General features: G+C 35.0%; 5 protein-coding genes across 8 annotated transcripts in view; 3 read left to right on the top strand and 2 right to left on the bottom strand.

Annotated features, from left to right (window-relative positions):
- Positions 1–3,989, top strand: part of grik1a (glutamate receptor, ionotropic, kainate 1a) — a 45,295-nt gene extending 41,306 nt beyond the window's left edge. Inside the window, exon 11 of the mRNA XM_073829251.1 lies at positions 3,533–3,989. Coding sequence (XP_073685352.1) covers positions 3,533–3,685 — 153 coding nt within the window. The 3' untranslated portion in view covers positions 3,686–3,989. The remainder of the gene's footprint in view (positions 1–3,532) is intronic.
- Positions 3,990–21,953: 17,964 nt separating this feature from the next.
- bach1b (BTB and CNC homology 1, basic leucine zipper transcription factor 1 b) lies at positions 21,954–32,918 on the bottom strand. Of its 2 annotated transcripts, XM_073829777.1 has the most exons (5): positions 32,813–32,918; positions 28,733–28,983; positions 27,551–28,642; positions 24,911–25,117; positions 21,954–23,064 (listed from the first exon to the last, which is right to left on the bottom strand). In XM_073829777.1, exons 2-5 carry the CDS (start codon positions 28,970–28,972, stop codon positions 22,600–22,602), a joined length of 2,004 nt encoding a protein of 667 aa, XP_073685878.1. In that variant the 5' UTR covers positions 28,973–28,983; positions 32,813–32,918; the 3' UTR covers positions 21,954–22,599. The 2 variants fall into 2 exon arrangements, with proteins under 2 accessions (XP_073685878.1, XP_073685879.1); XM_073829778.1 differs by lacking the exon at positions 32,813–32,918 and having other exon boundaries at positions 28,733–30,417.
- A 2,874-nt stretch (positions 32,919–35,792) lies between these two features.
- On the bottom strand, positions 35,793–46,422 carry map3k7cl (map3k7 C-terminal like). Of its 2 annotated transcripts, XM_073830036.1 has the most exons (5): positions 45,827–46,422; positions 45,307–45,388; positions 41,778–41,836; positions 38,198–38,313; positions 35,793–36,374 (listed from the first exon to the last, which is right to left on the bottom strand). In XM_073830036.1, exons 2-5 carry the CDS (start codon positions 45,380–45,382, stop codon positions 36,194–36,196), a joined length of 432 nt encoding a protein of 143 aa, XP_073686137.1. In that variant the 5' UTR covers positions 45,383–45,388; positions 45,827–46,422; the 3' UTR covers positions 35,793–36,193. The 2 variants fall into 2 exon arrangements, with proteins under 2 accessions (XP_073686137.1, XP_073686138.1); XM_073830037.1 differs by lacking the exon at positions 45,827–46,422 and having other exon boundaries at positions 45,307–45,667.
- A 1,730-nt stretch (positions 46,423–48,152) lies between these two features.
- cct8 (chaperonin containing TCP1, subunit 8 (theta)) lies at positions 48,153–61,785 on the top strand. Of its 2 annotated transcripts, XM_073829460.1 has the most exons (16): positions 48,153–48,292; positions 50,260–50,350; positions 50,434–50,513; positions 50,603–50,752; positions 55,538–55,718; positions 55,826–55,887; positions 56,801–56,938; positions 57,075–57,253; positions 57,367–57,433; positions 57,550–57,637; positions 59,379–59,494; positions 59,584–59,655; positions 59,734–59,898; positions 60,067–60,186; positions 60,291–60,427; positions 61,551–61,785. In XM_073829460.1, the coding sequence occupies exons 1-15, from the start codon at positions 48,233–48,235 to the stop codon at positions 60,396–60,398; spliced, it is 1,677 nt and encodes a 558-aa protein (XP_073685561.1). In that variant the 5' UTR covers positions 48,153–48,232; the 3' UTR covers positions 60,399–60,427; positions 61,551–61,785. The 2 variants fall into 2 exon arrangements, with proteins under 2 accessions (XP_073685561.1, XP_073685562.1); XM_073829461.1 differs by lacking the exon at positions 60,291–60,427.
- A 3,117-nt stretch (positions 61,786–64,902) lies between these two features.
- tmem135 (transmembrane protein 135) overlaps positions 64,903–72,089 on the top strand; it is an 11,612-nt gene continuing 4,425 nt past the window's right edge. The window contains exons 1-8 of the mRNA XM_073830052.1: positions 64,903–65,088; positions 67,312–67,439; positions 67,796–67,888; positions 68,719–68,752; positions 68,963–69,028; positions 70,211–70,257; positions 70,494–70,535; positions 70,686–70,853. Of these exons, the coding sequence (XP_073686153.1) occupies positions 64,948–65,088; positions 67,312–67,439; positions 67,796–67,888; positions 68,719–68,752; positions 68,963–69,028; positions 70,211–70,257; positions 70,494–70,535; positions 70,686–70,853 (719 nt within the window). The 5' untranslated portion in view covers positions 64,903–64,947. The remainder of the gene's footprint in view (positions 65,089–67,311; positions 67,440–67,795; positions 67,889–68,718; positions 68,753–68,962; positions 69,029–70,210; positions 70,258–70,493; positions 70,536–70,685; positions 70,854–72,089) is intronic.

A 72,089-nucleotide genomic window follows, 5' to 3' on the forward strand; every position in this document is an offset into this window, starting at 1 on the left:
GTATGGCGAATGGACTGCTGAGGACTGGGGCAAAGTCATATTCTCCGATGAAGCCTCTTTCCGATTGTTTGGGGCATCTGGAAAATGGCTTGTCCGGAGAAGAAAAGGTGAGCGCTACCATCAGTCCTGTGTCATGCCAACAGTAAAGCATCCTGAGACCATTCATGTGTGGGGTTGCTTCTCATCCAAGGGAGTGGGCTCACTCACAATTTTGCCCAAAAACACAGCCATGAATAAAGAATGGTACCAAAACACCCTCCAACAGCAACTTCTTCCAACAATCCAACAACAGTTTGGTGAAGAACAATGCATTTTCCAGCACGATGGAGCACCGTGCCATAAGGCAAAAGTGATAACTAAGTGGCTCGGGGACCAAAACGTTGAAATTTTGGGTCCATGGCCTGGAAACTCCCCAGATCTTAATCCCATTGAGAACTTGTGGTCAATCCTCAAGAGGCGGGTGGACAAACGAAAACCCACTAATTCTGACAAACTCCAAGAAGTGATTATGAAAGAATGGGTTGCTATCAGTCAGGATTTGGCCCAGAAGTTGATTGAGAGCATGGCCAGTCCAATTGCAGAGGTCCTGAAAAAGAAGGGCCAACACTGCAAATACTGACTCTTTGCATAAATGTCATGTAATTGTCGATAAAAGCCTTTGAAACGTATGAAGTGCTTGTAATTATATTTCAGTACATCACAGAAACAACTGAAACAAAGATCTAAAAGCAGTTGAGCAGCAAACTTTGTGAAAACTAATATTTGTGTCATTCTAAAAAATTTTGGCCACGACTGTACACATACATATTATGTAAACCCAAACTTTTATTTTGGATGTGATTAATCATTTGACAGCCCCATTATAGAATGTTTTCAAACTCAGTTTCAGAGTTAATTAAATTGTCAAACATGAAAAAAAAAAAACTTTTGATGTACTAAATGCAGCATTTCTTCTAGTTTGCCAGCTACTAATAGAACCTGAAAATAAAAGTTGTGAAATTTGAGTTGCCATTTCAAAAACTATTTTTAATATACACATTGATACTTTTATAATTAAATAATTAAATATTGTAATAAATGTATTATTATTTTTATTATTATAAAATATTTAATACATTGGTTATATTTATTATTTATAATAATTATTATAATTATAAATTTAAATTGCATATATTTGTATAAATATACAGTATGTATGTAAATAATGCCACAAAAACAATAAATTATTAAATATAAAATACATATAAAACATCATATAGTGGAGGTCAAAAGTTTACATCCCCCTTTCAGAATCTGTAGAATGTTAATTATTTTACCAAAATCCGAGGGATCATACAAAATGCATGTTATTGTTTATTTACTACTTATTTACATATAGTCCACAAGAGAAAATAATAGTTGAATTTATAAAAAAAAATGACCTTGTTCAAAAGTTTACATTCCCTTGATTCTTAATACTGTGCTCTTACCTGAATTATCCACAGCTGTGCCTCTGAAGGGAAGTACTAAATGAAAAAAAATATATTTAGGCAAAATATTTTTTTTTTTACAAATCTCCATTCTGTTCAAAAGTTTTCACCCCCTGGCTCTTAATGCATCGTTTTTCCTTCTGGAGCATCAGTGAGAGTTTGAACCTTCTGTAATAGTTGCATATGAGTCCTTCAATTATACTTAGTGTGAAAAGATGGATCCGCAAAATCATACAGTTGGAAAGGGTTCAAATACACAAAAATGCTGGAAAACCAAATTTGTGGAACCTGAAGGTTTTTTCTGAACAACAGCAGGCAGTTTAACTGTTCAGGACAAACAAGGGACTCATGAACAACTGTCACTAAACAAACAAAAAAAACTGCTGTGGATCATTCAGGTAACAACACAGTATTAAGAATCAAGGTCATTTTAATAAATTCAACTATTATTTATTTTCTTGTGGACTATATGTAAACATATTTTATGTGAAATGTCTTATTCAGGTCAGTACTAAATAAACAATAACATGCATTTTGTATGATTCCTTTTATTTTGCAGATTTGAAGGGGGGGGGTAAACTTTTAACCTCAACTGTAACCTTAATAATCCTAAAAAATATCAATGCATTAATTATATTCTTTATTTAAATTATATTTAAAATATTATAATACTTAAAAATATAAGTACATAAAAAACAAATAACTATGTAGTGTATGTATATAGGTGCATTGATGTAATTATACTATCATTATTGTTAATAAAGATATCAATGTATTTAATATTCTTTATACTTGAGAGTAAATAATAATAAAATCAATGTATGAATTTAATGCTGTCAGATGGATTAATCGTGATTAATCGCATCCAAAATGAAAGTTTGTTTTTACATAATATATGTGTGTGTACATGTATGTATGGAACATATGTAATACTGTATATATTTATATTAATATTTATTTATCTAAAATCAATACAAACTTTAATATGTAATGTAATATATAAACACAGACTTTTAATTTCGGATGCAATTATTTGCGATTAATCAATTTGAAAACACTATATGAATTACATTCTTAATAATTATATTAAAACTATTATTTAAAATATTTTTCAGGAGAGCGAGTTTAATCAATTTTAGATAATGTTAATGAAAAGGCACATACAGAAACTAATATAAAGTTGTGGCAAGTGTTGTTTTCCCGTCTGAAGAATCAGTGAACTCCATTTGTTCACTTCTTCTTTCTTCCATAAACACCTGACATTGAGCATACAGTCATGAAACCCTGATATCATTCCCTGGAATGTAATTAACTTTAGCTGTATTTGGCAGTGAAAAGACATCAAGAGAAGAGTCTTCATAATGACTTGATTAAATATTGATGCACTCACAAAGAAAGAACAATTAAAAAGTCTAAGATTGCGGTGGCTGAAATTAGCCCACAGGATAACTGTAGTCAGCCGAGAGCGAATCCACCGCTCATAAAGGCTTTATCTTCCTCCTACGTCCCCAGCGGCACAAAGCTGTGTCTAGAGCTGTGGCCTTCATGCCTCGAACATCTCAAGACAGACAAAAACGGGACGGGTAGAATCACTCTGAACAAAGAAATCTGGCAACACAGGAACCAAATCTAAAGAGGGTTTTCACGACGCGGCATCAATCGGCCATATTGCCGGCACTGAACGTAAACTATGCCACTGAACCGAACAAAACTCACATATTTAGATGATTATTGCTGCTGAAAATGGTAAATTATTGTCATGTTTTGGCTTGTACTAATCGGTCGGACCGGAAAAAAAAAAAGTGAAGCTTTTCTACAGTAGCCTTATAACTAAAAGCGGCAAATAAGCCTAAAAATAGAAACAAAAACAGATAGAATGCAGCTAAAATCCAAGCAGAAACTATTTTTATATCACTAAAAGCATCAAATTCATTTGAATAACCAAACTGGATGTTGTTACTTTGTATGTGTGTGTATGTACTGTAAGTGTGTCTCTGTGTGCATGTGTGTGTGTGTGTGTGTGTGTAGAGACTCACACAAGGCCTCGTGTTCTTTTTTGACAGTGTGTCTCTTTCAGTGCTGTGATGGAAGACCTGGGCATGTCCCTCAGGTGCCACAAGGCGTTGAGGAAGAGAGGCAGACACAGAGGAAGAGCCGGCCTGTCTGGAGTCTTATGTAACCCCAAACGCATCCAGAGGAAAGAGACAATGGCCTAGATCCACCTCCAGCAAGGAGCAGCTCTGCTTTTGACGTACCTGCCGGTGAAATCAATCTTTGAGGGCGTTTGTTTTTTCAATCAATTGTTTATGTGCTTTTTATTCATAAATTTGCAGGTTTTTATATCAGTATTATGTGGATTGTGTTGGTCTTGTGTGAAGTACACAGGTAATATCTGAACTGCAAATGAAAGGAATAATTTATTTTGAGATATTTATTAAAGTACAAGCACATTGCATTTTACGGTAGCATTTTCTTGTGCTGTCCTTAATGAAATAAATAAAAGCGTACATTTTTTACACACACTTGGGCATTTATCTTGTTCCAGACATTCTTTTATCAGTGACGCAGGTTCTATTAATTGCAACATTATATAACAACGGAAAATAATAGAGAAGATGCTTTTAATCTGTGGTTGTTCCAAAGGGAATGTAAGGCATGGCTGTTTTTCCATTACTTTTGTCCAATTTTGACCCTAACAATTCAAGACGTTCTGCCTGCGATGCACAAAGCACATGCCTCCAGGGACTGACCGAAATATTCTCCCTCAAACTGAGACACAATCAAATAAAGTTCAAAGGTCAGCCTCTGCTTCAAGAGCTACCTGCTCCATGACCCAGGCAAATTACTCTCTGAAGATTAAACGCCTTTTCGCCCAAAATAATTCAGATGTGCAGATGTGTCTTAATTCTTAATGCATATCAAAAAAGATAAGATGTTCTGAGATGAGGGTGATCTTCTTGATTAGATTTTTGCACTCCAGATTAATTTAATTATATATATATATATATATATATACCCACACACACACACACACACACACACACACACACATAGACAACTGGACATGCTGGTGCCCCTGTCATACATATATAGGTCAGCCGTGTCTGGGCCAGAACGACAATGCATTTTCTAGCTCAGTTTTGGCCTCTGGGAAATTTAGCCATGAAAGATATTTTGTGGTGTTTGTGAGTCTGTGTACATGTGAGGGGAGGCTCGTGGGCTATTGGCAAACATATAGAAATGATAGCGCTTCAGAGAGACTGAGGGCCATTCACACTTAAGAAGATAAGGACTGCTCGGGGCTGTTTGGGCCTGGCTGTCAGTTTTCAAAGCCCTCAGACTTCACTGAACACATGTGAGAGCCATTGAAAACGACTTTCATGGAGTCCTTGCTTTAAAAGTAGGAGCTATTATCATGTAGAAGTGGAGTTCAAATGCTGATTTATTTTTTTATTTTTTTATTTCAGAATTTCTTAGTATTTGCTATATCTATCTGTCTGTCTGTCTGTCTGTCTATCTATCTGTCTATCTGTCTGTCTGTCTGTCTGTCTGTCTGTCTGTCTGTCTGTCTGTCGTTATCTGTCTGTCGTTATCTGTCTGTCTGTCTGTATCTGTCTATATATCTATCTCTGTCTGTCTGTCTGTCTGTCTGTCTGTCTGTCTGTCTGTCTGTCTATATATCTATCTGTCTGTTGTTATCTGTCTGTCTGTCTGTCTGTCTGTCTGTCTGTCTGTCTGTCTGTCTGTCTGTCTGTATCTATCTATCTATCTATCTATCTATCTATCTATCTATCTATCTATCTATCTATCTGTCTGTCTGTCTGTCTGTCTGTCTGTCTGTCTGTCTGTCTGTCTGTCTGTCTGTCTGTCTGTCTGTCTGTATCTGTCTATATATCTGTCTGTCTGTCTGTCTGTCTGTCTGTCTGTCTGTCTGTCTGTCTGTCGTTATCTGTCTGTCTGTCTGTCTGTCTGTCTGTCTGTCTGTCTGTCTGTCTGTCTGTATCTGTCTATATATCTATCTGTCTGTTGTTTTCTGTCTGTCTGTCTGTCTGTCGTTATCTGTCTGTCTGTCTGTCTGTCTGTCTGTCTGTCTGTCTGTCTGTCGTTATCTGTCTGTCTGTCTGTCTGTCTGTCTGTCTGTCTGTCTGTCTGTCTGTCTGTCTGTCTGTCTGTCTGTCTGTCTGTATCTGTCTATATATCTATCTGTCTGTTGTTTTCTGTCTGTCTGTCTGTCTGTCTGTCGTTATCTGTCTGTCTGTCTGTCTGTCTGTCTGTCTGTCTGTCTGTCTGTCTGTCTGTCTGTCGTTATCTGTCTGTCTGTCTGTCTGTCTGTCTGTCTGTCTGTCTGTCTGTCTGTCTGTCTGTCTGTCTGTCTGTCTGTCGTTATCTGTCTGTCTGTCTGTCTGTCTGTCTGTCTGTCTGTCTGTCTGTCTGTCTGTCTGTCGTTATCTGTCTGTCTGTCTGTCTGTCTGTCTGTCTGTCTGTCTGTCTGTCTGTCTGTCTGTCGTTATCTGTCTGTCTGTCTGTCTGTCGTTATCTGTCTGTCTGTCTGTCTGTCTGTCTGTCTGTCTGTCTGTCTGTCTGTCTGTCTGTCTGTCGTTATCTGTCTGTCGTTATCTGTCTGTCTGTCTGTCTGTCGTTTTCTGTCTGTCTGTCTGTCTGTCTGTCTGTCTGTCTGTCTGTCTGTCTGTCTGTCGTTATCTGTCTGTCTGTCTGTCTGTCTGTCTGTCTGTCTGTCGTTATCTGTCTTTCTGTCTGTCTGTCTGTCTGTATCTATCTATCTATCTATCTATCTGTCTATCTGTCTGTCTGTCTGTCTATCTATCTATCTATCTATCTATCTATCTATCTATCTATCTATCTATCTGTCTGTCTGTCTGTCTGTCTGTCTGTCTGTCTGTCTGTCTGTCTGTCTGTCTGTCTGTCTGTCTGTCTGTCTGTATCTGTCTATATATCTATCTGTCTGTTGTTATCTGTCTGTCTGTCTGTCTGTCTGCCTGCCTGCCTGCCTGCCTATTTTTTACTGTTTTTGTTTTTGTTCAAATAAATCCAGCCCTACCATCCCAAATTGTCTAAGTTGACATGAAATGAAAATTCACCATAGAAAATGAATCTGTTTTAAATAACTGCATGTTATTTATATATATATATATATATATATATATATATATATATATATATATATATATATAAAGTAATTTTTACTCAAAATGTGACAACTGGGCCTTTTGTAAACAACAGATTTATTTCTGGTGACGTATGCCAGACTTCTCCAATCATTAGGTTATATTAAAACTTAGAAAAAAATTAAATAACTAAATAATATCAAATTATATACTCACACATATATAACTAATTCCAAGATTTTCATTGTCTCAGAGTTCTGTAACCAAATGTATGCTAATATTAGGTAAATGTTTTCCTCCTTCCAAAAATCATATGCTTATAAAGAGAATCACCTGAACCTCATAAAAAACTTGTTTGCTCGATTTAGATCAAGCATATAATATCAGTTCAGCGTAACAACACCTCAGTCATAGCTGAGGGTCAGATCGAAGTCCTCTGATAACAAATGCGATCAGCTTTAGTAAACAAACCTTGCAGATCTGATCCGTGTGCTAGTAAGTGCCTCTGTGATGATTAATAGCAGCATCACATGAGAACAGAGACGATCTGTCTGTCAGAGTATGGTGTCACTTTCACACTAATGACAGATCAGTCTTCTGCTTTATGTTTTTATGCTAATGGATGCCATTTGGGATGATTTTTAAGCTATTGTTCTTTTTATTATGTGATGTGAAGCCTGCATTTGGAAACGTATAACCTGACAAACACCTTGATTCATTTTGAAAGCTTTAGTTTAAAACTGAGGAAGAAATTGCTCTTCTGTTTTACATTCACCTGTTACTTCGCAGACAGGTCTGCTCTGACTCTGTCTGCTGAACAGCTCGGTAGGACCTATGGGACGGTGTGTGTCAAAGCAAACACATTGAACATGTTTTTTTAAAGCGAGGTTGAGAGGAAGCAGTGGAGAAAGAGAGAGAGAGAGATATAAAGAGAAAAAGACATCAGGTTGTTCCCCAGTGTCATCCACAAACTATGCAGACTGAACTCTAATTCACAGATAAAGTTGTGAATTTACTAAATCAGGGCTGACATTAATCAATTTTCAATTGCATAATCCATTAAAAAATTATAAATTCTGTCATGATTTCGGCATTTCAGACCTGTATGACTTTCATATCACCACCTACTGGACTAAAGGATGAAGTGCTGAATTGCGTACAGGAACGCAATGGCAGCTTTTTACGATTTTACTGCTCAGCTAATTAAATATTGAGTGGTTTTTAACCAAAATCAATTGGAGCTGAAGACAGTCATGATGGGCTGCCATTTAATTGAATTCACCCAACCGGATATTCATTAAATTTCTCCTTCTCCAGAAGATTGTCTATGGGTTTGGAAAGACATACGGAAATGAGGAAAGGGTTCAGTTATTGGTAGGTTCAATTTTTATTTTATTACATTGTATGTGGATCTGCATTTAAATGTTTGGGTTTTTTCAGCATTTAACTACCAAAGATAAAGGTAGACACCTGCTGTCCGACATTACGCCAGATACATGCAGCATGCTGGGTTATTTTATCTCATCATGAGATGTCCATTCAGGCCTTTCTAATACACTGTCCCTTTTACCCAGAACTCAGCGCGCACACATACACTCTCTAAACCATTTGGCCGTGATAAAGCCATCCTGTCTATGGGTGGGACAGAGATTTTGAATGAGGGCTGCAGGTGCAGAGTTTCTGAAATGCTCTCAGGAGAACCCTCAAACGCACATTAAGCCATAGGAGATGACATGCACCAGTCCAAGTGCTCTATTAGAGCTAATGACTGTCCATTTATGCCAAATAGCAGTCACCTTTGTCTGAGAGGCAAGCCTGTGCACTGATTAGACAGCGGTGTTATTGCAGAGGTCTTTGTATTATGGGACATCAACCACAAGATTCACACTGTGTAGCTGAGGAGCAGTTAGTGTAGAAACAAATAGACTTCTTGCTTTTGTTGTATTGCTTGTAATAAGATGAAGCCAAATGTGACTAATTTGCTATTAAAAGGATAGCTTACCCAAAAATTGAATGTTTCGTTCATTTCGGATGAAATTTAGCCTGCTTACCTTCATGCTGTTCCAAACCTGTAACGAATTGGACAGTTCTGTTTTCAGTTGTGCAGTTCCTTAATGTTTCTCTTTTAAATACGCCATAAATACAATTGAGTAATTGACTTTAAAGGGATGGGTTACCCAAAAATGAAAATCATGTTATTGATCGCTCACTTTTATGTCGTTCCAAATCTGTAAGACCTTCGTTCATCTTCACAATATAAATTAAAGGTGCAATGTGTAATATTTAAGATTATCTCTAGACAGAAATGCAATATAATATACATAACTATGTTTTCAGGGGTGTATAAAGACCTTACGTAATGAGCCATTATGTTTTTATTAACTTAGAATTATCAGTTTATATCTACATACACCGCGGGTCCCCTCACATGGAAGCCGACATTATGTTTCTACAGTAGCCCTAAACGGACAAACTGCTCTACAGATCGCGTTTCATCACTGTTGTTCTAGCGAAAAAACACTGACACAATGATGAACAAGTAACAGTAATATTCACAATAACATCGTTTTATTGAATTATTGTTACGGAAGCAGACCAAACAAGAGAGGTAAGTGATAATAATAACAATGTTTATTTTCAGCAGAGCGTTGTGGATTAGATGACGTGCAGAACCGGGTAAGTATTACAGTCCAGATATGATTCTTGATGAATGGAGATGAATACTGATGATAGATCTTTTCCTTTCCAGGAACGACGGGAGGAGGACTTCGACCCACACACACACACACCGTTGGTGACAGACAGACTGGCTTACGGCTGAACCACCGCTGACTGGAACAGAGAACAGACTTCGTACTGGAACAAATGAGAAAGCAGGTAAGTTTCAACAGGTAAGTAGCGAGGTAAGTATATTCTTGAAGTTTGTGAACTCGACAGAGAAACACAATGAGTCCGCTTCGTGCAAACGAGCCCGGACACTGAGTGAGGTGTGTGGTGTGCTTATATGTGGTGCTGGTGATTGGCTTCAGGTGCGTCTGATTAGAAGTCAGGTGATTGTGATCACTGTGTGAGTGATGTGGTGGAACCTGGCCAATCCGTGACATTACCCCCCTCCCCAGGGCCCGCTCCTGAGGGCCGAGGCCTCCGACGTCGTGGTGGTCTACCTCGTCCTCGAGGGGCTGGACATTCAGGATGGTTACGGTGGAATTCCTCCATGAGGGCTGGATCTAGAATGTCGACTCTGGGTACCCACGACCTCTCCTCTGGTCCGTAGCCTTCCCAGTCGACAAGATACTCCAGATTACCACCACGACGTCGGGACAGAAGGATTTCTCGGACCGAGTAGATGGATCCCTCTTCCAGGACCAAGGGGGGAGGGGGTTCCTCTTCCTGACCAGGTTCTGTGGAGGGAATCACAGGTGGGTGAAAGGGTTTGAGCAAAGAAACGTGAAATGTGGGGTGGATACGGTACTGTGGTGGTAATTGGAGTCTGTAGGTGACGGGGTTGACCTGTTCCACGATGGTGAAGCGGCCAACAAACCTGGGACTCAATTTCTTCGAGGGCAGGCGCAGACGGATGTCTCTTGTGGAGAGCCAGACTTTCTGCCCAGGAGTGTATGTGGGACCAGGAATCCTCTTCTGATCAGCAGTGGTTTTAGTTCTGCGCACTGCCCTTTGAAGATGATGGTGAGCCTCGTCCCAGACTCTCTCGCTCTCCCGGAACCAGTAATCCACTGCGGGCACCTGTGATGGTTCGCCATTCCAGGGGAAGAGAGGTGGTTGGAAGCCGAGCACACACTGGAATGGCGTGAGTCCTGTGGTGGGTTGCCGCAGTGAATTTTGGGCGTATTCTGCCCAACCCAGGAACTGGTTCCAGGAGTCCTGGTGACCATGACAGAATGTCCGGAGGAACCGCCCCACCTCCTGGATTTTCCTCTCCGTCTGCCCGTTGGTCTCAGGGTGGTATCCAGAGGAGAGGCTAACGGTCACACCTAGGAGTTTGAGAAAAGACTTCCACACCCGTGAAATAAACTGTGGACCCCTGTCTGAGACGATGTCCTCCGGAATGCCATAGTACCTGAAGACTTTGTTGAAGAGCAGTTCGGCAGACTCTAGGGCTGTGGGAAGACCTTTCAGAGGTATTAGTCGGCAGAATTTTGAAAATCGATCAACTATGACAAAGATACAGGTGTTACCGTCAGATGAGGGGAGATCGGTCATGAAGTCAACTCCCAGGTGTGACCAGGGGCGGTTCGGCACAGGCAAGGGATGGAGTTTCCCAGCAGGCAGATGACGTGGACTCTTGGACATCGCACACTCCTTACATCCCTGGACATACCTTCTCACATCCCTTGCCATGTGCGGCCACCAGAAGCGGTCCGTCAGCAGCGAGAGAGTGTTGTTGGCCCCTGGATGTCCAGTGCCCAGAGAGGTATGTGTTGAATGGATTAGATCTACCCGCTGGGTCCTAGGGATGAATCTGCGACCTGGTGGACAGCCCGGCGGAGATCTGGGTTCCGGAGTGGCGACAGCTGGCGGGTTCGTCCATTCAATGGGTTGAACGATGATGTTTTCGGGGATTATGGTCGTGGGTGTGTCAGGCAAGTCGTGGGAATCATGGATGCGAGACAGAGCATCAGCTCGGGTATTCTTGGATCCTGGCCGGTAGGTTATGGTGAAGTTGAATCGGGAAAAGAACAGGGACCATCTTGCCTGACGGGGACAGAGCCGTTTGGCGTCTCGGAGGTACTGAAGGTTCTTGTGATCTGTTATCACCTGGAACGTGTGGTTGGATCCCTCTAACCAATGTCGCCACTCCTCCAGAGCGAGCTTGATGGCAAGGAGCTCGCGGAAGGCTGCGGCCGAGTCAGGGTTCCAGAGTAGAGTTCGTGGTTTTCCTTTGAGCAGACTGGTAAGTGGAGCAGTGATGATGCTGTAGTTCTTGATAAACCGGCGGTAGAAATTGGCGAAACCTAAGAAACGTTGAAGCTCTTTGATAGTAGTGGGTTCTGGCCAGGATACAACTGCAGAAACCTTCCTCTCGTCCATACGGACCCCCTTCTGGTCGATGACGTATCCAAGGAAGTGTACTGCTGATAGGTGAAATGAACATTTTTCCGCCTTGAGATACAGGTGATGATCCCGTAATCTTTGAAGGACCTCCGCAACGTGGAGGCGATGTTCGGCCTCACTCCGGGAGTAAATCAAAATATCGTCTATATAGACGATGACAAAGTGGTGCAGAAACTCCCGGAGTACCTCGTGAATGAAGTTCTGAAATACGGAGGGGGCGTTGACCAAACCATAGGGCATGACCAAGTACTCGTAGTGGCCAGTAGGGGTCACGAAGGCAGTCTTCCACTCGTCCCCCTCACGTATCCTCACGAGGTTGTACGCGCTGCGGAGGTCCAACTTCGTAAACACCCTGGCAGTGCGTAGTTGTTCGAGGGCCGCAGGGACGAGAGGAAGGGGATACCGGAACTTGATGGTGCCTTGATTGAGTATGCGGTAATCGATGCATGGCCGCAGCCCTCCATCCTTCTTTGCCACGAAGAAAAAACTGGATGCTGCGGGTGATGTTGATGGTCGGATGTAACCCTGATCGAGAGCCTCCTGTATGTACTCCTCCATTGCCTTGGTCTCCGGAAGCGACAGCGGGTAGATCTTACCTCTGGGCATTGGAGCATCCGGAACTAGGTCAATGGCGCAGTCCCATGGCCGATGTGGAGGTAGCTGGGAAGCTCTCTTGGGGCAGAAGACGTCTTGAAATGACGAATAAATGGCAGGAATCTGGACTGACTGTTTCTCAACAGGACTTTCGACGGAGGTGACGTTGACAGGTAGTATCTTGTGTCTAGGACGTGGAAGATCTGGGAAGCATTGGTTGGTACATTCTTTTCCCCATTTTGTCACCTCTCCTGTGCCCCAAGAGAGGATGGGATCATGCTTCACCAGCCACGGGCGCCCCAAGATGATGTCCATAGTGGCTCCCTCCAGAACCAGAAACTGAATCTCCTCACGGTGTAAAACTCCGATCTGTAGGATGATGGGTTCACATTTCCGGTGAATACGGGTCCGTGAGCTGATCCGGTTTGTTATAGGTTGAATCTGGTAGATGGTGGTTGAGGCTTGGGTGCGTAGCTGGAGCTGGCGACAGAGGGTGTTCGAGATGAAGTTTCCCGCTGACCCGGAGTCGATGAGGGCTGCGACTGTAACACAAGAGGCGTGGGTGGTTAACTGAACATTGGTAGTCAGAGGATGCATGTTATCCAATTCAGAACGTATTACACTCACCAAAGATCGTATAGGGCGTAGAGGACAGTTGAGTTGGACGTGCCCCGCAGCCCCACAGTACATGCAAAGACCCCGGGTCAGCCTTCTCTGTCGCTCAGCTGCAGAGATCTTTCCTGACTCCAGGATCATTGGTTCTGGTTCTGGAGGGCTGGCGGATGTTACTGGTCGGAGGAGTGCAGTAGTGGCGGACTGATCTTGGTAGGATTTTAGACGATCTGAACAACGAAGTGACTGCTGAATGAATTTTTCCAATCCCATGGAATCGTCCAAAGCAGCTAACTGCATCCGGAGATTGGGTTCTAGACCGAGCCGGTACGTGGTCAGTAACGATCGCTCATTCCATCCGCTGGCAGCGGCCAAAGTGCGAAAACGCAGGGAGTAATCTTGTGTCGTCATACTTCCCTGCTTTAGATGATACAATTGTTCTCCTGCGGATACTTCTGCATCAGAACGTCCGAAAACCTCTTTAAAATGAGCGACGAAGGCCTGGATCGAATGGATTGCCGGCCCGGCCTGTTGATATAACGTGTCCACCCATTTGAGAGCTGCTCCGGTAAGCAGAGACGTGATGAAGGCTATTTTCGAAGAATCTGTGGGATAGAGAGCAGGTTGCATTGTGAATATTAATGAACATTGTAACAGGAATCCGCTGCACTCCTCCGCCCCGCCAGAGTAGGGCGCTGGTCGGGCCATGGGACTGGAAGGGACATTGACGGGAGCCGAAGAAGTGCTGGGTGCCGGTGGTGCGGTGGGACGAACTGAAGTTGGAGTGGTGGCATGACTAGCCAACAAAACCTTCCTGAGTGAGTCCACCAGCTCTTGAAATGGATCCAGATTCCTCATGCTGATACTGTGTTGGTCCGGGCTAACTGTTACGGAAGCAGACCAAACAAGAGAGGTAAGTGATAATAATAACAATGTTTATTTTCAGCAGAGCGTTGTGGATTAGATGACGTGCAGAACCGGGTAAGTATTACAGTCCAGATATGATTCTTGGTGAATGGAGATGAATACTGATGATAGATCTTTTCCTTTCCAGGAACGACGGGAGGAGGACTTCGACCCACACACACACACACACACACCGTTGGTGACAGACAGACTGGCTTACGGCTGAACCACCGCTGACTGGAACAGAGAACAGACTTCGTACTGGAACAAATGAGAAAGCAGGTAAGTTTCAACAGGTAAGTAGCGAGGTAAGTATATTCTTGAAGTTTGTGAACTCGACAGAGAAACACAATGAGTCCGCTTCGTGCAAACGAGCCCGGACACTGAGTGAGGTGTGTGGTGTGCTTATATGTGGTGCTGGTGATTGGCTTCAGGTGCGTCTGATTAGAAGTCAGGTGATTGTGATCGCTGTGTGAGTGATGTGGTGGAACCTGGCCAATCCGTGACAATTATCAAGTAAATCTAATTCCCTAATTTACGTTTTAAAAGAAACTTCATTATTCTTTGCTGTCTATAACGACGACATCTTAATCCCATCCCGGCTGCCATAGCTTCTGTAAAGGGAGGGGTGAGCGGTGGACGGAGTCATTGGTTGCAATTCACAACCTCACCGCTAGATGCCGCAAAAAATCTACACTGCACCTTTAAGATATTTTTGATTAAATTAAGGTTGAACCACAGATGTCACATTGACTATTTTATCAATGTCCTTACTACCTTTCTGGCCTTTGAACGTCAGAAAGCTCTCAGATTTCATCCAAAATATTTTAATTTATGTTCCGAAGATGAACGAAGGTCTTACGGGTTTGGAACAACATGATCGAGGGTGAATAATTAATGACAGAATTAAAATTTTTGGGTTAACTATCTTTTTCACGCTGTTATACACAATAGTCATAAAGTATTTCTGACAAAATGTGTATCTTAATGTTGGAATATGAACAGCCATTAGTAACTGCTGCCTTAGATGTGTTTGATTCATTAGAGCCATTCCTTTGATAATTGGACTTTTTGTGGTTCGTTCAGGAATCGGACAGTGGTTTTATCTCACAATTCTGACACTTTTTTTTCTCGCAATTGCGAGTTTACATCTCGCATTTCTGACTCTTTTTTTTCCCTCAGGACTGCGGGTTTACGTCTCGCAATTGTGACTTTATAACACAATTCCGAGTTAAATCAGAATTGTGAGATATAAACGAGCAATTCTGAGATCATATTAGTCTTTTTTACCCCTCAAAAGTGGACTTTATAACTCCGCAATTGCGAGTTTATATCTCACAATTCTGACTTTATTTCTCAGAATTGCTAGTTTGTTTCTGAGAATTGCAAATTGTCTCATAATTCTGAGAAAAAAGTCAGAACTGAGAGATATGAACTCGCAGTTGCAAAAAAAGCAGAATTGCGTTTTTATCTCATAATTCTGTCTTTATAACTCAAAGTTGCAAGTTTATATCTCACAATTCTGACTTTATTTCTCAGAATTGCTAGTTTATTTCTGAGAATTGCGAGTTATTTCACAATTCTGAGAAAACAAGTCAGATCTGACAGATATGAACTCGCAATTGCAAAAAAAAGCAGAATTGCGTTTTTATCTCATAATTCTGACTTCATAACTCACAGTTTCGAGTTTATATCTCACAATTTTGAGTTTATTTCTGAGAATTGTGAGTTCATTTCTGAAAATTGCGTGTTTTTTTTACAATTCTGAGAAAAAAAGTCAGAATTGAGAGATATGAACTCGCAATTGCAAAAAAAGCAGAATTGCGTTTTTATCTCATAATTCTGACTTCATAACTCAGTTTCGACTTTATATCTCACAATTTTGACTTTATTTCTGAGAATTGTGAGTTCATTTCTGAAAATTGCGTGTTTTTTTTACAATTCTGAGAAAAAAAGTCAGAATTGAGAGATATGAACTCGCAATTGCAAAAAAAAGCAGAATTGCGTTTTATCTCATAATTCTGACTTCATAACTCACAGTTTCGAGTTTATATCTCACAATTTTGACTTTATTTCTGAGAATTGTGAGTTCATTTCTGAAAATTGCGTGGTTTTTTTTTACAATTCTGAGAAAAAAAGTCAGAATTGAGAGATATGAACTCGCAATTGCAAAAAAAAGCAGAATTGCGTTTTTATCTCATAATTCTGACTTCATAACTCACAGTTTCGAGTTTACATCTCACAATTTTGACTTTATTTCTGAGAATTGTGAGTTCATTTCTGAAAATTGCGTGTTTTTTTACAATTCTGATAAAAAAAAGTCAGAATTGAGAGATATGAACTCGCAATTGCAAAAAAAAGCAGAATTGCACATTTTTATCTCATAATTCTGACTTTATAACTCAAAGTTGCGAGTTTATATCTCACAATTCTGACTTTATTTCTCAGAATTGCTAGTTTATTTCTGAGAATTGCGAGTTATTTCACAATTCTGAGAAAAAAAGTCAGAACTGAGAGATATGAACTCGCAGTTGCAAAAAAAAGCAGAATTGCGTTTTTATCTCGTAATTCTGACTTCATAACTCACAGTTTCGAGTTTATATCTCACAATTTTGACTTTATTTCTGAGAATTGTGAGTTCATTTCTGAAAATTGCGTGTTATTTTACAATTCTGAGAAAAAAAGTCAGAATTGAGAGATATGAACTCGCAGTTGCAAAAAAAGTCAGAATTGCACATTTTTATCTTGTAATTCTTTATAACTCGCAGTTGCGAGTTTATATCTTACAATTCTGACTTTATTTCTGAGAATTGCGAGTTATTTCACAATTCTGAGAAAAAAAGTCAGAACTGAGAGATATGAACTCGCAGTTGCAAAAAGAAGTGAGAATTGCGAATTTTATCTCGTAATTCTGACTTTATAACTCACAGTTGAGTTTATATCTCACAATTCTGACTTTATTTCTGAGGATTGTGAGTTCATTTCTAAAAATTGCAGTTATTTCACAATTCTGAGAAAGAAGTCCGAATTGAGAGATATGAACTCGCAGTTGCACATTTTTATCTCGTAATTCTGACTTTATAAGTTTATATCTAAAATTTCACAATTCTAATAAAAAAAAAGTTTGAGAAAAAGAAAAAAAGAATTTTGAGAAAAAAAAGGCAGAACTGTGAGTTTGTATCACAATTCTGAGAAAAAAATCTGAATTGTGCGATAAACAGTTTTATTTTTTATTCTGTGACGAAAACAGGCTTTCCTATTGAAAAGCCCATGGTCAACTTTCATTTAATAGAAAAGAGCAGCTTGGACTTTTTACTCAGGGAAGGTGAGTATCTTAAATTATGACTTTTTTTGGTTGAATGTATCTTGAACTACTTAGCTTCTTTATGATGATCTTTTACAGAAACAGACCTCAAGACACCAAGCCTGTGAGGTCAAGAGAGGAAAGTGAGAAGGTGTGTAGTGGGTGCTGTTATCTAACTAACCTTTATATCCAACACTGGAGAATTATTTGCTTACTGTTGAACAAGGTCTTTGAGAAGATCAACTTCAGGATAACGCTGGGACTGTGGGGGTGAGCTTGTGTGGAGCTGAGGTAATGTTCTGAAAAACAGCAAAATGAACCGAATTTAAAAACACGTCAAAGTATCAGTGACTCATACCAAGTGAATATCATCGTATCTCTGCACTTGTGGAGTGCATCAGTGATCAAGAGCTTTTATTCAAATCCACACAGATGGCATAATATTACTGTGCTGCTGAAGTGATGATGTTTACTGCCAGCTTAAGGTTTTTTTTTTTTTTCCTTTTTAGTATTTTGATTAATTCTGGGATTCGGTTTAGACCGCCGTAATACTGTTTTCCCTGTCCCTAATCTGCTAACCTCATAACTCTTAATCAAAACCCCCAAGCCGTCCCTCTCTTTTTTTTTTGTTTTCAACATTGTAATCTTGAATGAATGAGGTCACAGATTACGTGCATGTGACATGCGGCGCTCATCTTACCTGAAACTCCTCTCAAAACAGGACTTTGTGTTCCCCGTGGCTATTAAAATAAAACAATGGCACCTGGACCTAAGGAAAGCCACATACAGTGATGATCCACCAAATCAATTTGTCTCACAGAAGGATGCATCTGTGTTCTTTTTTGAAGACCTCTTCTTTTCTCTGATGTCTTATAAGCTTCATGACAACAAAACCCTGGTGCAGAACATCAGTTGTCTTTTTGAAACAGACCTACAGCATGAAATTTTACTCTTGAAAATTCACTCGCCCTCATGCCTTTCCATTTATTTATTTAGGAGGATGAACTGTGGCTTTAAGAAAGAGAATGTTTGAATCTACTGTGTTTTATGGCCTCAGAGGGATTTATGTGTGTGTGTGTGTGTATTGAATATGTACACCTCTAGAACAACACATCCAGTAGCAGAGTTTACCTATTTCACTCTTAACTTCAAAATCGTCTAACGTTGTTTTACCTGTGTTTGTACAGGTCGTTTTACTTTCTTTGCACGTTCGCTTTGTAAACACTGGGGGGTGGTACTTCCACCTACGTAATTACGTAATGCCTGAGGTCCAACCAGAGCAAGACTAGCATTTGTGATTAAAAAGTATATACATTATTTTTTTTTTTAGAAAATGGCCAATCGTTTCGCTAGAAAAGACCCATATTCTTTGGCTGGGATTGTGTAGAGCCCTTTGAAGCTGCATTAAAAATGCAAATTGGCCCTTTAACCTTTTGGCCACCACCCAGCTAACAATTTTTGGTTCCCAGAACGTTCCCAAGAACGTTCCCTATTGGTTAGCCAGGAAAGTTTTCTTAACGTAAATAGAACGTTCCCTTTATAGTAGGGGAACGTTCTGGAAACGTTTCTTACCACTGAATTAACGATGATGTGCTTCCCTCTTTTGGTCAGTAAACGAAAACGTCTCGGTTAACATCATGTTCTCTTCAATTAGACGTGTCAAATCTCCCTAAAATAACAATAATTACTCTCGTAAATATATTAATTATAAGTAAATTACCCATTAAAGAGATCAGTCAACGAATGTTAGTCAGTTAGTAAAATGAAATGACCGTTATTTTAAATTACGCGAGCGCGCAGCTTTATGTTGAAGACAGGAGAAAGCGCGTGCTGGAGAAGCGCGTGCAGATCAGAGGCCTGCAGTAAAGAAATAAACCCAGTGTTTATTATATGATTTTCAGACGCTTAACCATGGCTTATTTTAGCTATAAAATTATATTATTAATAATGCGATTTGACCCCTTTGATGTCTACACTTTATTAAAAGCTTTTTTCGGACATGAGATTCTGCAAAAAATAGTTTGTGTATGATAATATATATATATATATATATATATATATATATATATACATTTCTAAAAATAACCTGCAGGGAACGTTCTGGGAACGTTCTCTCTAAAAATAAAACTTCAAATTAACCTACAGGGAACGTTCTGGGAACGTTCTTTATAGGTAAAAAGAGAACGTTCTCATTTGGTTCTCAAAAAAATAACCAAATGGGAACCATATGGGAACGTTCTGTGTTTGCTGGGCACTTAAGTGCACTATATGGAGAAATTTCCTGGAATGTTTTCCTCAGAAACCTTCATTTCTTTTCGACTGAAGAAAGAAAGACACGAAAATCTTGGATAACATGGGGGTGAGTGAATTATCAGGAAGTTTTTATTATTTATGTACGGTACTTTGCATACTGGGATGCTGACATACTCCAAAAGAATGTGTTTTCTGATCGTCCTTTGTCATATGAAGATCAGTTATAACCGATGGCTGTCTCTGTACTAAAACTGATGATGGTGCCAGATTAACCCAGGGGAATAGAACACACAGACATGAACATACTGTTCTGTAGCTGACAGCCGGACAGAACGTATCCATCAAAGTGATTGAAATGATGAAAAATGCCTCACAGCCTGTCATTATCCCAGCGCTCATTCTTAGTTCTGCGACAACACAGATTGTAATATGAAATAATTTCACGAATTTGTCCTCAAGCTGTCTTTGTTTAGACTGGAGCGTGTTTACACATCACAGACTCAACTATAGGTGCTGTAATTATGATAGTTTATCAAGCACGAGGAGACAAAGCAAAGAAGACATTTTGTCTGGGTGTGTGCTGCCATCTGTTGGTACAACTGTGTCACTGCAAATAACGAAAACCGTCGTTCCACTCACGGATTCCCAACTTTTTTTGGTCAATGTAACCTCTTCGCCTTACTGAAATTAACCATGGTTTTATTATAGTAAAAGTGTAGTAACCATGCTTTTTTTGGGCAAATTGATTACCATTTGTATAACCCTTTTACAGTCTATGGTATAACAACCGTTTAAACTATTTGTGGTTACCATGGTTTACCTTGGTTTTATTTGTAGATGGTTAATTTCGTAAGGGTAGACCTGTAGTAAGTACTCCCTATATATATAACATTATGTATAATAATTTTTATTAGTAGTAGTACTTATTAACATTTTTAATTAACTTTTGTTTTAATGTTTAGTATTCTTTTTCATTTTAGTTAATTTTGTGCTTGTGTTATTGTTAGTTTGTATTTATTTTATAGCTAAACTCAAGCTTATGTAAGTTAGTTGCATATAAACTCAAGCTGTTTTAATATATAATTTTTTTCTAATTGTTTATTATTTATAATAATAATTATATATATATATATATATATATATATATATATAGTACTCATTAACATTTTGGTTTAGCTTTTATATTGCATATTACATAATATGTTTAGTATTCATTTTAATTTTAGTTAATTTTGTGCTTGTGTTATTGTTTGTTTTTATTTTTATTTTTTATAGCAAAACTCAAGCTTTTTTTAAGTTGCATATATACTCGAGATTTTTTAAATATATAATTGTATATATTTATTATTTATAATTATATATTGTATTATAATTTTATATAATTATAGAACATGTATCATATAAAATTATAGAAATAATTATAATTATTAATTAATATATAATTTTTATTATTTAAAAAGTGCTATTTTAGTTTTATTTATATTCTATTTTTATTTTTTATTTAATTGTTTATAATAATGTATTATTTATAATTGAATATATATATATAATTATAATTATTATAATTGTATAATTATAGAACATTTATTATATAATTATAGAAATAATTATTTATAATTATTATTTAAATAATGAATATATAATTTAGCTATTTTAGTTTTATTTATATTCTATTGTAGTACTCATTAACATTTTGAATTAGCTTTTATTTTAACATTTAGTATTAATTTTAATTCATTTTGTGCTTGTGTTATTGTTAGTTTGTTTATATTTATTTTTATTTTTCATAGCTAAACTCAAGCTTTTCAAGTTAGTTGTATATATATACTCAAGCTTTTTTTAATATATAATTGTTTATAATTATGTATTATTTATAATTGTGTATATATATATATATATATATATATATATATATATATATATATATATATAATTAGATAATTATATAAATAATTATTTATAATAATTTATTTGTAATAAATAAATAATTCATAAAAAGTGTTTAGTTTTATTTATATTCTATTGTAGTACTCATTAACATTTTGAATGTGCTTTTACTTTATTTGTTTAGTATTCATTTTTAAATTTTAGTTATTGTTAGTTTGTTTATATTCATTTTTATTTTGTACACCTAAATTCAAGCTTATTTTATGTTGGCTGCATATATAGTCAAGCTTTTTTAATATATAATTTTTATAGAATTTGTATAATTTATGTAATATATAATTGTTTAATTATTTATTATATATATGCATACATATTTATACATTAACATTTAGATTTAGCTGTTATTTTAATGTTTAATAATTATTTGAATTGCTTTTTGTGCTTGTGTTATTGTTAGTTTGTTTTTATTTCTTATAGCTAAACTTTATATATATAATTTCATATTAATTTTAATAAAACGTTTATTGGTTTTAGTTAACAATGACGACAAGCAACACTGGATTTATTTTATTTAAAAAATCTAAATAAAATATAAAATATATTATTAAAAAAGGAAAACTTTTAAAAAATTCACAAATTTTCATAACATAAGTCATTTATTAACAAGCTTTCCGAAGAGAGGATAATTTGGTCCCAAGCAAAATGTTAGAGCGGAATAATCAAAATGTATTACATTTAAAAAGAAAAATGATCAGACTTTTTATTTAAGGCAGCATATACAATGAAACCGTTTTTGCTTACAAAAAGTTTTCCCAGCTGCCACAACTGAGATAAAACCATATATATTTATTAATTACATAAAATCAACATTAGTGAAACTACAGTATGTGCAGTTCTCAACACCTGAGAGTTTGATTCCCAGATTCACTGGTCTCTACGAAAGTCTTCGAGACATTTTAGAGTGTCACAGTTTCAGCAAAAACAGATTTCAGCACAGTGTAGTCCAATAGCTTTATGTCCCCTGAGAAGAAAAAAGGTTTTATTATTGAGCTGTGAGATGAGGTTTGTTGTGTTGCGAGTCGAAAAATGATCCTGTGAGGTTGACTGATTCCATAAGGATGTGCGGATGTTAGGGGACATGAGTGTTAAGACTACAAATAGTCATTTTAGGTAAAGGAATACATCACTGAACACTGACCAATACAAACTGAATGCTAATGCTTATAGAGTTTAAGTAAAAAAATAAAATATAATATACACCTACGATCAGACGAGGACAGTAGTGAATGTCAAGTTTGTTTAATGCACCTTTAGTGAGTAATCAAAGTCCTTCAGTGATTTTCCATGGTCCTTCCTTCAACCAACACATTTCATTTTACAATTTGTCTGTTTCATGCTTGCTGATAAGAAGATCAGTGGCGAGTTTCACCATCGAACTACACTCGCTGTTCTCAAAAGCCGAGGTGTCAGGAGGACAGGTGCGTGACTGAGCTTCTACAACCCCGAGAGGTAACAGGTTCTGTGAGCATGATTGTGCAACAGTATTTTCCACTGAGGAACTAATTGGTGGTTTGTCTCCAGAGCAACAGGTGTGTGTGGAGAGGTCTGAAGCCTGCGGCCGGTGTGCGTTGGGACTCTGAGAAAGGTCTGGGGAGGGGCACAGGAAGGCAGACACTGGGCATTCTGGAGAGGAATATTTGGCCAGCACCTGTAGCTGCTCAGGTCTGAGGGCGGCTTCAGAACAGACCCTCTCATACAGGCCTGAGTAACTCTGCCAGGCCTTCATTTTCATCTGATTCAGCTTTATCCTTTCAGTCGTCAGCTTCTCTCTCTCGCTTCTCTGCAGAGCAAAGAGAAACAACATATATACACTTTAAAAACACATTTCTGAACTGAAAATCATGGCATAGTTTGTTAAAGGGATAGATCACCCAAAAAAGAAAATTACCCTGTGATTTACTTATTCTAGGTGTATATTAAAAAATGTCCCGTCTCCTTTAAGGATACAAAAGGGTGCATCCATCTATCATAAAAGGGTCCACACAGGTTTGAATATCGAAATCCTCCGACATTTTTCTTTACAAATCCTTGTTTTGTACTTCTAATTTGTGACTAGTGTTTTGTTTTGCTCTCTCCACTGTGCTTTCACATTTGTCACTTCTCACTTTTATGCTACGCTTACATCCTATGTCATCCGCTGGAACGCCACTCTTGCATAAACGCACGTACGTTAGAGTAAAGTTAGAGGAAGAGTATATTGTATTTGTGTGAAAGAAAAAAGTCATATATTATTGATGTAAAAAATTTGCATACACCTTGCAGAATTCTGTAAAATGTTAATTATTTGACCAAATAAGAGGGATCATACAAAATGCATGTTATTTTTTATTTAGTACTGACCTGAATAAGATATTTCACATAAAAGACATTTACATATAGTCCACAAAAGAAAATAATAGTTGAATTTATAAAAAATGACCCCGTTCAAAAGTTTTCATACACTTGATTCTTAATGCTGTGTTGTTACCTGAATGATCCACAGCTGTGTTTTTTTTTGTTTTGTTTAGTGCTAGTTGTTTATGAGTCCCTTGTTTGACCTGAACAGTTAAACTGCCTGCTGTTCTTCAAAAAAATCCTTTGGTTTTCCAGCTTTTTTGTGTATTTGAACCCTTTCCAACAATGACTGTATGATTTTGAGATCCATCTTTTCACACTGAGGACAACTGAGGGACTCTAAGGGACATCTATTACAGAAGGTTCAAATGCTCACTGATGCTTCAGAAGGAAACACAATGCATTAAGACAATTTGAAGATCAGGGTAAATTTAGCTTATTTTGTCTTCTGGGAAGTATCTTCTGTAGCTTCTGAAGGGCAGTACTAAATGAAAAAAATATATTATTTAGGAAAAATAAGAAAAATGTACACATCTTCATTCTGTTCAAAAGTTTTCACTCCCGGCTCTAAATGCATTGTGTTTCCTTCTGGAGCATCAGTGAGCGTTTGAACCTTCTGTAATAGTTGCATATGAGTCCCTCAGTTGTCCTAAGTGTAAAAAGATGGGTCTCAAAATCATACAGTCATTGTTGAAAAGGGTTCAAATACACAAAAATGCTGAAAAATCAAAGAATTTGTGGGACTTTCTAAAAAACAGCAGGCAGTTTAACTGTTCAGGACAAACATAAACAACTATCACAAAAAAAAAAAACAGCTGTGGATCATTGAGGTAACAACACAGTATTAAGAATCAGTGTATGTAAACTTTTGAATGGGGTAATTTTAATAACTATTATTCTTTTCTGTGGACTATATGTAAACATCTTTTATGTAAAATATCTTATTCAGATCAGTACTAAATAAAAAGTAACATGCATTTTGTATAATCCCTCTTATTTTGGTAAAATTTTTAACATTTTGCAGATTTTATGAGGTGTGTAAACTTTTTACTTCAACTGTACACCTAGGATGGCTTGAGGGTGAGTTAAATCATGGGGTAATTTTTGTTTTTGGGTGAAGAGGATTCACAAGATTTGTGGTGTGAAATGTGGTTCAGTCAGGTTTTTGTAAAATTCACTGAAATAGCAGCTGTAGATGAAAACTTTAATCCTGAATGAGGTATTTGAAGTGCCGGATGAGTATGCAGCTATAAACGTTGAGCCTTCAGCGATCACCCAGACTATATACTCACCAGTTTCTCGATTTCACACTCCAGGTTGTGAATGCAGTCAAGTTTCCGCTTGCGGCAGCGACGAGCTGCAATCCGGTTTTTGCTCCGTCTGCGGATGTCATGCACAACGTCGAGCTGCTCCCGTGTCAAGCACTGCTGCTTCAGCATCTGCTGGAAGTCGTTCCTGCTTAGAGACACGATCTGATCCACAGAGAGCGGCAACGCCATCTGGAGGGAAACAATCAACATGTCTATCATGGTCTAAACAAGTATGTTAGATTCTTCCTGCTTTAGTCATGGCAGTAAATCTGTTTATATTTAAAACACTATAATGTGAACTTTGCTCAACTTCATTCAGTGAGTATAAGATTTATGGGTTCATGTTTCTATTAAGGGGCTTATTCAGCACTCATGTGGACTTTGATCTCACTACGAGTCTGACAAGTCATTCTTAGGTGTGTAAAGTAGGTTTGATTCCGGCCTGCTCAAAAGGCACTGAACAGTGTAAAGTCCAACAAACGTTAACAAATCTATGCCAGGTTTTTGCTTACTATTTAACTCCCAATTGTATGAAATTCTAGTGACTAAATGAGATGAGTGAGTCTCAAGATACACCAATTGTTGGATTGACCAATAGTTCTTTATTAATATCGACTTGATAGCAGGTCTGATGATAAATACTATTAACCTAATGTATCACTGGATGATAAGTCATTTTTCTGAAATAACAGCAACTCTTATGTAAGAACAACTTATTAGATAAGAAATGTGTTGCTTGACAATTAGAAAACAAAAATTAAAATAAATTCACAAACATTTCAACCGATTGCAAGACAACTTTGGGTAATAATAACATTTATATTAATAGAATTATAGCTATTAAAATAATTAAATAAAATATGTATAAAATATGAATAAACTGTAAATTAATAACAGGTTAAAATACATTTGTGACCATTTGGATCACAAAACAACTTATAATTATCATTATTATTATTACTGTAATATGAATATCATTATTTTTATTAATATAATAAATTATATTTGAATACTAATATTTATTTTGGTTATTATTATTAAAATGCTGTTATAATAACAACAGCAAAATAATAATAATACATATTTGAATAAATTATTAGTCTGTAAATAAAAAAAGCTCAAATAAATTTGTGACTGTTTAGATTGCAAAACAACTTACATAATAATAATAATAATAATAATAACAACAAAAATATTATTATTATTATTACTACTACTACTACCACTACTGTAATATGAATATAATAATATTTATTCATATAATAAATTATATTTGAATACTAATATTTATTATCATTATCATTATTAAAATGCTGTTATAATACAAACTGCAAAATAATTATAATACATATTATATTTTTGTATAAATTAATCATAATCTGTACATTTAAAAAAAAGTGTAAATACATTTGTGACCATTTAGATTGTAAAACAACTTTACATAATAATAATAATAATTATTATTACTGTAATGTGAATTATATTTATGAATATAATAAATTATATTATAACACACTAATAATATGTACATTTATTATCATTAGTATTAGTATTATTTATTATTAAAATGCTGTTATAATAACAACAGCAAAATAATAATAATCCATATTATATTTGTATAAATTACTCATAATCTTTACATAAATTTTTTGTTATTAATTTGTGACTTAGATTGCAACTTTACATAAAACAACATAACATACATAAATTATTATTATTGTAATATGAACATAATTATATTTATTAATATAATTAATTATATTATAACAACACTAATATTTATTATTATTAGTAGTAGTAGTAGTAGTATTTATTATTGAAATGCTGTTATAATAAATATGTACATTAAAAAAGTTATAAATTTGCAACAATTTAGAATGCAAAACAACTACACATAATAATAATAATAATAATAATAATTGTTGTTATTATTATTATTACTGCTACTACTGTAATATGAATATAATTATATTTATTAAAATAATGAATATTATAACACTAATATTTATTATTATTGAAATGCAAAATAATAATACATATATTTGTATAAATTGTTTATAATCTGTTCAAAATCAAACAAATTTGCAACCATTTAGATTGCAAAACATCTTTACATAATAATAATAATTTTTATTATTATTACGACTACTACTGTAATATGAATATAATTATATTTATTCATATAATTAATTATAATATATTATAACAACACTAATATTTACTAATATTGTTATTATTATTGAAATGATGTTATAATAAAAACAGGAAAATAATAATAATACTTTTACATTATATTTGTATAAATTACTATTATTATTATTATCATTATTGTATTCATAATATTATTGAATTTGTATAAAATATTCATCTTTATCATATTAGTCATACTAAAGCAATTTCCATCTATCTCTACATATATTCAAACTATAAAGTCTAATTGATTGATTAATTGACCATTTTTATTGTCCATCAGGACAATCAGAAGTTTGTTCACATAAAAATGTAATGCACATCTTTCCTCAACAAACCGCACAATTTCATGCATCACTCAAGCACAAAAGCTTAGGGACAAGGGTTTGTTCACACCAGTGAAGCACCGCTAATAAATACAGGCAGCCTCACCTCACGCACTCGTTCACTGCTGTAAGACTCACTGTCCCCCTCCGTGTCGAAACTATCAGAGTCCTCCCCTGATTGGTTGGAGGGCATGTATGGACTGCCCTGTGACATGGATCCCCCGTCTCCATCATGCAGATGAGCGCCCACTGCGCCAAAGTTCTGCAGAAACGGACACTCCACTGCTCTGGGATCCGGTTGGCAGCTTTTCAAACAGTTGAGATTCAAGGGTTTCACCAAGCCCAAGCCAGAGGGAGGTGGCTGATAAGAATCCGGCCAGAACGTGAGCTGTTTAGCCACCTCTATTTCCTCCGTGCTCCTCTGTTCATTGTATCTGCCATCTTTGAACTCCATGTATGGGCTCACAACATCCTCCGGTCCTGAGCGAGGAGACATTCCCCATTTTGCAGAGTCACAAATGGACTGCACTGACTCATTACAAATTGGAAATGATGGCTGGCCTGTGCAAGGACCAGGATTTAGAGGACAACATTCAGGCGGAAAACAATCTTCATCGCCAATGAGAGGTGTCTTATCGCATGGTAAGTCCTCATTGCTTGAGCAAGGTAGGCAGCTTAAAGGACAGTCGTCTTCTGTCTTGTCAAGGGACATGGGTTTCGGGCCACAAGCATCCAAACAGGATCGCTCCTTCCCGCAAGCTATTTGAAACTTCCGGTACTTTGGGCACAGCAGGGAGTAATCTGTGTCTTTCTGGCTTTGACAGCTTTCTCCAACGTCTTCTTCAACGTCCTCAATGGCCACCGACGGAGGACAAGATGGCTCTGTGACTTTAAGCTGAAACTGTGAGGGCTGAAGTAATGATTTGTCTTCATCAATAACATCATCCTTGTTATCCGAGCTTGATTCGGCCCCTCGTGATTTGCAGCATTTGGTTTTGCAGCACTTCCTCTGGACCTTTGGTGCACTTCTGCTGCTGTCAAAGAACTTGGGGAGAAGGAAGTCAAAGCAGGCTTTGTCCAAGTTCTTGAAGCCAAGAACAGCGGCGCAGTTACGGATTTCCAGCACATTCTCTTTGGTGAAGAGGAGTTTTGAGGTGTACGCAAACTCCAGCAAGGGTTCAAATCCTTCTGAGGTAACCTTCAAAATTAAAAAAACATATTTGAAATCAAGTGCATAAAAATGCATTCTGTCTCACATAAACATTTAGACCTTTAATTATGTGGTTACCTCATCAGGAAGGTTGATGATTATTCCTTCAAGAGTGTGACTGGACAAACGAGCGCTGAAATAATCACTGCAGGATGCCAGAACTCCCCGGTGGGCTCGGTAACTCTGGTTCTCTGCCACGACCGTCACATCGCACAGAAGATCTTTCTTCCTCTGCTCGTTCAGACATTGCAGGACGTGGGAACTGTGCACAGACGACTGGAAGGTGAACTTAAACGACTTGGAGTTTTCCACCGACATGCTGAGTTAATCTGAATGGTAAAAAATAGATTTACATGTCACCAAAATGAACAAAAATGCCCCATTAATTCAAGAGAAAGGGGCAAACAAACAAAGAGATTATTTAGTTATGAACTCATTCATTAGACAAATTAAGCAGACATCACTGTTACTAGACAGTTTAACCATTACATTTCCCTGACTTTTCATTTTACTGGATAGAGATGTTTCATGATCATATTATGGATGTTGTATGCAGCAATTTTTAAGAGCAATTTCTAACCAATTAAATATTTTAGAACTCAGAGTACCTTGTAAAACGTATTTATAATACACAATTTTAAAATCCCCTATGATTTCCACCAACTTTTTTCAGCAGCATTTTTTCCATAATTTTTGTTAAACAGTTATAACCCAAACGAAAGAGGTAAATTACAACATTTGCTTATTATTTATTATGTATAAAGAATATGCAAGAATTGTACGCAAATACACACTACCAGTAAGATTTGTTTTTTTTAAAGAAGTCTCTTCTGCTCACCAAGCCTGCATTTATTTGATCCGAAGTACAGTAAAAAGCAGTAATATTGTGAAATATTTTTGCTATTTAAAATACCTGCTTTCTATTAGAATATATTTTAAAATGTGATTTATTCCTATGATTTCAAAAGCTTAAATCAGCATCATTTACTCCAGTCTTCAGTGTCACATGATACTTCAGAAATCATTCTATTATGCTGATTTTCTGTTCAAGAAACAATTTATTATTATTTTTATTATTATTATTATCAATATTTAAAACAGTTGAGTACATCTGGACTATTTGATGAATAGAAAGATTCAAGCATCAGCATTTATCTGAAATAAAAGGCTTTTGTAACATTATACCATTCAAAAGCTTGAAGTCAGTACATTTTTGGGAAAGAAATTATAGAAATTAACACTTTTATTGAGCAAGGATGTTTTAAATTGATCAAGAGTAATGATAAAGACATTTATAATGTTACAAAGGATTTCTATTTCAGATCAATGCTGTTCCTCTAAACTTTCTATTCATCAAAGAAAGCTGAAAAAAATCTAATCAGCTGTTTTCAACATAATAATGTTTTTTGAGCAGCACATCTGAATATTAGAATGATTTCTGAAGGATCGTGTGACAGGTAATGATGCTAAAAATTAAGCTTTGAAATCACAGAAATAAATTACATTGTAAAATATATTCAAATAGAAAACAGCTGTTTTTAAATAGTAAAAATATTTCACAATTTTACTCATTTGCTTTGGATCAAATAAATGTAGGCTTGGTGAGCAGAAAAGACTTCTTAAAAAATCTTTTGACTGGTATGTAGTTGTTTGAGAGCACTAGGAGACTAAAGCAGATTCCCATATGGAGAAGATAATTTTAATTTCAGAACCTGCCTGTTGAACTTTTATTAATTTCACTAGTTAGCAGGGAATTGGTAATGGAAAACCCGGAATGGAACTAAAACTGAGTGACATTTTGTGTGTGGAGAATAAATTTATGCCACTCTACTCTCTGTTCCAGTTTTGTGCTTTGCTTGGCAAGTTATGGATTGTTTTGGAATTATTTACTCATTAACTGGACAATTTGTGTCTCGAAAGTAAGGTAGGCTACTCAGTTCTTGTTCACTGAATATGTATGACAACTATCACATTTGCAACTGTCTTGTTGACGGCAAGTTACAAATTACAGTCGACTTGACGTTCAACCGCGCTCTTGCTTGTGTGATACTTCTTAAAACTGTCGTTCTACAGGAAGTAAGGCTTAAAACAAAAGCGCCTCGGGAAAAATGCTTATTGAAACAATTTTTAGCGGACTCGGACTTGTCACGGACTCGGATGCATTTTGACTAGGACTTGACTCGGACTCAAGCTTTTCGGACTCGGGAATTATAGCCGAGTCCAGGGACAGTTGATGGAAATTTTACTGACTCGATGCATTATTACGAAAGTGACATTCAGTATTCACACGTGTTTAAAAGTCTTGCCAGAACTTGAAAGCCAGCTGGTTTCTTTGCATACACATACCCAAAGCGGGCTCACCGAAAGCGCCTCTCAGTCAGCATGTGAATGCTGAATTAAGCATTCTATTGCATGTTATTGCTACACGCTTACACGAAAAGTAATGTCAAAATGCACCATCTTGGAGATTATTCATGCAAATGCAGTCGGTTTTGTCTTGAGTTAATTTGAACATTTGGGAGAAATACAGATGTGTCAAAATATATGATCTGTGCGTCCGTTCTTAAAGCGACAGCAGCGTAAACCTGCTGCAGCAGACTGCATCATATTACATTTATTTCATCTCACAATTCAGAATTTTTTTTAATATGTCGTTCATGTTGTATTTCAGACTTTATAACTCAATTTACCTCAACAGTAGTGAGTTTGTCAGTTATGAGGGGAAAAAATGCCAGAAGTGTGGGATATAAACTCATTAATTTTAAGATGAAAAGGGAAAAGGGAGAATGACTTTTCTTATCAGAATTGTGAGATATAATCTCGGAATCGTGAAATTTTTAAATATAAACTCAAATGTACGTTTTTACTCTTTTATTCCATGGCTTCCATAGACTGCTACTTAAAAACTGTCATTAACCCTCACAGCCTCATTTTCATCCAAGAAAAAAAAATTAAATGCCATCTACCCTATCTAAGGTCTAACCATTCGTCATATAAAACCCAAAACACAGCCAGAGATAAGAGGTGCTTTCTCTGCTCCTCAGGTCTCATTCACTAAGCTTCCCACCCAATTGAATTTATACATTTACTATATAACAACAAATAAAGTCAAGTCCTTTCCTGCCCTGTAATTTTTCACATTCTAAAAGCTATTTCACTCTGAAATATGCCACAATACATAAGCTATAACTTCTGTTACATGACTTTAAGTTTGCTGAGCAGGACACTAATTATGAGATGGTGTGAAATCAAAAACCAAAAGGGCAATATGCAATAGAGGTTTGCTTTTGTTACATTTAAATTGGCATTGCCTTATTCTACTTGTAAAGGTTAAAAATTAGGTTAAGATACTGACAAACAGTAGTGCAGACTTGAGTCCGACTCGCCCCATTTTGGACTCGGACTCGAATGGTTAAAGACTCGGACTCGACTTAGGTGGACTCGAACACAACACTATCAGTACATACGTGTCCTTACCCACGGGAGCTCCTTATCTCAACCGTGTACGGAGAATTTGACCTAGTCAAGTCATGAGTAGTGTGTATGCGCGCGTGCGTGTGTGGCGCAAGAGTGTGCGCGCTCACTGCTGACTCATTGGGTTTTGCTGATAAAGGATGAGCAAGCATTTTCCCCGTCTGTCCCTTTCCATTAAACTCCTCCACTTTACGAGGAACTTAGGGACCGGTTGCCTCATACAGTTCAGCTGGAGGCTTTAATGTTGTTGTTAAATGGAAACATTTGAGCTCATTTCTATAGCTACTACTGTGTCGAGTTAAAACAACAGACGCGCCTTGGGTGTAATAAAAACCGAAGATTACGCTGGTGTTACAAAACCTAGTGAGACGCCTACTTAGACAGCATTGCGGGCGCGCTTTGAGTATTCGAATAGAACCTTCGGAACGCGGATACACGCTCGAAATGCTGTCTAGGTAGGAAGCTCATTATGTTTTGACACACAGCCTAACTTACATCCGAGTGAAAAAAAAAACACATCTGTATAATACAGTCGTGATTATTGAAAAACTCACGATATCTAAACGAAACCATTTAATACGTTTTTACATTTAAATTAGTTATTTTCAAATTTAGGCATAAGTTTACCGATCAGTGTCTTGACAGACAAAACTGAGAAAACCACAAGAGATCGTATACACTCACCTGTCATATCATCGGAGAGTGAGAGGAAAAGTTGAATTTGATACTACATACTAACTCGGCTTGCTTAAAGCCCTCACTTGTAACTATGAAAACAAGGAGGCGCTTGTGTTTCACTCTGGTGTCATGTGACTTTGCCAAAAAAATTGTTTTTGTCCCGCCTTCTCAAACACAGCTCTCCTTTCATTGGCCCTCTGTCCTGTCAATTACTAGCGTCACTACTTCCTCACTTTTCGCCTCCAGACCTCTTTGGTTTTCAGCCACAGGCTGACAGATACATAATTTAACCTCCTCAGTCTCGAATAGGTAAACTTACAAACAATAACATAATGAAGTATTCACTATATTGAATATTTAGGCTTAATGACATGAAATCACACCACTTAGCTTAAATCAATTATGCTTAAAATCATTCATTTAACACCATAATAGTCTTTTTTATGTAAAATCTTTACATAAATTGTGTATGGAAGCCCATTTCTGCCACGTAAGAAAAATCATGCCTTAAAAAGTCGAAATTATTACTTGCTAAGTCACAATTATGAATTTAAAGTCATAATTACGAGATAAAAAATTACATACTTAAGTCGTAATTATGAGATAAAAAGTCTAAATGATTAATTTTAAAGTCAAAGTTACGAGACAAAAAGTCGAAATTGTGACGTTTAAAGTTAAAATGAAGTTAAAGTCGTAAAAATGTCAAATTATGAGTTTTAAAGTCGAAATTATGACATACTTAAGCCATAATTACGAGATATAAAGTTGAAATTATGTCTTTTAAATGTCATAATTATAAGATAAAAAGAGTGAAATTATGACTTATGCCATACTTACGAGATAAAAAGTTAAAATTAGGAAATAAGTAGTAATTACGAGATAGAAAGTTTAAATTATGATGTATTTAAGTCATAAATATGAGATAAAAAAGTCAAAATTGTCTTTAGATGTCATAATTATGAGATAAAAAAGCGAAATTATGACTTGTAAAGTTGTTATTACGAGATAAAAAGTTAAAATTATGAAATAAGTCATAATTACGAGATAAAAAGTTTAATTATGACGTATTTAGGTCATAAATATGAGATAAAAAGTCGACATTGTCTTTAAATGTCATAATTATGAGATGAAAAAGCGAAATTATGACTTTTAAAGTCATAATTATGAGATAAAAAACGAAATTATAAGGTTTAAAGTTGAAATTATGACATACTTAAGTTGTAATTATGAGATAAAAAGTCGAAATGATTACTTTTAAAGTCAAAATTACGAGACAAAAAGTCGAAATTATGACGTTTAAAGTTAAAATGATGACATATTTAAGTCATATTTACGAGATAAAAAGTCAAAATTATTACTTTTAGAGTCAAAATTTTGACATACTTAAGTGGTAGTTACAATATAGAGTCAAAAATATGTCTTTAAATGTCATAATTATGAAATAAAAGTCGAAATTATGACATACTTAAGCCATAATTACGAGATATAAAGTTGAAATGATGTCTTTAAATGTCATAATTATGAGATAAAAAAGTGAAATTATGACTTTAAAAGTCATACTTACGAGATAAAAAGTTAAAATTATGACATAAATCGTAATTACGAGATAAAAAGTTGAAATTATGGTGTATTTAAGTCATAACTACAAGATAAAAATTCTAAATTGTCTTTAGATGTCATAATTATGAGATAAAAAAGCCAAATTATGACTTATAAAGTTGTTATTACGAGATAAAAAGTTAAAATTATGAAATAAGTCGTAATTACGAGATAAAAAGTTGAAATTATGATGTATTTAAGTCATAAATACGAGATAAAAAGTCGAAATTGTCTTTAGATGTCATAATTATGAGATAAAAAAGCGAAATGATGAGGTTTAAAGTTGAAATTATGACATACTTAAGTCGTAGTTACAATATAAAAAGTCAAAAATATGTCTTTAAATGTCATAATTATGAAATACAAAGTCGAAATTATGACATATTTAAGTCAAATACGAGATAAAAAGTCGAAATTGTCTTTAGATGTCATAATTATGAGATAAAAAAGCGAAATTATGACTTTTAAAGTTGGTATTATGACATACTTAAATCGTAATTATGAGATAAATATCGAAATGATTACTTTTAAATTTGAAATTATGAGAAAATAAGTCGAAATTATGATGTTTAAAGTTAAAATGATGACATATTTAAGTCATATTTATGAGATAAAAAGTTAAAATGATTACTTTTAATGTCGAAATTATGACATACTTAAGTCGTAATTACCAGATAAAAAGTCGAAAACGTTTTTAAATGTCATTATGAAATAAAAATGATGTCTTTAAATGTCATAATTATGAGATAAAAAAAGTGAAATTATTACTTTAAAAGTCGTACTTTCGAGATAAAAAGTTAAAACTATGACATAAGTCATAATTATGAGATAAAAAAGCTAAATTATGAGGTTTAAAGTTGAAATTATGACATACGCAAGTCATTATTATGAGATAAAAAGTACAAATTGTCTTTTAATGTCATAATTATGAGATAAAAAAATAAATGATAATATTAAAAGTCGAAATTGACATACTTAAGTCATAATTACGTATTATGGTTAGTTTTGTACATAAACATGTGATGTGGGTAAACACTGTAGTGTAAAATGTTAAAATAACACTTGAATGTTGGAATTTAACATTCACAATCATAATTCTGATATACGGAAACCTAGACTAACTAAACAAAGTTGTAGACTAAATAAACCCTCAATCTGGAGGAAGTAAACATTTGATGCTGCTAAACTGGTTTGTGGACATACACCGCTGGTATTTCAGCTGTGTGGGATGGGGTGTCAGCCATTGATATTTTTGCAGGGTTTCACAATCCTAAAATGAGCAGATCACATTTCGAAACCCAAGTTCCCTATTGCTGAGTGACTAAACAATGGCGTGTAGTCATACGTTTAGCGTCACCTAGCTTGAACTCAAATAGCTGAACAGAAATGTAATTCCTTAATTCCTTTTTTTATGCAACTGGCAGACAGTAAGCAGTAAAAACTTTTACTGAGCATAACAGTTACATTTCACAGCAGAGCAGAACATTTCAACTGTACAGCATAGGCGAGTGACGCACATTTGTCAACAAACGCCCTTAAAACACACAAAGAAGAAAAAATAGTAGGTATATAATAATCAGAATGCGATGTCAGGCATCAAGGGTCTGAAACAGACCTATATTAGCTTAACATATATTAAATATACATTAATTAAGTGTCTCAGTCTAAGCTGATTCGAGATCAGTTTTCCGCTTCAGTGCATTACACAAGCACTGAAGGAATGCCGAGATGTTTATAAGAAGTAGTAAAGACTCAGAGGTGAAAGCTCTTTCGCATTTGTGTCAAAGGTCACGAGGAGCCCTGCCTCTTTTGACTGATCACTCGGAGCGTCTCTAGCTGCTCTGCACGTTGACTATGAACTGTTATCAGATTCTGGTTCTCTTCCGTGAGTATCCTGTATTCTTCCTCGAGCCGTGCAAACTCCATCGACACCTTTTCATCCTCTAGCAGCTCCGCCATGAGCTCCCTCCTGAGTGTGACACACACAAGCGGGGAAATAACATGTTATAATCATTTATTACATCACTTCTTTTAAAGACTGTTTTTAATCTAATGATGATCTGAAAGGTGTGTGCCAAAAAAGCATATTATGTGGGCTGGTTGTCAAGACAGGTGACTGCAGTCGGCGGTTTCTGTGCCCGAAACTATTCTGTAGGAAGTGAAAGTGTCTACACCATAGCTTTGGGTACCTGGGTTGATACAATGATCTCAATCGGGAAAAAAACAAACAAACAAATATTGTAGACGGTACACGTCTAGATGCACACACTAATCTGTGGTTTGTAATGTTTCACTAGCTCACAAAAGCACTAAGCAAGTGGGTGATTTCGTCTATGTATGGCCTTTGGACTGTTGTTAACCGTTTGAGCAGGGCTGTAGGGTGGTGACGTTTAGGTTTAAAGTGAGGAAAATGAAGGGTTAAACTTGTCTAACTGCACAAAGGTGGTGCTCTGTCTGAACTCTGTGCATCTGAAAAAGTTCAAGTGTTTTCCTCTTTAGGAAAAAAAGAAAATGAGAAAGAGAACAGACACTGGAAATTTACAGTGGCATTTAGATGACTTGAAAGTTCTTGTGTTTCCTTCTATAAGCAAGCCAGAGCCAGATATATATATCATACTACAGCTGAAGTCAAAGGTTTGCATACACCTTGCAAAATCTACAAAATGTTAATTGTTTTACCAAAATAAGAGGGATCATACAAAATGCATGTTATTTTTTATTTAGTACTGACCTAAATAAGATATGGTCCACAAGAGAAAATAATGGTTGAATTTATAAAAATGACACTGTCCGAAAGTTTAAATATACCTGATTCTTAATACTGTGTTATTACCTGAATGATCCACTGCTGTTTTTTTTTTTTTTTTTTTAGTGATAGTTTTTTTTTAGTGATAGTGTATTTGAACCCTTTCCAAAAATGACTGTATAATTTTGAGATCCATTTTTTCACACTGAGGACAACTGAGGGACTCATATGCAACTATTACAGAAGGTTCAAGTGCTCACTGATGCGTTAACGATGGAAAAACGATGCATTAAAAGCCGGGGGAAGGAAACATGCATCATGTTTCCTTCTGAAGCATCAGTGAGCGTTTGAACCTTCTGTATTAGTTGCATATGAGTCCCTCAGTTGTCCTCAGTGTGAAAATATGGATCTCAAGATCATACAGTCATTGTTGGAAAGGGTTCAAATATACAAAATGATCCTTCTTATTTTTTAATTTACGAATTTATAGGCTACGAAATTACGGGGGAAAAAAATAGAGAGAGAGAGAGAGAGAGAGAGAGATTCTTAAAGAAGTTGTGCAACTATGTATTTAACATTACTTATCTTTACATACATTTCACGACTATTGTATACTAGTGTACTGTGTGATTTGAAAATACAAATGACTTTTTAAAAACTCGACAAGATTAAAAAAAAAGTGTTGTTTGGAATCCTAACAGTGAAGTATTGTTAGGCTTTAAAGTGCACTTTCATTTTCATCAAAGTGCAGTTTTGCAATGTAAATGTTAAAAAAACAAAAAGTCCTGCATACCACAATACAGAATGTCAGGTCTTGTCATGATTACACAGGCCTATTTTAACCAGTCGAGCAGCATGACTTTAAGAAAACTTCACAAAAGCAGACAATGGCGGCTTTGATCAATTGTATGTCTGTTAGTACTTACAACAACATACTGTGTCAGAGTATATTTATTGACTGTAGAAACACACTAGCATATTAATAGTTTAATTAACAACATTCAAATTGAAATCAATCTCATGTTTGTGTTATTTTTGAAGCTTACTTTTTGTCTTCCAGCATGTCGATTTCATGTTTGACCTGGTTGAACTCATTGGCCATCTTGCAGTGGTTTTTGTACACTTCAATGGACTCCTTTAGAGAGCGACACGGCAGCACCGGCTAGTGAGGAAGGTGATGACATTATTACATCACATTGTTTATTTGTAAAACTGTTTGATTTTTTTCTAATACTTCAGCACAAACCACAATTGCTCTTTTTATTGAGTGAGTTGACACATATAGTCTGTTATAGTCAGTCTATATACTTTAGAGTGACTGGAGATGAATTCAGGAACTTCATGATGTTATATTTGGATCGTCTGCTACATCCTGGAATATACGCAGAAACGTCATACAAGAGGGTTTCAATCAATAGATCAAACATAATATGTGGAAACAGTTGGTGAGCTGCTTGACTTTTTTATTCCTTTTGTGTCAGGAACTTCTTCTTTCACAATGACTCACGCTATAGACCTACAGAATATCAGCCGCACAACAAAACGCTTCAACTTCTCCCAGTTTTTCCCCTAATGTGTGGGTGTGTATGCGTGTGCATTTTAAGTCCAACCTATGATTTTTAATCAAGGACAATTTCAGCATTTCAAATAGGGACACTTTCATGGGGAATCTTCCTTTAAATGCTTAAAGCATTGTTCTTCTAAACACCATATGACATTGATAATCAACAATCATAGTCGGCACATTTTATGCTTCTAACACATGTAGGCTCTTAGAGTTTTTCATTCTTCGTTTTCAACCCCCAGCTCTTAATGCAACGTTTTCCTTCTGAAGCATCAATGAGTGTCCCTCAGTTGTCCTCAGTGTGAAAAGGGTTTAAAAAAAACAGTCTGAGAGTATTTGATGTTAGTGACAAAGCCTTTTTTGTACCAGTGCTAGTTATGAGGGAATTGTGTGAGAAAAAGTACTCAGGTGGTTGTAAACGATCAAAACTGACCCTACATGTCAGCATGAAACAGCATTCACTCTCCATTTCACTTGCGTAATGTAACGTATTTTTGAGTGAAACAGCATATTCATAGGGGGAAAAAATAGTAGGCCAGGACATTTCGTCCATCAGGAATTGACTGGATTGTGAAAAGTTATTACATTATGGTGAATGACTATGAAGACAAGTATATGTTATTCATACTTTCCACAATAAGACCAAAAAAGGTATATTAGATACAAAGTGTGTCATTTATGAGCTTCTAGTGACCAAAAAAAAAAGAAAAAAAAATTTAATTTAATATTTATTATAAAGATTTCTATTTATTAATAATTAACCAACAACAACAACAACAATAAATAATAATAATAAAATTGATGGGCTTCTAGTGAAGATTAAATATTTTTTATTTAATAATGATCAGTTTTTATTTATTAAATGTATTTATATTTATATTTATATTATGTATTTATATAACAGCAACAACAATAATAATAAAACATGTATGGGCTTCTAATGGCAAAATTTTAATTATTATTAAATTATTATAATTATTATTTTGTATTTAATACATGTATTTATAATTATAATAAATGATGGGCTCTTAGTGGCAAAATGAAATATTTGTTATATAAATTTATTTTTATAAAGTTATAAAAATATTTATTTTTTATATTTAATATTTTATTTAATAATAATTAAACAACAACAACAACAATAATAATATAATAATAAAATTGATGGGATTCTAGTGACAAAAATACATATTTTTTTATATTTTTAATGTAATAAAAATATTTTTGGAATAAAGACTTTTTATTTAATAATAATTAAACAACAACAATAATAATAAAATTGATGAGCATTTAGTGACAAAGATTAAATATTTTTTATTTAATTATTGAATTGAATTGATTTTATTTAATAATTGTTTTTATTTAATATATTTATATTTATATTATGTATTTATATTATAATAATAATACAAATAAAAATACATGTAATGGCAAATGTCACAATTAAATGCAATGATTAATATAACTATTATTATTTTGTATTTAATAAATGTATTTTTAATAATAATAATAAATTATAAATGTTTTTATTTATGATTTTTAATGCATTTTGTAATACAGATTTATATTTAATAGTAATTAAATATAAATATAATATAATAATAATAATAATAATAATAATAATACAACTGATATGATTCTAGTGACAAAAATAAATAGTTTTATTTTTTATGTAATAAAGATTTTAATTTGATAATAATTAAACAACAACAATAATAATAATAAAACTGATGGGCTTCTAGTGACAAAGATTACATTTTTTTCTATTTAAGAATTATCAGTTTCTATTGAATAAATATATGTATATTATGTATTTATATAAAAATAATAATAATAATAATAATAATAATAATAATAATAATAATAATAATAAATGTATGGGCTTCAAAAATTAAATGTAATGATTATTATAATTTTAGCTTTGTAATTAAGAAATATATTTAATAATAATAGGGCTTCTAATAAAAATATGGGCTTCTAGTGGCAAAAAAATAAATAAATTGATGGGCTTCTAGTGACAAAGATTATCTGTTTTTATTTAATAAATAGGAATTTATTTTAATAAGTATTTATATAATAATAATAATAATAATAATAATACATGTATTGGCTTCTAATGGCAAAAATTACATGTAATGATTATAATAATTATTGTTTTGTATATATAATACATTTATATTTATATTATGTATTTATATAATAATAATAATAATAATAATAATAATAATAATAAATGTATGGCTTCTAATGGCAAAAATGAAATGTAATGATTATAATTATTATTATAATTATTATGCATTAATACATTTATCTAATAATAATAATAGTAAATGATGGGCTTCTAGTGGCAAAAATGTTTTAAAAAGTATGTAATAATGTAATGTAATTATCATTTAATAATAAATAATTAAACAATATATAATAATAATAATAATAATTAAAATTTAATACATGTATTTTTAATTTCTAATTTATCTTTTTTGTATTATAATTTTAATTACTTTTCCTGTTGACTGTAATGATAACTTAAAAATAATAAAACTGATGCCATCTTGTGGTCTTACAGAAGCATTGCTGAAAAACATGTCCTGATTGGGAAAGTCTGATTCTCTATACTTCCCATTAAATAAACCAAATAAACAGTTGCGTAACAAATTGAAAGTAGTCAAAGGAGGAACAAATGTCCTCAGTCAAGGAAGAGACAACAAACAAACCTTTTAAAGCAGCAGTAAAACATTTCTGTGATCTGCAGATGTTCATAATGCTGTCTGGGTGAATGTAGCTCCTTTCCATATGAATCTTAAACGCAGAATCATACAAACCCACCACTATTATATTAGCACAGTGGATTTAGCCTTTCAACTGTTTTTTTCCGCACGCCTGTCACACTATATGACCCCAAACTGTCATTATTACACACAATATATCGTTAGTTGTGAGATATAAAGTCATATAATAATATCTATGACTATCAGATTCCGGATTCTCCAGCAGACACTGTGATTGTATTCTAAGCATGCAGTATGCGCTCATGTTTTAAACAGATTATTAATCAACTTTACCTGCAGACGTTGCTCAAGGTCAGGGAATGATGGAAGGGGATCCTCTGCATCTTTCAACTCTGATGGGGAAAGAAAGCCAGAGGAACATGTGTGGTATGAGAACACTAATGTCTGAGATGTTTACTCCAAGGCCTTAGTGGTGACATCTACATCCATCTAATCAGCTCAATCATACCACATCGCACACGACACCACATCATGTCCAGTTAGCTGTTTACACTGATCTAGGTCCGGTTTCCATGTGGTCATATACCTTGAAACCGTTTCCAAATCAGTGCCAAAAGCCAAATTTGAGCTGCACATGTTCGGCGGTAGACTCTAAATCCTGAACGGACAGATTGAAAGTAACTATCTCCCAAGTTCTTCGCAATGACCTGTTTTTTAACGAGCGCTCTGACAGACAGCTTGTCTGCGCTGATTCCCGCCATGCTAGCTATGTCCAAGTGGGGCTCACTCACTCACGACGACAATCCTCTGATGCAACCAGCTAAAAACAGGCCTGTTTACAGTCATGCATTAGCCAGACGGCCAATTAAAAGATAAATATACATTCAAATTTGCAAGGGTATTATCTGAAACATGATATGCACGTGATTCCTGGTGGGGAGGAACATTCTGTTAGTCTTTCATTGTTTTATATAATACAATATACATACATTTTTTATATGTCTTATTTACAAGTGGAAAAAAAAGAAAAGAAATATATATATATATATATATATATATATATATATATATATATATATATATATATATAATTAGTGTTTAAAATAGTTTACTTTTGGAGCAATGAAAACTTTTTAAGGTACTGTTTCTCCAGTTGTTACTTGTTATTTATTTGTTACATTTTATTTTAAACTAAACACACACACAAAATGCCAATAAATAAACACATTTTAATAAATAATTCAATTGTGTTTGTTTTTTTGTATATTTTTTTTCATTAACCAGTGTAACAAGTGACTGTTAATTTATATATATATATGTGTGTGTGTGTGTGTGTGTGTGTGTGTGTGTGTGTGTGTGTTTATATTATAATTAATTATGTATAAATATAATGTGTATTACTTAATATGTAACATAATATAATTGATAATAATATAATATAACGATCTGTTATTTTTTATTTATTTATTTTTATTTTTTATTTTATAGTTTCATTTTGGAGTTATGAAAATGTATTTTAGGTCAGTAATGTTATGTTATTTATTTCCTTTTATAGTTTCATTTTGGAGTTATGTAAATGTATTTTAATTTAGCTTTTGTTTCTCCCCCAGTTATTTATTATTATTATTACTTTATTGTTTATATTATTATTATGGGTTTATTATTGTTGTTATTATTATTTATAGTTTCATTTTGGAAGTTTAGCTTTTATTCTCCCCAAATAGGTTTTTATTTCATTTTATTTATTAGTTTCATTTTATTATTATTATTATTAATATTATTATTATTTATAGTTTCATTTTGAAGTTATGCAAATTTATTTTAGTTTAGATTTTATTCTCCCCAATTTTTATTTTATTTTGTTTTGTAGTTTTATTTTGGAGTTAGGAAAATGTATTTTAGTTTAGCTTTTGTTCTCCACAGTTATTTAATTTAATTAAGTTCATTTTATTTACTTATTTATTAATTTCATTATGGAATTATGAAAATGTATTTTAGTTTAGCTTTTGTTCTCCACAGTTATTTAATTTAATTTAATTTAATTTTTGTATAGTTTTATTATGGAGTTATGAAAATGTATATTAGTTTAGCTTTTATTCTCCCTAGTTGTTATTATTATTATTATTATTATTATTATTATTATTATTATTATTATTATTATTATTATTATTTTATTGTTCAGTTTGAAGTTATGAAAATTTATTTTAGTTTAGCTTTTGTTCTCCCCTACTTATTTTATTTTAGTTTATTTTATAGTTTTAGTTTGCAGTTATGAAAATGTATTTTAGTTTAGCTTTTGTTCTGCCCTTTCATTTATTTAGAGTTATTTACTTGTTTAGTTAGTTAGTTGGTTAAATGTATTTTAGTTTAGCTTTTGTTCTCCCTTAGTTATTTTATTTTATTTTATTTTATAGTTTCAGTTTGCAGTTATGAAAATTTATTTTAGTTTAGCTTTTGTTCTCCCCTTTTATTTTATTTTTAGAGTTATTTACTTTTACTTTACTTTATTTAGTTAGTTAGTTAGTTAGTTATAGTTTCATTATGGAGTTATGAAAATGTATTTTAGTTTAGCTTTAGTTGTTATTATTTATTAATTTTTATATATATATTTTTAATTGATTTATTGATTTATTTCTCCCCTTTTATTTTTATTTTTAGAGTTATTTACTTATTTAGTTAGTTATAGTTTCATTGTGGAGTTATGAAAATGTATTTTAATTTAATTTAATTATTTATTGCTTAATTTTGAAGTAATGAAAATATAATTTAGTTTAGCTTTTATTCTCCCCAGTTTTTATTTTATTTTATTTTGGAGTTTTATTTTGGAGTTAAGAAAATGTATTTTAGTTTAACTTTTGTTCTCCACAGTAATTTAAAATGATATATATTTTTTTATAGTTTCATTATGGAGTTATGAAAATGTATTTTAGTTTAGCTTTTGTTCTCCCCTAGTTATTTTATTTTATAGTTTAGTTTGGAGTTATGAAAAATTATTTTAGTTTAGATTTTGTTCTCCCCTTTTATTTTTATTTTTAGAGTTATTTACTTAGTTATAGTTTCATTGTGAAGTTATGGAAATGTATTTTAATTTAATTTAATTATTTATTGTTTCATTTTGAAGTTATGAAAATGTATTTTAGTTTAGCTTTTGTTCTCCGCATGTTATTTTTAATTTATTTATTTCAGTTAAACAAAATTGATTTAATACATTTTATAATTTTCATTAACGAGTGACTGTTAATTATACACTCACACAAAAAAAAAAGAAAAGAAAAAGAAAGAAAAAATGGGTCTACAAGGTTCAAAACAAACTTGTAGAGATTTACGGGAAAGAAGGCTAAGTGTAGCATGTTTGTAAGCCTCTATTTGTGCTCCACTTTTGGGAAAGAAAGAAAAGGACGCGGGGCAAAGGAGCAGCGAAGCGTGAAGTATTAAATGCTTTTAAATTTAGGCCAGTGTTCTAAAAGCAAATGAGTGAATCATGCAGCAGTGCGGTATTAAAACAGAAACCTGATGCTGCAATGCCCAGGCAGCAGCTGCCATCAAAGCATTTGCCCGAATAGCTGTAAAACACTTTGACAGCGCTGTTGACTTTGTGGCTAGGTAGATATTTTGTTTTTAAGATGCCAGAGATCAACTAAAATAGAGGGGGCACCTGTTTCTTTGTAAAGGATGGCAAAACTTAAATCGATTCCACATGAGAGGCTTTGGGTGGCTTTTGCTTGTTGCCATTTTAGTAGAAGTCACGCATCGCATGGACCGTGCAGAGCGGGGGGAACCAACTCTATTTTAGTCAGTGTTTTTGTCACAAGCATGTAAACATCAAAAGCAATAATCTGCATATTCTTAACAGATGCGTTACCTGAGGTTTCGTCGAGGCTGAAAGCGATTTGTACTTCAGGTTTATCTGCAGAGACTCGTCTAGTTGAGGTGATCATTTATTCCTAGAAAAACAGCAGGTCTGGATTAAACCTTATGCTTCAGATGTATGAGATCAGCAGCCTTTCAGGGGTCATGAAACAGTTTCATCATGTGCCCAAAGTTGCATCAGGGATCAAATAATTGGAGATAAATCCTCTGCAAGCCAGCAAATGAGATCATATGTCTGTATTGGCTGCACTGTTTCATAGTGTTGAAATGACTTATGAAGTCATATTTGTGTATATAGTAACAGTATATGTATATTTACTGTATTTCATGTTTAATTTTTATGTCTGAACATTATGAAAGATGCAAACCTTTCTTGTTAGTGTCATGAAAAAGGCTTCAACTTGTTAAAAAGGCTAACTTTTTGGTTACTGTGACTTTGTTAAAGCTAAAAGACTATTTGTATAAAGTTCAGTTTGTTACAAATGATTATAGGAGACAATAATATCCCTTACCTGTCAGTAGAAACGTATTTGCAGAAAACTCTCTTTAAAAATCTTAAAGGAGCCTCAAGAGTCGCTCAGCAAAAGACACAGAGCTGTAGAAACTCCATTGAGAATCCTGTGGATCTTCTTTACTGTTTGTACTGTATAAAGTCGCAATAAACTAGCAGTAATCCTCGTAGTGTACACTGAGAAGCCAAAAGCAGGTTCGCAAACACAGCCAAAGTAATCATAGGTTTTTAGCAGGACGCTGTTAGAGTGGCACTGTGATTCTGTGTTTGCCAAGCCCGACTCCAATTAAATGGCTCAGATGGCATGACTTTACTCTAGAACAATGTGCATCTCTCCAATCAGCTTTAAGTCACCCACACATTCACAAGAACAATGCAAAGGTTGGGTTTTTGTAGTAGTTTTGTACTTTCTTTAGAAGATGGGTCAGAGTTGTGATTTGAAACGTGTGTGTGTGTGTGTGTGTGTGTGTGTGTGTGTGTGTGCACCTGGTATTCATCACGTTGTGGGGACCAAATGTCCCCACAAGGATAGGAATACCAGTAGATTTTGACCTTGTGGGGACATTTCTTAGGTCGCCATGAGGAAACAGGCTTATAAATCATGCACAATGAGTTTTTTTGAGTAAGTAAAAGTGTGCACAATCTCCTGTGAGGGCTAGGTTTAGGTGTAGGGTAGGTGTAGGGCGATAGAAAGTACGGTTTGTACAGTATAAAAACCATTACGCCTATGGAATGTCCCCATAAAACATGTAAACCCAACATTAATTTGGATCAAACTAATTATGACAATTTGATTAATTATTATTTAAAGGGATATGACAATAACATATGAGGTACATCAACATTATTTTACATTTATATTATTTAAATCATTTTATTTTAATATAAATGTAGGAATGTTTTTTTTATGAAAAGTATATTTAAACACTCTGAGATCAAAAACTGATATATGATAATAATATCAACTGATAATAATAATAATAATAAATCATTACAGTATAATACAATTCATAGATTATTTTGGATCAAACTAATGGTAACAACAGATTTAAACAGAGATCAAATTGATTGAAAAAAATGGAAATTATACATATATACAGAAACATAAAATGAAATAAAATAAAAACAGATCAATATAACAGAATAATAAATAACAGTTCTTTGATGAAAAGATATTTAAAATAAAGTTAATAATAAATAATAAATAATATATAAATTATGTATAAATTATACATCAATCAGTATAATATATTTATAGATTAATTTGGCTCAAACTAATTCTAATTAAACAAATTCATTTAATTATTAATTATAATATAATTAAGATATTTAAAGACAAAACCGTAAAAATGAAATAAAAATAAACTAAAATAGATCAACAGAATAATAAATAATAGTTCTTTGATGAATTGCTTTGTAAAAGCATTGGCTAAATGAATAAATGTAAAAAAATATAATAGAATAAATTCATAAATTAAATTGGCTAAGGAAAAACTAATTATAACAATTAATTTGATTATTAATTTTTTAAGTGATATGAATAATTCACAATATATATGAGGTATATTAAAATTATTTTGCAATTTAAATTTTTAATTTAAAACTAGAAAAACAAAAACATAGAGATATTTAAAATAAAATAGAATAGAATAATAAATAATATTTCTTTGAATAACTGCTTCTCTTTTGTAAGTCACTTTGGATAAAAGCATTGGCTAATTGAATAAATGTAAATGTAATAAAATAGAATAGAATAAATTCATAAATTAATTTTAATTTTTAAGTGACATGAATAATTAACAATTGTATGAGCTATATTAAAATGATTTAGCAATTTAAATTTTAAACTTAAAATTAGAAATTTTAACATAAACATAAAAAACCTGAAATGTAAATTAAAAGCATGCCTAAAAACTAAATAAATATATATTCATAATAATAATGATTTATCTTTCCTAAGAGTGGGTGTTTTGTACATTTTATGCATCCAGCTATTTTTAGCTGTACAAAAACAGCTCGTTTTGCTGCTTTATATTGCATATAGGTGTGTCTTACCATATTTTTTTTATGTATTATCTTATTTATGAGCACACTGGTTTGTAGTGCAAACAGTTTTACCGTTTACTGCACGTTATTATTTTTCTCGTTATTTTCCTATAGCGGCTGATGAACCGTAAGTCTCGTCCTTATGCTTACTTCTTCAGCGTTGAAGAATAAGGTGGATAGAAATGTTATGTTTTTGGGTGTGGATCGATCGACTCAATCGGCGCTCCATTTTCTCGCCTGCCTGGTTCAGAGATCCGTGTTTCTGCTCTCTGTAGCAGCGCCTGTTCTTTCTTAGCTGCATGCTTCTCGTGCGCTGCAGCCTCATCCAGCATCAATCTTATATCTGCGTTATCTGGTCAAAATGGCTCTTCACGTCCCCAAAGCCCCGGGCTTTGCTCAGATGTTAAAGGATGGTGCGAAGGTAGGACAGTTGAAGTGGTGTTTTGTTCATGTTGTGATGTTTTTGTAGCGCACACACACAGTGACTCCACATAACGTTAGATGTTTCTAGAACATGGGCCTCATTGCGTCCAACTACCGTTAAAAGCAGCACACGCTTTTGACTAAGAATAAGATTTTGTACGAGGCCGTCATTACTATTAGGTCTTAATGAAATATCGAGAGCGTGATAGTAGTTTAGTTACAGTAAAAAGTAACGGATGAATGAAGTTACTTAGCATGCTAGCGGAAGACATGTGCCACTGACAGACACCTAACGTTACATCACTCACTGTCTTATGCGTGACTTACGAGTAATATCAGGAAGGAAATTGTTTTTGGGAAGCTGTAGAATCACACAACTATTTAAAATGTACTGTTTTATTTAACGTTATAAAAAAACCCCGAAAAATTAAACCGAGAATACACTTTGCCGTAAAAGGGCAGTTCCCCATTCGTAACCATTGGATATATGGTTTGTTGATATGTTGACCAGTTCGTTTTATAATGGGATTTAACCCTTGTGCGTTCAAAAAAAAAAAAAAAAAAAGTTACGCATAGGTGCAAAATGGACAAAAATGTCCATGTCCAAAAACTGCCATAAAAATATCATTTATTAATATTTTTTTTTCTACTTTCACTGACTGTTTTTTTTTTTTAATCAGCATCTCTTCTATTCATAATTACCAAACATTCATTCATTTTCAGAATTGTAATGCTTTAAAAGCTGGTTTCTTTACATAATACTCACTGTCAGTGGGCAACACCAGCAACAGAACTTCCTCTGCTGAGTAACGTCTCTTCATCTTGATAGCAAATTCAAATTCAAGCTCACCTTTTATCTCTATACAAAAACAATAACAAATAAAAAAGTGCAGTCAAGGAATAAGATGTGTGTTTGGGTAAAAAAGAAAAATCCTCAAAGCTCATTAACCTTCTTTGACCTTATTCCTAGTTTTCACATGGCCCTATGACCCTGCCAAGGGTGGGACTCATATACATGGAGTGGGGTTTTTGATTGCCAGTACAATATCATTTCTTTCAAACTAATTACATCCATAAAATTTTCAGTAAACGCATGCAAACCACACTCTGACATCCTTACCAACATACCCACACAATTATAGCTGCATTATTTTTCCAATCGACTCTATAATAGACTATATCATGCACTAGCAGAAAACACGATAAAGCGAGTATTTCTTTTATATGCCAAATTTGAAAAAATGGCACAATCTAGTAAAAAATGGTAAAAATTAAAAATTTGAAGCCTTGCCGATAGAATGAATGCCTATTAGCAAATATTGCATCATTTTATAGTCAAATGGCCCTGGGTTAAAAAATTGCAGTTTTAATGGGTTTCAATGTGGACATTTTTGTCCTTAAGGTCCTGAGTGTGAGTATTTTATGTAAGGAGGGTAAAAATAACTTTTTGAAGGAAATGAGGGTGAAATATTAAAATTTCAATAAAAATACACACCTGAGCCAAGATTTATGCAGTTGTCATTAACACAGGCACACTTAAAACAAAAAACAAAACTGAAATGGACAAAAATGTCCATAAGGTCGCACAAGGGTTAACCAAATATTACAATTTGCTTTAAAAGATTCAGTTTTTTTAACTTAAATTTCATTCGCTTTTGTAACAGTTTAGCTACTAAATGAATAGCATTTAAGATTTTTTTTATAGATATTCACACCCATAGCTCTGACAGAGGCAGTTTTGATAAACATCATTGTGTAAGCAAATATCATAACTAACTACTACTTCTGGTTCTTTATGTTTGATCTATACCAATGTAGGATTACTTTTTGTTTTCTTTGTGTCATAGTAATTGTGTGTGAACTCAATTTTGAATCTTGAAACCACTAACTAGCCTCAGATTTTTTATGTTTTCAAAACATGAAATGACTTTCGTCTTATGGTCCCTATTTGTTTTTCACAATCAGCACTATTCGGGTCTTGAGGAGGCTGTTTTCAGGAACATCCACGCATGCAAGGAACTCGCACAGACCACAAGAACTGCATATGGACCCAATGGTGAGGCTTATTTGTTCACTACAGTGTCTTATAACTTTTTTTATTGATCACCGGATTTCACACAATTATTTTATTCTCTACAGGTATGAACAAAATGGTCATCAACCACTTGGAGAAACTCTTTGTCACAAATGATGCTGCCACCATTCTCAGAGAGCTGGAGGTAAATAATAGTAATTGTGATGATAACATGAATTAATGTATATAATTTGGAAGAATATTACATTGTATCTTTTTTGTTTTCCCCTTTAGGTTCAGCACCCGGCAGCCAAAATGATCGTGATGGCGTCCCACATGCAAGAGCAGGAAGTAGGCGATGGCACAAACTTTGTGCTGGTGTTTGCTGGTGCTCTGCTGGAGCTTGCAGAGGAGCTGCTGAGGATGGGCCTGTCTGTTTCAGAGGTCAGTAAACAACCGCTCTAATGCAATATGTTGGTGTGAGAAAGATGTTATCAATAAAAGGTTATATCTATTGTTGTCTATTTATATCTAGTTATATAAAAATAGTTCCCATACTAAAAACTAGGGTTGCACGGTATACCGGTACTACGGTAGTATCGCGATACTAAAGCTTAAAAATACCTGCGGTGCCATTGCATTTTTGAAACGGTAGTATCGTCCACACGGTAGGACCGTAAGATATGTTGTATGCATGGCAGGAACTAGTGTTGTCAAAAGTCCCGGTACTTCGGTACCAAGTCGGTACTAAAAAAATTTAAACGTTACGGTACCAGGTTTTCTTAAGTACCGGTGGTACCGACTATCCGGTGAACCCGGTTCTTGATACGCTATTCAAAAGGTGCGCACACACGCACTGCGCAGTTGCGCTCTCTTTATTAAAGCACCGGCGCTGCTGCTGATGCCGCGGCTCTGAATCCACTTGTTGACAAAGAAGAGCCAGGCTTTCTACAATTTTTTTTGGATTTGCGGCTTATCAAGGCGAACATCATAGATCATCAAAAAACTATTTGCAAAGGATGTCGTCTAGCTTCTCTCGAAAGGAGGAAACACATCAAACTTAAAACACCTCAAAGATCGACTCCGGGATCAAATGAAAGAGTTCAAGTAAGGTAAGTTTCATTTTAATTTCATATTTAGAGCATTATTGCATATTTTATTTGAATGTCAGACTGAAATAAACATCACCATTTGTGTAGTGAATCGTTAGCATAAGTGCGGCTAACGCTAATATGCTGGGCCTTATGAATTTGAACCAACGCTCCTATAACTTTTGTTAGAGTAAAAAAAAAATAAGGACATGATGTATTTACTATTTTTTACACAAATGACATCTGTATCCAAAATATATGTGTTAGAGAATGTACAAATGTGTCGTTAACAATGTTTATATCCTTAATATGAGTCTGTCAGAAAACGTTCTAGGCTTATTCTTGACTGGATAAATATGAATGCAGTTTGGATTGAATAAAAGTACAATCAAATAAAACACGTTTTATCCCCCGTTTAGTTTGGTAATACTTTAAAATAAGATCAAATTCATGCATCATCTAACATAAACTTAAAGTAAGTGAAACATATATTTTTACAACATTAATTCATGTTTGTGAATGTTATTTAATACAAAAAGACATGATCATGTTTGTTCATGTTTAACTGATTAATATGATTTTATGCATTCGTAAATGTTGAAATTAGCCTAACCTTATGAAGAATAATTGCCAACTACTGTTTATTGTTAGGCGTTTGTTTTGTTATTGTTTATCTAACAAATGAAAATTGTAGTGTTTTTAATACTGCAGTTTTCATCTGTGATAGACACTTGTCTTAATATATGTAATCTTATCTAAATTTATTATAACAGCTGAGGTTGGTTTTTTACTGAAAATTCATATTTTGCTGGTGTCAATGATCTAATGTCGCATCTGGTCAGACTTAGCTCACTGCTTTACTTAAGTATATTATATTTCTTTTTACAGTTGCAGATTGAGGAAGATCATGAAAGACCCCAGCGAACTCCAAAACAGACAACAGTACAGATGTTTTTCAGCAGCAGCAGCAGAAATATGACAAAAAGTTTTGGGTGAAGCTTGTTTACATTTTTTATGCCTGTAATTTATTTAGATGTTATTTCATTACTAAAATGGTTACAATCCTTGAAATACTTTTTTAACCTGTGAAAAAACTTTTAACACAATTTTACATTAGTATAAAGAATGGCACTGTTTTTTGTACGTTAATAAAAAAATAGTGTGTTGCTCAATTAATATGTTATTGTGTTTTGCTTTGGTACCGAAATTGGTACCGAGAACCGTGGATTTTCAATGGTATTGGTACCGAATACTGAAATTTTGGTACCGTGACAACACTAGCAGGAACACTGTTTAAAACGTTCATTTGAACATGCACGCCAGCACACCAAAATGTCTTTCTGCTGTGCTTTGTGTATTACAGGCTGTGTCTACGCTTTATATGGTATTTAGTGTTTCCCGACGCTTCAGTTCAGTTTGAAATGAGAAGGTGCACGCGCACGTCGTTGTTCACGCTTTAGTTTATCAGAAGAGAGGGTCTGATTCAGACCGTCTGATGTTATTTAAAAAATAGCAGTTCAAGAATCACTTATTCAACATATTTAAAGTTTTTTCGTATTTTCATTCCTTTGCCCACTTTTAGAACAGGTGAAATAATTCGTTTCTGGAATGATCGTTGATCACGACACGAATGCAATTCCATTCATTAACATACTAGCTGCTTTCCACTTTGTTCTTATTAATCATTATATATATTTTTATATTATAAATTAATATGTTTTAATATATAAGCTGCTTACTTTCAAGATATGCAAGCAAAAATGCTCCTGACAGTTCAGTAAGATGTTTTTGTTTCGTTTCTGTGTTCAAATTCATATCCGCGTTGGTTGGGCGAATCATTGATTCACTGAATCACTAAGCCATTCATAAAAAGTCATTTGATTCACTCCTGAATGATTCAGCCGTTTTGAAAGAATCGTTTGAACGACTCAGTGATTCAATCACAAACACTGCTGCCACCTGCTGGCGGGTTTAAGTTTCTCATCATATTACATTCTTTACCATAAAATTTCTACATTCAGTGTTTTGTATTTAAAACATTCATCTTTAATCTATAATTTATGCAATTATAAATAAAGTCTAAATATATAAATACCACATCTAAATGTCACTTCATGCAGCTTCTGCGCATTGCTAAGAGGAGTTATGTTGACATGATTTCGTGGAAAACAATAGCCAGTCATTCATTTACATTAATGAAATATTTAGAGAAAACATGTTGTCTGTTTTCATTTGCATCTTTTCATTTATGAAATTTTGATTCATTTTGTAGAATAGAATTTTAAATGAACAAAATACTGCATGGTATCGCGATACTACTTGGTATCGTGATACTTCAGCTGGTATAGTATCGTAAGTCATTTTCATGGTATCGTGACAACCCTACTAAAAACTATGTAAAGAGGGTTTGCACTTAAGTCACGGGTCCTGGATTGCACAGTTAATGTACTACTGTATACATTGTTCTGCTAATTTCTGCTGTTTAAAGTATGAAAAAAATCATGTGGAAGCTGCTAAATCGTATAGAGAAGCAGGAAAGGGTGCAATATTTTGACAAACTAAAGTTAACAGGTGATAGAAATTAGCCTAATATTTCACCTACTTGACCTGAAATGATAAGAACAAACAAATGTTGTCAAGATTCCTGTCCTGGAAATCCTGGTTCAGTTTGACCAACCACAAATGCCTTTTGTTCCTCCTTGCACTCTTCTCATTGATTTATAAAGTTTGTCAGTCTATAGCAGGGATCACCAAATCTGGACCTCGAGATCCATTTTCCTGCAGAGTTTAGCTCTTACCCTAATCAAACACACCTGAGCATGCTAATCAAGGTCTTCAGGATCATTAGAGAATAACAGGTAGGTGAGTGTGATCAGGGTTGGAGCTAAACTCTGCAGCGCATTGGACCTCCAGGGTAAGATTTGGGGAAGCCTGGGCCCGTATCCCTAAAGAATTTTTGTGCAAAAAGTGGCTCCTAGCGGCCAAATTCTAAGAAAATTCTCAGAGTCATGACGTTTTCTTAGAATTTCCCCTAAAAGTGACACGGAAATCCCAGTTAATATAAAAGCTATTCCTCAAGATTCCTAGCGCTTAAAAGGGCTCCTAAGGCGAGATCTGCTAAGAGCAGGGAAGAGGACTTTTAGTGGCTTAGGAGTTCCCCTAAGCAGCTGCACAAAATGGCCATTTTCTGTGTTTGTAGGATATTTGTTAACAAGCCTTCATAAATAGACCAGCCAGCAATCACAGACATTGATAAAAGCTGAGCCGTGTTACCCTCGTTAAGACCACACTGAGTTGTAACGTTGCAATTTCTACTTCATTAAGGACAGCCCATCTTGTTTTCAATGGGGTCCATATGGGAGTGAAAGTACAAAATATGCCAGCTAGGATATTAATATGAGCAAATAAGACACGAATCATTATTTGAACAGGGTGTAATGAGCTTAAGTTTTCACATATTTTAGATTCTAATGTTAGGCTATAACCCCTACAGCTTACTATTCATTTTCCAGATATTTTGAAATGTGAAATATTATTTACAATTACAGTCTGCATAAGATAAGAGTGTATAATTATGTTTATTGAATTGAGGGTACATCCTTTGCTCATTATCACCAAAAGTTCATTTTCATCAAACTTGTAGGATCAACCAATCATGGCTTTTGAAATGATGACTCATACCTAGCAACGGGGTCAACCACACCTCCTCACTAAGATAGGATTTTCCATCCATTCCTTGCTCAGAGTTCACTGAAAATGTTCTGGAATCACTTCTAAGCTAAAACTCCTGGCAAGGAATTTTTAGGTAAAGTTAGGAGCTCTCTGAGAGGATTCTCAGAATCTTTAGGGATACGGGCCCTGGTCTATAGTACTCCAAATGTTTTTCCTAGTCCGACCATTTAGTACAGCCCAAAACATGACAATAATTGACCATTTTCAGCAGCAATAATCAGCAAAATATGTGAGTTCAGTTCAGTGGCATTGTTTACATTCAGTGCTGCCAATATGGCCACATAACACTATTTATTATAAGTTTTTATGTATCACTTCCAGGTCAAAACAGACTGAATGAATTATGAAAGTTAAATTGTATAATGAGGTGATGAATATATTTATATATAATATATGTTTATCCCAGGTGATCGAGGGCTATGAGATGGCATGTAAGAAAGCACTGGAGATTCTGCCCGATTGTGTCTGTTCGTCTGCGAAGAACCTGCACGATCTGGATGAGGCCACAGCCTTGATCCGCTCAGCTGTCATGAGCAAACAATACGGCAATGAGGACTTCCTGGCCAACCTCATCGCTCAGGCCTGTGGTAAGTCATGATTGCTTTGGTGTACTCTAGGAAATTTCTGTTTAATTTTGTGGTAATGTTTTATGGGTCCTTTTAATCATTTGATTTTATTATTACTTATTTTACAGTCTCTATCTTCCCCGAGTCTGGCAATTTCAATGTCGATAATGTCAGAGTGTGCAAAATTTTGGTGAGTATGAAGTAATATAGAATTTGGCGTTCATTATGTCCCTTTTTACAAGATGTAATGTAAGTCTCGGGTGTCCCCCGAATGTGTCTGTGAAGCTTCTGCTCAAAATACCTTTGTTTATCATACCATTTTGAAAGCAGAAGCATGCTGTTTTCATGCATGCTCTTTAAATGCAAATGAGCTGCTGCTCCCCACCTCCTTTTCCATAATAAGACTACAGCTCATACCACAAATACTCTGCTAAAAAACAGCAGTTTGGTTTCCATTAGCATGTCTATCACACTGAAATCATGCATTTTAAACCATGGTAATTCAAACTTCTGATATCAGGTTTTCTGAGCGCACTCATCCAAAGTTTTCTTTCATGACTTATTACACTTAAACTGTCAAATACAGTTAAGTTTGTTAAAATCACTCAGGCGTTACAAAAACAGTCGTTTATGTCTGTGAAGGTAAACGGCTGGGAAAGAAATTGCATGTTTATATTAAATCTGTGTGACAGCAGTGTAATATACAGTAACTAAATCAATAAATGCACTGCTCTCTTGTCTCTTCTGAGGCTGGGACTCTAGTGTTCTGTGCTCGTCTGTGCAGCCAACGACAGAACAGTTAGCATGCTTTGCTCAAACTTTTGCCATGGCTTTAGAACTGGTCCACCATTGTCGCTTGCGAAAACACAATGGCAGCGCCATGGGTGAAAACGTGCAGATTTAGGGGAGGTGGGAATATAATAAGATCCCCTGAAAACGCCACAGGGGCAGTGACGCGCAATCTGACGTGCTTGTTTTTTCACACACTTACCAAAACACAATTACTTCTGGTCTTCTGTTTCCCTTTAACATGGAAAAAATCAGATTTTCATATTTCCCATAGTGTCTGTGAGTGTCAGTTTTTATTTATTTTTTTACTATAGGGCTGTGGTCTGAACTCTTCTACGATGCTTCACGGGATGGTATTTAAGAAAGAGACAGAAGGAGACATCACATCAGTGAAGGGCGCAAAGATAGCAGTGTTCTCCTGTCCGTTTGACTGCATGGTTACTGAAACAAAGGTAGGAAATTGCTCACTGATCACTGAATGTCTTTACCTTGTTTATCTATGGGATGACACAATATTTCCTTTGTATAATGTTTAAAAATGTGCAGTGAATCAAGTTTCCTTCAATATTTCTTTTTGATGATTCACAGGGAACAGTACTTCTAAAGAATGCAGAGGAGCTCATGAATTTCAGTAAAGGAGAAGAGGACCTGATGGAGGCCCAAGTAAAGTCTGTTGCTGATTCAGGGGCCAATGTGGTTGTAACTGGGGGCAAAGTTGCTGATATGGCTCTTCATTATGCTAACAAGTACAATCTCATGGTGGTCAGGTGAGAGAGAGGCAGATCCTTTCTTTTTGGGGTGCTTGAGTCTACGTTTGATGAAGAACGAAAATAAAAGCTGAATGTCTGATATTTATGAATGCTGTTTGTACTTCACCCAGACTGAATTCAAAATGGGACCTCAGAAGACTATGCAAAACGGTGGGAGCCACAGCATTGCCCAGACTGGTGAGTTATTGAGTTTTGTTTCACTAGTTCTTGTGTGATGCGAGTTGGTGACAAGCCAGTTGAGATTATTATAGTCACAATGTGCGAGTCTCAATCATGTTGATTCTTCAAAACAGACTGCCCTGACCCCAGAAGAGATGGGACACTGTGACAGCGTATACCTGTCCGAGGTTGGAGATACGCAGGTTGTGGTCTTCAAACATGGTAAGGGAAATCTAACACTTGGTTCTTGTATAATGACAATTGTCATTAATAATCACCCTCTTGTCATTCCAAACCTGTAAAACCTTTGTTCATCTTTGGAACACAAATTAAGATATTTTTGATGAGTTTTCTGAGCCTGCATAGACAGCAACGCAACTGACACTTTTTGTTAAGGCCCAGAAATGTAGTAACGACGTTGTTAAAACAGTCCATGTCGTATCAGTGGTACAACTCAAACTTTATCACTCCCTTACCAACATACCATGTAGATATAGTGCCTTGCGTAAGTATTCATTCCCCTTCATTTTTTCATGTTCTATGTTGCAGCCTTATGTTAAACAGCTTTAAATTACTTTTTTTCTTCCTACATCAATCTACGCTCCATACACCCTAATGACAATGCACAAAACAGGTTTGTAACAACTTTGTAAATTTATTAGAAATAAAAAACTGAAATGATTTCATGGCATAAGTATTCATACCCTTTTCTGGGACACTTGAAATTTAGCTCAGGAGCACTCATATCGCTTGTAGATGTTACTACACTTTGAGTGGTGTTAACATGTGGCAAATTCATTTCAATGAGTATGATTTAGAAAGGCACACACCTCTCAGAGCAAAAACCAAGCCCTGAGGTCAAGAGTACTGGCTGTAGAGCTTAGAAATGGGCTTGTGTCAAGACACAGATCTGTGGAAGAGTTGAGAAAAAATCTGCTGCATTAAAGGATCACAGAGGCATGTAGTCTCCATTATCTGTAATGGAAGAAGCCTGGAACAACTCTGACTATTAAAGCTGGCCTTTCGGGCCAAACAGAGCAATTGATGGAGAAGGGGCTTGGTTAGACTGGTGACCAAGAATCTGATGGACAGTCTTTTTGAGCTCCATGATCATATATGCAGATAGAAGAAACTTACAGAAGAACAAACATCACTGCAACACTCCACCGATCTGGGCTTCATGGCAGTGTGGTCAAACTCAATCCTCTCCTCATTGAAGACACATGAGAAAACACCCTTGGAACTTGTAACAAAGCAGCTAAAGATTCTCAAGATTCTCTGGTCTGATGAACCTCAATTCCAAGTATCATGTATCGAGGAAAGCAGGCACTGCTCATCAACTGCACAGTAGCATCCCAACAGGAAAGTGTGGTGGTAGCAGCCTCATACTGTGGGGCTGAAAACCCAGTCCAGAGCATTAAGAACCTTTAGGAAGGTTCACCTTCCAACAAGACAATGACCCTATAGGCTTATAGACAACTCTGCGAATGTTCTTGAGTGGCCCAGCCAGAGCCTGGGCTTCAACACAATCAAATATTTCTGGAGAAACCTTAAAATGTCTGCCAGTCCCCATTCAAACTGAGAGCAAATAATGGCAGTTAATAGCCCAATGCAGATGAGCAAAGCTCGTACCTAAAAAGACTTGAGGCTGTAAGGGTGCTTCAACGAAGTACTGAGTTAAGGGTATTAATATGTATGCAATGTACTTATTTCAGTGTTCTATTTTTAATACATTTGCAAAGTTGTCACAGTCATTTTTTTTGCTTTGTCATTATGGTTTAAATTAATGTGGAAAAAAGGTGACAAAAATGAAGGGGTATAAATACTTTCACAAGGCAATGTAGATGTCTTTGACTTTTTCTTGATGCTGTAGCTTGTTTAGCAAAGCATTGTAAATATTGCTGTTTAGTCTGGCAGTGATGTATCCAGACACCTCATGTCATCTCACTCCTTATTTTTCTAGATAAAGAGGACGGCGCTATTTCTACTTTAGTAATCCGTGGCTCCACAGACAACCTGATGGATGACATTGAGCGTGCCATCGATGATGGAGTTAACAGCTTTAAAGTCCTTGTCAGGGTAAGCTAATTTAAAACTGCACTCCTAAAAAAAAAAAACATTTCTTATATCATGACAAAATGTGACCCTAAAGAAACATTTCCCCTCAGGACGCACGTCTTTGTCCGGGTGCTGGTGCTACCGAAATTGAACTGGCCAAACACATCACCTCCTACGGAGAAGTAAGCAAATCAATCTCATTTTATTTCGCTGTTGGCTAAACCGGATCAGTGTAAATAATTTGAACATGTCCTCTAAAGTCTTGCCCAGGCCTGGAGCAGTACTCCATCAAGAAGTTTGCAGAGGCATTTGAAGCGGTGCCCCGTGCTCTGGCAGAAAACTCTGGCGTAAAGGGCAATGAGCTGATCTCTAAACTATACGCCGCACACCACGAGGGCAACAAGAACTCTGGCTTTGATATCGAGGTGAGGGGTCTGGAGCACACACTTAATTTGTAAAGTGTCCAAGTGGACACAGAAAATGGAAAAGAAGCCATTTTTAATTTGGAAGGAGAATAAATTATATAAATAGATGGAAGGATCCTAAATCATGAATTTTATGATCTAATTGATGACTTGTTTTGAATCAATTAGGGAGAGGGGCCTGCAGTGCAGGACATGATGGAGGCCGGTATCCTTGATCCATATCTGGTCAAGTTCTGGGGAATCAAATTGGCCACAAATGCAGCAATCACCGTCCTCCGTGTGGATCAGGTTAGCTCTTCGCTTTACAGTTATATTATTCAGTTATACCATTAATGTTTATCATTTCAATATCAGTTTTCTTTTTGGATTATAATGTGATGTGTATATGCCAGATCATTATGGCAAAGCCAGCTGGGGGACCCAAAGCCCCCAAACAGCAAGGACACTGGGACAAAGACGGTTGGGATGAGGAGCCAGACAAATTTGATACACATCATTGATTAAACAAAAATCCTAAAATATTGCAAAGGTGCACAAAAACACGCCACTGTTTGGAGTGCCTAACCACTGGAGTGTGAATCGGGTTGCATGAACACTGTGTGGAAATTCACCATCAATTTGTTGATGAAATAAGTCTAGCCTGTCATTACGCCACAGATAAAATGTGACCCTTAACCACAAAACCAGTCTTAAGTAGCGCAAGTATATTTGTAGCTAAAGCCAAAAATACATTGTATGGGTCAAAAAAAAATTTTTTCTTTCATGCCAAAAATCATTATGGCATTAAGTAAAGATCATGTTCCATGAAGATCTTTTGTAAATTTCCTACTGTAAATATATCAACTTATTTTTTGATTAGTAATAAGCTAAGAACTTCATTTGGACAACAAATAGCTGCATCTCAGCCAAATATTGTCCTTTCCCAACAAACCATACATCAATGCAAATCTTATTTATTCAGCTTTCAGATTTAAACAAATCTGACCCCTATGACTGGTTTCAACTGAGCTGAGAAGCATTAGTTAACAGTTTTAGGTTGCATTAAAAGGGATAGCGTCCACAAAAGTGAAAATTGTCATTGTTTACTCACCTTCAAGTTGTTCCAAACCTGTATGAGAAACGATGATTCTTTTTTCTGTTGAAGAAAGAAGATATTTTGAAGAATGCTTGAACCCAAACAGCTGCTGGTAGCTTTTGACTTCCATAGTATGGAAGTCAATGGCTACAAGCAACAGTTTGGTTACCAACATTCTTCAAACTATCTTCTTTTTGTTCAACAGAGGAAAGAAATTCATTTTTTAGTTTGGATCAACATGAGGGTGAGTGAAGAATGACAAAATCTTCATTTTTGGGTAACTGTCCCTTTAACACATTGATAAATACAGTATTCACTCAGATGGTGTTGATCCTTTTTATTTAGAGATAATGAGTATGATGGTTGTCTCCTAACTGTTTTAAGATCTAGTTTTCTTCACAAGCATCACTAACTTCATTCTCTCTGACATTTGGAATGTCAACTGGGTTTTTTGGCACGATTTACTTGCCTGCTGCATGCACTAAAAGCACTTTTTCCTCACAGGATATTGCACTGCGCACAATTGACTTGTATTTTACTCTGTATGTGTCTGAAAGCGTCTGCTTCTCCCCCACAGATTATAATGGCCAAGCCGGCAGGTGGACCCAAAGCTCCACAAGGAAAGAAGGACTGGGATGAGGATGAATGATGTCACTAGCTTGTGTCTCCCTGTCACCGTCTTAGCTTTTCAAGTGTTGTGTATTTAATATCTAGCCCCCATTCTTTTGTATTTTTTTTTTAGAAGCCATTCACTTAAACAACGAGTGGCTCTGAGCTGTTATTCTGGTCCCAATAAAGGCACTTGAGCTGTCTGCATCCTTGTCTTTTTTCTTTTTTTTTTTAAATAATGCTTGGTTTGCAACAAAATGCAGCGTAACTGAATACATTACATTTTCTTATTAAACTCCACGTTACAACATTGAGGAATGCATTAAGACAGATTATCTCAAAGCCATGTAAACAATGGCTTTTATGGAATCAAACAGCAATTTCCCTTTTAATAAAATCTGTAATTACAGTAGTTTGCACAACTGCAGCTGTTCATCTAGTTACATCAATACAGCAGTTTATTATAGTGATGATAAATCCTTGCTGTATTTTTTGTAGCTATATGACCCTGGACCACAGAACCAGTAAGTAGCACGGGTATATTTGTAGCTATAGCGAAAAATACATTGTGTTGTCAAAATTCTTGATTTTGCTTTAATTTAATTTATTAGAATATTAAGCAAAGATCATGTTCCATGAGTATATTTTGTAAATTTACACAGGCTTCTCCCAAAAGATAAGACTATGTACAAGAGGCATCTTGGCATGTCTAAAATGATTCATACCCTTTGCAAACTGTCACAGTCTATGGGAAAATCCAAAGTTCTATACCATTCCAAATAGTCCAAGCTGTTCTAAAGCATCCTAATTACCCCGATTCATTGGGAACAGCTGTTTTATTCAACTCAACAGGTGAAAAACAGAAGCTCTTTGCTGTTGTTTCGTGGACAGTCATGGCTAAGACAAAGGAGCTCACTGAGGACCTGCGGCTCCGCATTGTGGCTGCTCACTAGGCCAGATCTAAATGTTTGAAGTTCCAGTGGCTACAGTGCAAAGTATTATTAAAAAATACAAGACGTTCCGCACTGTGAAAAATCTCAGAGGATGTGGTCGGAAACCAAAAGTGACCCCTGTGAAGGCCAGGAGGATAGTGAGAAAGGTAAAAAAGAACCCACCACCAAGGCCATCCTGATGAATCTGGGCTCTGCTGGTGGCAACATCTCAAGACAGACAGTCCAACGGACACTACACATCGCTGGGTTCCATGGACGCAGACCAAGGAGGACACCACTTCTCCAGATAAGGCACACAAAAGCCTGCTTGGCCTTTTCAAATGCTCAACTGGACAAAGAAGAAGACTTCTGGTCTTCTGTTTTACGGTCAGATGAAACAAAAATTGAATTGTTTGGCCACAATGATGTAGGCTTTCTTTTGGCATAAAAAAGGAGAAACCTTCAACCCTAAGAACACCATCCCCACTGTCAAACGTGGTGGTGGGAACCTAATGTTTTGGGGGTGTTTTTCAGCCGGTGGACCAGGGAACCTAATCACAGTAAACTGCACCATGAAAAAGGAGCAATACATTAAAATTCTCAACAACAACATCAGGCAGTCTGCAGAGAAACTTGGCCTTGGGCACCAGTGGACATTTCAGCATGACAATGACCCACAACACAGCAAAAATTGTGAAGAAATTTTAGCAGACAAAAACATTAAAGTTTTGCAGTGGCCCAGCCAGAGTCCTGACTTAAATCTAACTGAGAATCTGTGGAGGGAGCTAAAGATCCGGGTGATGGCAAGGAGATCCTCCAACCTGAAAGAGTCGGAGCTCATTGTTAAAGATGAATGGGCAAAAATAACAGTGGAGACATGCAAAAAGCCGGTCAACGATTATAGGAAGCGTTTGATTGCTGTAATAGCCAATAAAGGCTTTTCTATTGATTATTGAGAAAACACAAATTAGTTGTAGTTCTACATTTTTTTAATTTGCCAATATATAGGTTTTGCCCATTTGACAGTAAGAATTGTTTACTCATTTTAAACACAATACATTTTAATATGCTCCCTTATTATTTTATATATTTTAACATGTACAAGTCAGAATAAGCATGTTGTTAGAGCCACAGAAAGAAAACGTTTAGCTAAAAAATGCACAATACATACAATCTTCCAGCCCAGGGTAAGGTCTTTAATATTAATTAATTAATTATTATTATATGGTCACATTTTGTCATGATATAAGTGTTTATTATATATTTATTAATTGCAATATTAATATTATTTTAAACTCATATCTTAATTATTTTTCTATTTTACTATTGTTGCTGTGTTATTTTAAAATCATTATAATCATAAATATTTTATTATTGTTATTATTTACTATCCTATAGACCTTTTTCCTGAACACGGAAGTAAGTCCGACTCTTAACTGAAAGAATGCTTTGCATTTCCGGTCTGCATTGTTTCTAGTCAAATTAGGGTATATTCCGAGCTAATAAACTAATGTTAAACCTATTAAAATGTTTTTAAAAAGCACATGGCTCCATAGCGCCATCACTTGGCAATGTCGCAATGACCGTCATTTGTCAGTGCTTCACTTTAATGAGTGTGTAGATGACACGAAGCAGCGGAAGGTAGCTACATTAAAAACAGATGGACGCTATTTGAATGGGTTCCTATGGAAACCGGAACAGAAAAGCATTCAATCTGACGTTAGAATTCGTAATGGCGGCGCTCATCGTTTACTCAGGAAAAAGGTCTATACTATACCCCAGTTTCACAGACAAGGCATAAGACTAAAACGCATGTATAGGCTGTTTTAACTAAAATAACCTTGCACTGGCATTCATGCTACATTTTAGCTTCATTAACGTGTAAATGTATCTAAATGCCACTTCAGCTGCTTCTCTTTTTTTATGCAGTGGTTAACACTTATTTCATTTGACTGGTAACAAACATAATGTCTTATTAAATTAAGTGAAGTTATAAAAATTTGAAATGATAGATGATGCATTTACGGTTAGGGAAAATTGCCTTCAAATAGGCATACAAATGTAAAATTGCAATTTCCCCAAAACAAAATTGTGGCCAGAGAAAATGTTGAGTGGCTAGTAATTTTGGAAAACCACTACATTGCGTCGGTATTTCATCTCTAGCCCCCATTCAGTGTTGTCCTTTTTTGTGTTTTAAGTAATATTCTAAATGAAAGAGGACGTGTACTTTACAGCATCGCCCTCTGCTGTTGTTAACAGAATTATTAATGACTATATAATCTATAAATTAATATATTTACTGTGGAAGTTATTGTACCTAGTTAGTAATCCTCCTAATATCCATTATCTGCCCTCCCCGGGAGCGCGCGTCTATCGGGAGCGGCGCTCTTGCAAGAAACAGTGGACGCGCGTTCCCGCGGTGCGCTGCTAAACATGGCTGCTCTTAGCAAGTCTATACCGCATAGCTGCTATGAGATAGGACATACCTGGAGTCCCTCATGTACGACCTCCACCCTGCAGGTGACAGCCGGCGCTCTGGAGGTCTCCTTCAAGATATATGCTCCTCTGTATCTGGTGAGTGTTTCAGCGCGGATCTCTCCGTTAATTACCCTGGGCAAGGGCGCAGTTAGCCTGGCAGCTACATCACCAGTCCTGCAGGACGATACGAGGGCCCGTAACAAGTTTTAAAAAGTTATTTAGAAATAAACACACAAACGTGATTCTCAACTCGTCATGTTTTACATTTACTAGCATTCAAAGTAGAAAAATGTCGTTAGACTGATGACACGCTCAGATAAGCGACTGAGAGAGCTGTTGGATGACAATGATAAAACTGTCAAATGACCCTCTGCGGAACTTTGTGCAAAACTTAAACACGTTTGCTTTTTTTTCGTTCTTTTTAACAGTGTTGTGAATTGAAAAACATGTCGCACTTAATTTGATGATAAACTGCCTAGTTTGTCTATTAGATATGCAGAGTCATTCTCATTAAACCGAAACTGTTTATTCTTCACCAAAGCTTGTTTGGTAGCAGATTAAGGTTAAGATGGTTTATTTGACCAGGATTTCTATTGGCTCACATTAAAACCTGCTGGTAATTATGTCGGAGTCGTGAATAAATCTGTTTTTTTTTTTTTTGTTTGTTTGTTTTTTTTCAATGAACTGGTTTAAACCATTCGTTCACGAGTCGGTCTGAATGATTTGGCCTCATTAAACTGGTCATTAGCAATGTTTCTGAATTTCTGAATGAACTGTTAATGTCAGTCTGAACTATTTTAATACTGTTGTCTGTATTGATATACACTACCAGCCAAACGTTTTTGAACAGTAAGGTTTTAAATGTTTTTTTTTTAAGTCTAATCTGCTTGCATTTATTTGATACACAGTACACAGTAAAAAAAAAAAATCTGAAAAATCTAAAGTAAAAATGTTGAAATATGTTTACTTTTTAAAAGAACTGTTTTCTATTTTAATATATTTTAAAATATAATTTATTCCTGTAGTCAAAGCTAAATTTTCTTCAGTGTCAATCCTTCAGAAATTATTCTATTATGCTGATTTGCTGTTTAAGGAACATTTTTATTATTATTATTATTATAAAGCTTTTGTAACATTATACACTATACCATTCAAAAGCTTTGAGTCAGTATAGTGTTTTTTTGTTTGTTTGTTTGTTTTGGGTGGGGGGAGAAATTATAGAAGGTAATACTTTTATTTAGCAAGGATGCTTTAAATTGATCAAAAGTGATGATTAGGACATTTATAATGTTACAAAAGATTTCTATTTCAGATAAATGCTGTTCTTTTGAACTTTCTATTCATCAAAGAAACCTGAAAAAAATCTACTCGGATGTTTTCAACATAAGTGTTTTTTTTTTGAGCAGCAAATCAGAATATTAGAATGATTTCTGAAAGATCATGTGACTGGAGTAATGATGCTAATAATAAAGTTGTGAAATCACAGGAATTAATTGCGTTTAAAAATATATTCAGATAGAAAACAGTTATTTTAAATAGTAAACATATTTCACTATTTTAGTTTTGCTGTACTTTGGATCAAATAAATGCAGGCTTGGTGAGCAGAAGAGACATTATCAAACATCAAATCTTACTGTCCAAAAAACTTTTTGACTGGTAGTCTATCTAGAACTGAACTAAGATTAGTATCATTTGATTTTAACTAAACTTTTGACTGAACATTGGTGAAACGTTTTTTTTTTTTTTTTTTTTTTATAGCAGAAGCATTACAAAATACATTTTTTTTTTACCAGTTCTGTTCAAAATAACTAAATTTAAGTGCACTGCTTTTAAGCAACCTTCTGGTTATAAGCCCTTAGTTTCAACCACTATTCCATTTTACCTCAAGTTGCTGACTAAATGCCACTTTAGTAAATTTATAACAGTATTTTGTATTTACTTGTCTACTTACTGTAACTGTCTGTCAGCCTTTATAGATCTGAACAGAAGGATCATTGTTGTGTCAACATTGGATGTGTCATTAGCTTCCCTTGCAAAACTGCAGTTCACAGTTGTGTAACACGTGAACTGTAAGATTGCAGAGTTGGCATTCGATTCGGTTTCGCAGAAACCATGGCTCATTTTATCAGTAGACAGTAGGTCGGTGGTATTTGGCTGACAAACCACAGAGCGCTAACATGTTACCTTTAAAAAAAACAAAACAATGTGTTTCATGAGTTACAGCCACCGAGAGCTTTTCAATAAGTAAAGTCAGATATAGATTTCCTTGAATAATCTTGAAAATTTTCCTAACATGCAATTGAACTTCCTCTGTTCCAGATTGCGGCAATTTTAAGGAGGAGGAAAAAGGATTACTACAAAAAAAGGCTGCTTCCCGAGATCCTGCAATCCACGTCTTTCCTAACTGCAAATGGAGGCCTCTACATTGCCTTTTTCTGCATTCTTCGGTAATCTTAACACAATTGTTCTTCCAGCAATTCTTGAAAACCATTGCTGTCCCACGTGAACACAAGCAACCTTTGAATCCCTGTTGTTATCTGCTGTTTAAAGTCTGCGCACGTATCTGTCCCAATAGGATTAAGACCTTTGATACATCAAATAAATTATGCAATTATGAGATTTATGACTGGTATTTCGCATGACTGGTCCACTTACGTAATTTGTGAATTATTTGAATTCCTTCTAAATGACACTAAATATTCAACCATGATATTGTCTTCAGTTGAAAGCACATCCATTAGATTATGATTATAAATGACTAGCTGTCATTTCCATTGATTCCTTTCTTTTTCCTGTTATTCAGGAAGCTGTTGGGACGTTTCTACTCCTGGTCAGCCGGTTTTGGGGCGGCACTGCCGGCCTCATACATCGCCATACTGATAGAGCGGAAAAGCAGGTTAGCCCTGACATTTCCTCACAGATTTCCCTTGGGCTTTCTGTTATACAAATTTTATGCAAATTATCCAAAATTTAAACCAAATGTTTACAGAAATTGCATATGGAAATTAATGGAAAATAGTAAAGGCACATTCACACCAAGAATGATAATTGTGATGATAACTATATTAACCTCCACACTGGCAGAAGGTTACGTTTTGTTATTATGTTATTCCCATCTGCCACTTTAAAAGGATAGTTCACTGTAAATTAATTACTCACCCTCATGTCGTTCCAAACCCGTAAGACATTAGTTTATCTTCAAAATGCGAATGAATATATTTTTGATGAAATCCGAAAGCTTTCTGACCCTGCGTTGACGGCAATGCAACTGACACGTTCAAGACCCAGAAAGGTACTAATGACATTGCTAAAATAGTCCAGAAGAGATTTTTGAATGAAGTCAAAAATCTTCTTTTTTTTTTTTTTGAGGACAAAAAGTATTCTTGCAACTTAATAAAATTAAGGTTGAACCACTGAAGTCACATGGACTATTTACCAATGTTCTTACTACCTTTCTGGGGCTTGAATAGGGCAGTTGTGTTCCTAGAGGGTCCAAAAGCTGTCAGATTTCATTAAAAATGTCTTAATTTGTATTCTGAAGATAAACAAAGGTTTTACAGGCTTGGAACAACATGAGGGAAAGTAATTTTTATTTTGGGGTGAACTATCCCTTTAACTATTCACTAGAATTAGAGTAATTAATAACTTTGTTATAGTTATCATTCTTGATGAACAACCTCAGTTCGTCATTTATAAAGAGATCTTCTCTTCTGTGTTCTCATTCAGGAGAGGACTCCTAACCATTTACATGGCGAACCTGGTAAGACGATTCAGCATTGCTTCTTTTCAGTTCTGCTGCGTTATGTCTTGACAGTTCTTTCATAGTTGCATGACCATTTCCTGGCAGTAGTCAACATCACATCTGTTATCTGTCACTTATGTTACTTTTTCTGGAAAGCTGTGATCAAAACTGTCTGTTTCAAGGAAACCTCGACTGATTTTGATCTTAAGTGCTCCGTGTCATTTCCAGGCAACAGAGACGATTTTCCGGATGGCTGTCACAAGAGGTCTTGTTACGCCTATGAAACATGGAGAGGTATGTTGCAGTTCACACTAGCGTTCAAAAGTTTGGGTTTAGTATGAATTTTTGGAAAGAAATAGATACTTTTATTCAGCAAAGGAGGCATTATGCTAATCACAAGTAACAGTAAAGACATTTATAATGTTAAAAAGAGTTCTATTTAAAATTAAATGCTGTTCTTTTGAATTTTCTATTCATCAAAAAAGTTTCAAAATATTAAGCAGAGTTTCAACAGATATTTTCACTTTCTTTGGTTTTTCAACATTTGTGTATTTGAACCCTTTCCAACAATGTATGAGAACCATCTTTTCACACTGAGGGACTCATTTGCAGCTAGGTTACAGAGGGTTCAAACGCTCACTGATGCTTCAGAAAAAAACACAATGCATTAAGAGCTGGGGGTGAAAACTTTTTGAAGTTGTATATAAGGTTATATATCACTTATATCATCTTTTGGGAAAATTTAAGTACCTTCTGTAGCAGTACTAAATGGGAAAAAAAATGTTTTAGTTGAAATAAGAAAAATGTACACCTTCATTTTGTTCAAAAGTTTTTACCCCCTATTTCTTAATGCATAGTTTTGCTACTGGAGCATCAGTGAGCGTTTGAACCTTCTGTAATAGTTGCATTTGAGTCCCTCAGTTGTCCTCAGTTTGAAAAGATGGATCTCAGAATCACACAGTCATTGTTGGAAAGGATTCAAATACACAAAAATGCTGAAAAATCAAAGAATTTTTGGGACCTGACAGTTTGACTGTTCAGGACAAACAAGGGACTCATGAACAAAATCACTAAACAAAAAAACAGCATTTATTTTTATAAATTCAACTATTATTTTCTCTTGTGAACTATATGTAAACGTCTTTAATGTGAAACGTCTTATTCAGGTCAGTACTAAATAAAAAATAATATGCATTTTGTATAATCCCTATTATATTGGTAAAATAATCAACATTTTGCAGATTCTGCAAGGTGTATGTAAACTTGACTTCAATTGTTAATGCAGACTTTTTGAGCATAACAAAGAGCTTTCAAACTAACATTAGTGTATCTGGACTTTGTTGCATCATGCATAGTGTTAACAATGCAATACCACTTTACATACTTGCAAAAGCTTTATTGCTTTGAACAAACCTTGACCTGATCGTAAAGTTTCATGTGATGTTTCACTAAATACATTTTTTTTTTTTTTTTCAGATTCTCCTCTTCTGCTTGACTGCATCTCTCTACATGTTTTTCTTCAGGTCAGTTGGTCAGGTTACTAACTCTCAATCCTGGTCCTGTAGCGCACCAGCTCTGGTTATCTCATTTCTTCAACACATCAAGTTCTCATTAGTAGAGGTTCCTCCAAGATGTGCTGAGGTCCTCCAGGAGCAGTATTGAGATGGAAAAGGCACACTCTTAAGAAAAAATACAAACCCAGTTGTTCAATTACAAACATTAACCCTTTTAACTTTCTAATTTCTGGTTTTACCTTCAGGTGTAAAGATGGACTGAATGGCTTCGCATTCTCTGCCTTAAAGTAAGTTTTTATATCGATTTACATGATTTTACATAGTTCTTAAATTCTCAAGGATTTGCCATTAATCCTAAGGCCTAGAAAACACCCTGTTAAGAGCATAAGCAACTCGTGTCCGACTGTTAAAGGAGATTATGTGTCTGGCTGCGGCAGATTTATAGTTGGCAAGGAGGAGATCCCAACACACTCTTGTCTGGCGGAGCACACGTATGGACAGGGTTTGGAGAGAGATGCACAGCCATCGGATGAGAGACCGGAGCAAACGCCTGCCTCTAGAGGGAGCTGCATCAAAGCATTTACCCGCAAACTCTTAGACTCTATGTGAGTGAGAGAAATATACCTAGAAGACATACATTTCAAACATATAAAATAAGACATATGACTGGTTTTGTGGTTCAGGGTAACAAATAAGTCACACAGGCATATATGTAGCTATAGCCAAAAATACATTGTATGGGTCAAAATTATAAATTTTTCTTTTGTCAAAAAAAAAAGTTATGTGAAGATATTTTGTAATTTTCCTACCACAAATATATCAAAACTTAATTTTTGATGAGTAATAACCATTGACCTTCATTTGGACTACTTTAAAAGTGATATTTCTAAATATTTAGATTTTTTTGTTTTTTGCACCCTCAAATTCTAGATTTTTAAATGGTTCTATCTCGACCAAATATTGTCCTATCTTAAACCATACATCAATAGAAAAACTTATTTATTTAGCTTTGAAATTATGTATAAATCTCAATTTCAAAAAAATTGACCATTATGATTGATTTTGTGGTCCAGGGTCACATATTTGACAAATGTGATTTTATCTAATGCCGCCAAAAAATCAAATAGCATATGTGAGAAGCTTATAGTTATTTTTTTTAATAGACATAAAATATGTATAAAACAATGTGGATTTTTTTTTTTTTTAAGTAACGTAAATCTTTCATGGGTTTTCTACTACATATTCAGTCAGAGACATTATTAATGTTATATTAAGCCATACAAGTCTTAATACCCGGAGGTTCATTTTAAGAACCAGTCTGCTGCTTAATATTTTTGATGAATAGAGTGTTCAAAAGAACAGCAATTATTCAAAATAGAAATAATTTGTTATATTAGAAATGTCTGTACTGTCACTTTAATTTCAATGTAATCAATTTAATGTGTAATTTCTGAATAAACATATTTCTTTTAAAAAATAAAAACCCAAATGAACACTACCAGTCAAAATTAACAGTAAGATTTTTCATGGTTTTTTTTACATTTATTTGATCCAAAGTACAGCAAAAACTGTAAAAATTTTGAAATATTTGTGCTATTTAAAATAACAAATCTATTTGAATATATTTTAAAATGTAATTTATTCCTGTGGTTTCAAAGCTGAATTTTTTGCATCATTACTCCAGTCACATGATCCTTCAGAAATAATTCTAATATTCTGATTTGCAGCTTAAAAAACATTGTTTAAAACAGCCGAGTATGATTGTTTTCAGGTTTCTTTGATGAATAGAAAGTACAAAAAACAAGTATCTGAAATAGAATTCTTTTGTAACATTATAAATG

The sequence above is a fragment of the Garra rufa genome, chromosome 23 (genome assembly GCF_049309525.1).
Source record: "Garra rufa chromosome 23, GarRuf1.0, whole genome shotgun sequence".
Lineage (NCBI taxonomy): Eukaryota > Metazoa > Chordata > Actinopteri > Cypriniformes > Cyprinidae > Garra > Garra rufa.

What these genes read in the sequence shown, in the direction of transcription:
- bach1b (XM_073829777.1), bottom strand. Translation starts at nt 28,972, where the DNA reads ATGTCGGTGGAAAACTCCAAGTCGTTTAAGTTCACCTTCCAGTCGTCT. An exon ending in TCATCAACCTTCCTGATGAG is followed by an intron (nt 28,643 to 28,732) that starts GTAACCACATAA and finishes TTAATTTTGAAG; the next exon opens with GTTACCTCAGAAGGATTTGA. An exon ending in AGTGTGAAATCGAGAAACTG is followed by an intron (nt 23,065 to 24,910) that starts GTGAGTATATAG and finishes TTTGCTCTGCAG; the next exon opens with AGAAGCGAGAGAGAGAAGCT.
- cct8 (XM_073829460.1), top strand. Translation starts at nt 48,233, where the DNA reads ATGGCTCTTCACGTCCCCAAAGCCCCGGGCTTTGCTCAGATGTTAAAG. An exon ending in TGGGCCTGTCTGTTTCAGAG is followed by an intron (nt 50,753 to 55,537) that starts GTCAGTAAACAA and finishes TGTTTATCCCAG; the next exon opens with GTGATCGAGGGCTATGAGAT. An exon ending in CCGTCCTCCGTGTGGATCAG is followed by an intron (nt 60,187 to 60,290) that starts GTTAGCTCTTCG and finishes TGTATATGCCAG; the next exon opens with ATCATTATGGCAAAGCCAGC.
- map3k7cl (XM_073830036.1), bottom strand. Translation starts at nt 45,382, where the DNA reads ATGATCACCTCAACTAGACGAGTCTCTGCAGATAAACCTGAAGTACAA. An exon ending in CAGCCTCGACGAAACCTCAG is followed by an intron (nt 41,837 to 45,306) that starts GTAACGCATCTG and finishes TTTCCCCATCAG; the next exon opens with AGTTGAAAGATGCAGAGGAT. An exon ending in GACATGCTGGAAGACAAAAA is followed by an intron (nt 36,375 to 38,197) that starts GTAAGCTTCAAA and finishes TGTCACACTCAG; the next exon opens with GAGGGAGCTCATGGCGGAGC.